Source organism: Thamnophis elegans, chromosome 3, assembly GCF_009769535.1.
Source record: "Thamnophis elegans isolate rThaEle1 chromosome 3, rThaEle1.pri, whole genome shotgun sequence".
Classification (NCBI taxonomy): Eukaryota; Metazoa; Chordata; class Lepidosauria; order Squamata; family Colubridae; genus Thamnophis; species Thamnophis elegans.
In genome coordinates, this window is record NC_045543.1 from 97,703,664 (window position 1) to 97,775,752 (window position 72,089).

General features: G+C 38.4%; 2 protein-coding genes across 4 annotated transcripts in view; one reads left to right on the forward strand and one right to left on the reverse strand.

The window, feature by feature from the left end:
• Positions 1-7,422: 7,422 nt before the first annotated feature.
• YTHDC2 (YTH domain containing 2) lies at positions 7,423-58,461 on the reverse strand. Of its 3 annotated transcripts, none has more exons than XM_032213428.1 (31): positions 58,120-58,461; positions 56,726-56,816; positions 55,418-55,614; positions 54,087-54,286; positions 53,755-53,921; positions 51,712-51,814; positions 50,014-50,170; positions 45,747-45,854; positions 45,434-45,579; positions 44,447-44,582; positions 43,499-43,625; positions 41,296-41,361; positions 39,973-40,151; positions 39,214-39,310; positions 39,033-39,120; positions 38,871-38,951; positions 38,516-38,598; positions 38,166-38,271; positions 36,540-36,659; positions 35,808-36,080; positions 34,546-34,672; positions 33,338-33,543; positions 31,649-31,844; positions 25,675-25,784; positions 24,405-24,697; positions 21,541-21,603; positions 20,881-21,058; positions 10,237-10,440; positions 8,760-8,942; positions 8,375-8,477; positions 7,423-7,963 (listed from the first exon to the last, which is right to left on the reverse strand). In XM_032213428.1, exons 1-30 carry the CDS (start codon positions 58,322-58,324, stop codon positions 8,397-8,399), a joined length of 4,371 nt encoding a protein of 1,456 aa, XP_032069319.1. In that variant the 5' UTR covers positions 58,325-58,461; the 3' UTR covers positions 7,423-7,963; positions 8,375-8,396. The 3 variants fall into 3 exon arrangements, with proteins under 3 accessions (XP_032069319.1, XP_032069320.1, XP_032069321.1); XM_032213429.1 differs by lacking the exon at positions 58,120-58,461 and adding an exon at positions 57,382-57,541; XM_032213430.1 differs by lacking the exon at positions 58,120-58,461 and adding an exon at positions 57,469-57,507.
• A 4,392-nt stretch (positions 58,462-62,853) lies between these two features.
• The window catches only part of LOC116505585 (putative calmodulin-like protein 6), a 15,617-nt gene continuing 6,381 nt past the window's right edge, over positions 62,854-72,089 (forward strand). Inside the window, exon 1 of the mRNA XM_032212898.1 lies at positions 62,854-63,044. Coding sequence (XP_032068789.1) covers positions 62,893-63,044 — 152 coding nt within the window. The 5' untranslated portion in view covers positions 62,854-62,892. The remainder of the gene's footprint in view (positions 63,045-72,089) is intronic.

Genomic DNA, 72,089 nt, shown 5'->3' on the forward strand with positions numbered 1-72,089 from the left:
TATATTGTTTTGATGCCTCGAATTTTTCCTTACCACAATGTTATAAGGTAGATTAGGCTGAGAGACTGTTACTGTCCCAAATGAAGTTAAAGGAAGAAATAAAAAAAAGATAATTGCTATGAAACATGGATGGTATCAAAGAAATTACAGGACTGCCTTTGGAAGAACTACAGGCTTGAGATCAAGATTATCATTTATCTATATAGAAATGGTATTACCTCAAGACTCGTGTTATCTGAGAGCCAGGAAACAAATTGTGTGTGTGTGTGTGTGTGTGTGTGAGTGTGTGTGTGTGTGTGTGTGTGTGTGTGTGTGTGAGAGAGAGAGAGAGAGAGAGAGATGGAAGAATGGATGGATGGATAAATAAAAGAATGGAGAAAGATATTTAGCTAGATAGATACCATAACAGTAGACAAATCTTTTAGTTATTAATATGTAATCCCAGAGAAACATGATTCTGCCTTTTCTTATGCTCCCCAAACTCAGCAGTTGAATCTGTGAATTGGCTTTAAAATTTCCCAGTGTGCTGGAACAATATATACCAAAGGCATAATGGGAAATCAAAATGGGGGCTACCACCTACCACTGTTTTTCAGAGACTATTGTTTTTCAGGTGAGTCACCAACTTACCTGAAAAAAAAGTCACCAACAAAGGATGACGTCAGTAGAAATATTTTGCTAAAAGTTTTCTCAACCTGAATGCAGCCTTGGCTGCTGGTCTGCGAACTCTGTAATTAAATTAAACACCAGGCTGAGGAAGATTACTATAGTGAGTTAACAGACCAGCAGTTAAGGCTGAATTTGATTTGATTTATTTGGGTAATTCTTTGTTGAATTTGTTACAGTTGCTGACTTCATTAGATTCTGGGTGATTTACAAAATCCAGAAATCAATTAAACACACATAAACAGGTAGCCTAGATTAAAACAAACAGAGCTATAAAACATATAAATATGACAGGGGACCCACAAAAATATCAATGAATACATTAACTGCAGCTTGTGAACAGAGCCAGGTCTTAAAGAAAGAACTGCAAACTCAGGATGACCCTAACATTACACCAGCCTTGCATTGGGAAGTACAAGCCCTTCTAAGATCAGCAATGAAAATATCAGTGACCTAAACTGTTTATAGCCAAACAGTGATACCGGTAGTTACTCAGTCTTATGAGAATGAAGCTGAAGTCTACTTCTCCCCATCCAGCCTGAACAGCCTCCAGGCATTGGTTCAGTACATCCATGTGTTGGTACAAAACTTTGAGAGTTCTAGGATTATATACTGCAGTACTGCTATACTGAAGTCTCCAAGCATACATGCAAGAAGCCCACAGTTGTTGAGAAAATATTTAGGTCCTTTTGATTATATTCATTCATTGGGGTCTTTAAACAGAATGTATAGTAAATAGACTAGAGAAACCTAGGTTCCCGAGATTGCTAAAATACAAGAAATCCTTAATTTCCTTTCTTTTATTATGGATACATTAAGGAAAGTTGCCATCTCTTCTTCTGCTCTTGCAATGGTAGAACAGAATAAGAAAAAGGGATCTATTCCTCTTACAGAAAGCAAACTGAAAGAGAGAGCACAAGAATATTAGTCTTCCATATGGGGAAAAGTACAGAAGGAATAAAGAAACATTTCTTGTTATTTCTACTCCTAACACCCAGAGCAGTAAACAGGATAATGTATGTTTGCAGAATAGGTATGCCCTTCTGTAGTACCAGTTATCTTTTTTAGTTTCTAACATTTCATGACATCACTGTTATTATTCTAGAAATGTACAAGAATCTTTACCAATCATTATTCATTTCAAGAAGTCAAGTTGCAAAACTTGATTGCATCTCTTCTCTGCAAAGGGAAGGTGATAGATGATGTCATTTGGAATCTTCATCACAAAATTTTAAAAAAATCAAATTCCTTCTCAGCCAAATTCTGAAGGGAGAAGAGTAAAATGTTGAAAATCAAAACTGCCAACTTTGTAAGATACAGCAGAATGAGGAAAATTGAAATCCTCAAAAGATGCTTGCTTGTTTTCTAGAATTCATTTTTCTTATAGTTTACAATAAAATGAAAAGATGGAAAATGCTTTTATTTTCCCCTCAGTGAAAACACATGAGACTAGCATTCCTTCTTTACAATACCTTTTTTTTCTCTGATTACACAAGTTTACAGAAACACATTGAAAAACCTCAGGTCAGAATTGTGACAGCCCTGAAAATATGCACTGACAGGAGAACCAAGAGAGAATTTTACTAAGAGCAAAGTCTTATGCATAACAAAGTGTTGTCGTGTAACTGAAAAGGATATCATATAGAACCAATCAAGAGGTTCATTTTTATGCAATTAATAACAGTAATGATAATATATTGTGCCTATTACGTGCACAGCTTTGCTAAGGGTAGAAGACAAAGAGAGTTATATAAATGAAAGCCTGAAGTATTTTTTAAAGCAGATAAGTTCCAGTAGATCAGATACCTGACAATGGTAGTTAATCTTTTTGATCGTGCGTATGCTGTGCATTTCTAAATAGAGCGTATTTTCATAGATCACATTTTAATCCTTGATATTGCTGACACTTCACTAACACTACTTTGCCTGATGCTTTATTTTGAATTGGTTGCCTCCCCTGCAGTTTCTGCTTTTGAATTCCAGACAAGCCCAGACGCAAAGCTTTTTGTCTCAATAATTGACAGAAGGTTGCCCCATTAAAATACTCAATTTTGGCATTGTAGTTTTTCAGACATAAATTCCACTGAGAAGCCAGGGGGGCTGCTTTTGATTTTCAAACTATCTGCTGCCTCAGCTCTGCTAAGACTGAACAGAATTTGTCAAGCTGAGCTGCTCTAGTGATAAGGACCTAGTTTTGTAAGAACCTAGCCTTAGCTAAAGTCTCTTTTGAATTGATTTTTGACTCCTCATAGTTTTTTAAAAATATCCATGTTGTCCCCTTAACATGAAGAAGGAAATAGTAGGCCCTTGCCTTCTTCTGGAATTTGTTGTTTAACTTCCAAATCTAGTTGATCAGGCTTCTATTCCTGGACAATTCCAATCCAAATATTAACACACACGACTTCCTTAGATATTGAACCAGACAAGGTCAGGTAGATGCTCAAGATAAGTGTCACCAAACTGCCCCCCAAATAATACAAAAGTTGTATGTTCATCTGCATTTAAATGGTTTCAATACCTAACAAAACCACCCATTTCCAACATTCTGCCCATTATGTCTTATTTTGGCAGAGTTTATTAATATTTGATTAATGCAACATCTATTGCTATATTTGTTTGCATCAACACTATTAATTACTTAGCCTGGCTAAATAATACCAAGAGCCATTTAACAAAGGAACAAGTATGGATGTGCATGTGCATTTTGTAATATGGGTATAAACAATGTTAGAGTTAAAAAATAAATAAAAGCATTTTAGCATTTTTACAGCAATTCATTGAGAAACGTTGTTGAGAATACTGTTTTCAAAGAAGTGTCAAGAGATATTAATGAATTGCTGTTCCTCAGTAGTAATGAGTTATAAATTTAGTATCTATCAAATTAACAGATAAGTTAGTGCTGAGAAAAGGAAACAGGTGGAGGATCAGTTTATAAGTTTAGTGATATTAAGTAGTCCGAGGTCAGCTTGAAGCAATTAAAAATGTTCATATTGCAGAACTGTTGCCAAACTAAGCTGCTTATGACCTTTCTATGGGGAGACAGGGCAACCCATATTTTGAGAAGTCCTGCTTAGTGACATTATACTAGGAAGCATATTATAATGAATAACCGTGAAGACATATTAAAGCATTTTAAAGCAAACATTTATACAAGAGCACCACCTAGCATAATGCTGGTGCTCTATTCTCGAGCAACCTGCTGCTTTTTATAAGATTCCAATTGTATTTTATTTATTTATGTCTTATAGGCTGCTCCAGTCTGCCAACTTTTAAATAGCATACACTTTTCAAATCCATAATTGGCATTAAGTTACCGTATATAGTCAATTCAAAAACTAGGAGTATTTCTATGGAATTGAAAGCCAAGAACAAAAATATTAACAATAACCTCACAACGGAGAGACAATTACAGTAGTCCTGTCTCCTTGACTTGGTGGAACAACCCAGTTTTCACTGACTTCTTAAAAACCAGAAGTGAAGGGGCTGATTATGGATCAGAAAGAGAGGGAGATGCTGTTCTAAAGGGGCTGGGATTGAAAAGGCACATGTAGTAAGCTCACCTATTGGAACATATCAGTCAGGAAGCTGTGATACAAGAGAGGGGAAATATCCAAACTCAAACAATGGTGAAAATGGCAGTCAACCTCTTGAATTACATCAGAAGCTATCTGACAGATCTCAAGAGGAAAGGTATTATGTATTATATCTTGAGGTACACCCCCCCCCCACCCCCTTGCTTGAGCTGCTGTCTTCTGAACCGGCTGCAGCTTCTGAATGCTCTTCCAAGGGCAAACCCATGTTCAACAGTCCAATCAAAACTGACTAAGAGAAGAGTGACCGTGAGTTTTGCTTGTTATTCCAGAAAGGTTGTAAATAGTGCATAGATGAAACTATGATTATTACTACATGTTCTTCAAACAGGAGCTGTGAATTTGAGAGGACATTTAAATTTTAAACCAGGTTCAAACTATGTCTTATCTGTGGTTTGTTACATCTGATCCTTGTTTTAACTAGTGGCACTCTACACATATCTTTGATTTGTTTCATTTCCAGAGTTTCTCAAAAAACCAAAAGGCTAGTCTGTCTCAGCAAGCTGGGAAGGGCCATTCAAGTGCAATTTTATCTAAGGTTAACTATTTATTCCAGTAAATAGTGAAAACCTACCATCAGCTTTGGAAATTCCCCAAACATTATCAGAAAACCTAACAGTCCCATTAGATGTCTGGTCCATCCTCTGGGAAGTGATGGCACTAGAGAACTTTATGCCAACTGGGGAATCATCAGGCAGATGTTAGTAACTCTGAATCTTAGATCATTTCACAACTGCAGAAGACAAAACTCAGATTTAGCACTGCAATTTAAACAAATGCCTTGACATTTGGTCTTACAAGTATATTTTCTGAGAAGCAAACCGATATGAAAACATTAGTTTTTGTAGAGAAATTGTTTCTAACCTGTCCACAGTAAGTATTTCTATATCAAAACTGGTGAGTTATCCTTTGATTTAACTGTTTCAATGTGACGTTTAGTGGCCAGGAGTACAAACTGCACTTGTCTTTTATACAACGTTTTTTCATCCCAGTGTTTCAGGACTGAATGAATCCAACAAGACAGTGTTTTCCTGTGAAGTTTCTAACAAACAGATGCAGTATGACTTTAGTTTATGGGAAGTAAACATGCTTGCTGAGGTCAATAGTCTCTCATTCCCATAATTTCTAACAGCTGGACCAATTTAAACAGCACTTTCTACACAAAGGAAGGAAATGGAAGACATTCCTAGCCAGGCCTAAATTGTAATCTTCAATTTAAAAATAATCTGGTTCCTGCTGTACAGAATAAAAAATGCTTATTATATCTAGGCCAAATAGACTAATCAATTCTCTGTGAGATCTTGCAGAGTGAATAGAAATGTAATTGGTCATTCTAATGAACTGATTTTAGTCCTTCATAGATATGAACCCTGTTCAGTCAATGCAGATGATAATCAGATTCAAATTCTGCATGTAATTTGTTTCCATTGCTGCCTTCATATTTCTTATTAATTGGAAATTTGATAAGCTTACTGAACTTTCTACTTTTCTCTACACAATAGATGATAGCAGTGGTGGGTTTCAGGCAGTACACCCTATTACGAATGTACCGGACCCTGCCTGGAGCACCGGATACTGTTCTAGTACGGTGTTCCGGAGAGCCTACCGGCACTCTTTACCTGTCTTTAAACTCTTCGGCATTTCCGTGTATGCGCACGGCGCATACAGCGCCTGTGCGACACTCTGCCAAGCAGCTGGAGCGTCGTGGAGGCGTCACTGGATGGTAAGATGCATGTGCGTGCTACACGCATTCATATGGAGGATGCCAGGCTCCGTTGCAACTGTACCAGTTGCAACGGGATCTGGAACCCATCAATGGAGGATTGGCATGAAACTATACTTAACAAAAGATAACTAAATATGGTTCAATGCTATTCCTGCATTTACTTTAAAATAGAACTATTTACCTCAATAAAATGGTGGGTCATCTTACATTTGTGAAAAATATGATGTTTCATTTAGATCACTTTTCTTTTGTCAATCAACAAAAGAGATATAGAACACATCAACACTACACAAAGCTGAGATGACCAGCTTATCTTTTGTGCATATATACTCCATCTTGCTGCCAACCTATTGGTAGGTAGTGAACCTGAACCAAAGCAATTTTGCAGAAAAATTGCATTTTCCAGGGGAAAATGTGATATAACCTATACAAATGTTACGATTCACCTGCAAGAGGAAGCTGAGGAAGGATAGAGACTTTAAAGAAATTTAGAGCTGATGTTGGGGAAGGTATGAGTGAACCAACAAACTTGGACAAGAGGTCATAGAGTTCAGAGGCTAAAGGAAGTGTGAGAAATAAATCACAAAATAACCCCACTTTGTTTTTGTCTTGCATAGGATGAGATAGAGACAAAATTATTGGCTTTCAGAATTCTGTTGTTGTACACAGATTTTGAATGTAGTTTAACAATCAACAAGTGAAGAGAGTTTTGTAGGTCAATACTCTTCAATATAACTTGATAACTTTTTGGCAATATTACAAATTACTCCAAACCACATGACTAAAACAAAACAATTTTATTCTAAAACATCTTATTTCAACTTAAAACTTCTTAAGATACTGATTCACAATTGATTTACAATTATTATAATGATTTATAATTCATTAACAAGAGAATACTAAATGAATGTGTAAAAATTACAAATAATCACACTATGGATAAATATATATATAAAAAGGAACATCTGAATGAAAAAGCAATGAATGCTGCAGATGAAGCCTTCCGTTATAATTTCTTCTTCCATGTAGTGGTTTTGGATAAGAAATGTCATTCCTTTTTCATTATTAGATTACACCATGACAAATAATTAAATGGCTCTTTAACTCTATTCAAACATAGCTTAGATGTACTCAGGTATCATTTCTTTAGCATGACATTTTTTCTTCTTGTTCAACTGACCCACCACTTCTCAAAACATTAGATAAAGAAACTACAGGTTGTAGTGGCCAATATCACTCTAAAAGTAAAATGCAGTAAATCAGATAAAGAATTAAGTAAGGAGTAAGGTATTTAATAAAATATAAAAACCACAGAAAGAAAAAGAAAAATTAGAAGTACACAAAAGAAAAATTTTAAAAGGAAGGAGAGGGGAAAAAAAGTACTTGAGGTTGTCACATGGTTAACACCACATGGTTTTTCAAGTGTCCTTTTCTTCGATACTGAAGAAATTATTTCTGGTACAACTGCTACAAGAATATACAAAAATATCCAACACTTTTTGTGAGCTCATATTATACAGAATGTAAACTAAACGTCCTGAAACCAACTTAAAGGACCCTTTAAGATACATATAGTTCTCAATAATTTGATTCAAGTTTAAATAGAGAAGAAGCTCTCATTTGTCTATTTACTACAATTATTTCGACCTTAAACTTTCCATGCTCCTTATTTTTGCCCTTGAGCATTTCTGAACAGGACCTTATTGAAAACTTATGCATTGTAGATATATCTATTTCTCCAAAGATATATTAAATATAATTACAACATTATTCACAGTTCACCAGGTTCTTATCTGATTTGATGTGCAAACAGTAGAACTTCCAAGGTGAAGAACAAATTTCTTAGTGGAAGTTAACAGGAGCCCCTTTAGTTCAGTCTGTGTTTGAAAAATGCCCCTGGTTTCCTTCAATCTTATTCATTATGGCACTTCTTTTCTGCATGAGCATTGATGATTTTAGCTGCCTTTCACATGAGATGCAACTATGGAGGAGAAGGATGAAATTAAAATTTATCTATTACTTTTGCAATAACCAAAACATCTGCCTTCTGGTAAATGATCCTGACATTTTCTCAGTTGGTTTCCAAAGATCTGCCGTACAAAATTGTTCTGGAAGAGTGTCTTGCAGTATAAGTAAGTGTGGCAATATGTCATAGATACATTCCCACATTAGTTCCCCCCCCCCCCTTCTGCTGTTATTACTGTGATACAGAGAGTATATGCTCCACTTCTCCCTCTTCTGGCTTCACGTATATAGGCCATCTAACATTACATTAACTATGTGTTGATGGCAGCTACTTTCTCCCAAATATCTAAATGCCTTGAGGTGAATCAGTAAAAGAAGAAAATCTCAACACTTTCATTTATAATATCAACCTGGGACTTGCACCTACCTCAAAATTTGCCCTTTTATTTTCAGTCTGCTGTGTTTCTCTCCCCTAGAGGAATACGGTCCCATAGTTGTAGTAACTGTTCACCAACCTGAGGTTCCAGTTCCTAAATGGAAGGAGAAAAAAAGGCTTTGAGATTGCTAAAAATTTAAATTATGGCTTATAAAAAAGCAAAGCACTTTATAAAGACAGACAGAATTGAAGCAATGAGATTCAGTATCATTTTAATAATAATGGGAAAAATTGTTTTTTTTTCCAGAAATATTTTCAGAACTGCAAAAGACTCCCATCTATTGCTTTTAAAAAAACTACCTGTATGAAAACATTGATGACAATAAAGACTAAAAGAAGCAAGAAATCATATTTTATAGTGTAAAAAGTAGCATACCTGGCCATCTCGGCTTATCTGTACTTTCTTATTGTCGTTCCAAGGATTAAGCAGATGATGAGCAAATTGAAAAGGAAGACTTTCCTTCCGGATCCATTCCACCTTGAACACTCCCCCTAAACCAGTAGAACCCCAGTCCTGACTTTTCTCACGGCCTATCTCAGAAGACATTCGAGCAAAACCCTGTGGAAATATTAGCAAGATTAAAAATCTAAGTAAAATTTAGATATTAATTTTCAGCTTTGTGTTAAAACAATATCTTCTATGTTGTAGGTAATCCTTGATTTATAATCACAATTAGAACTGGAACTTCTGTCACTAGGCAATGCGGCAAGAAAGTTGCCCATGATATTGCAACCTTTTTTTGCTATGGTCATTAAACAAATCACTGTATTCATTAAGCAAATCTGGCTTCCCTCATTTACTTTGCTTGTTGGAAGCCACTGCAGTGAAGGTTTAGCAGCATAATCCAGGCAATACTTTAGGATTGTTTTGTCTTGACATTATATACCATTTAACCAAATCATGTATTAGTTTTCAGCCTTCATCCTTATATGTGAGCATTTATTTAAAAAAGCAGCCTCCTCTCCCAAAAATAGGTTTATTCCTTTAAAATGAAGTTGTGATAAAATCACAACAGTCGTATTTACCACAATGCTATTACTAGTGATGAAAAATACTTCAATTCTATTAAGATTATTTAATTCAAACATTCGTAAAAATAAAATGAGAATGTTCACAAAAATGTGTTTCTGTGTGTGTATGTGTGTGAAGGGAAACCTTGTCTGAATCAGCTTTTATATGAAAATTTTACTGCACATGATATAAAATCTACAATGTTACTTTGCATCTGCAGGGAGCACAGGTGGTCCTTGTTTAACCATTTATTCAAGGACCATTCAAACTTAAGAATGCACTGAACAAATGGTAGTTGCAACCACTCTTTATTCATATGGTCATCACAGTATCCCATGGTCACACAATTGCTATCTGCAATTTTCTTTGCTGACTCCCTGCAAGCAAATTCAATGTGGAAGCCAGGAGAAGTTGGCAAACAGCAACTACATCAGTGGTGGGATTCAATTTTTTTTACTGCCGGTTCTATGGGCGTGGCTTTGTGGACGTGGCAGGAAGGATACTGCAAAATCCCCATTCCCTCCCCACTATCAAAATTTCCACTACCGGTTTTCCAGAACCTGTCTGAACTGGCTGAATATCACCTCTGAACTACATGACATCGTTGTTTTTACTGATCCATGGTGATTCCCTTAATGACAGCAACCTGGACTGCCAGAATGTCTGTTGCTAAATGGAATGACATTGCACTTTACTACTATGTTGCTTAGAGATGTAAATTCTTGTTCCAATTACTGCCTTTAAGTGAGAATTATCTGTATATCACAAAAGCACATTTTTTTCCTGAAATTATCAACATGTAAGTAATATGTAGTGAATCGTGAATTTGGAAAGTTCTTACCTGAAAATGTCCTGATCCCTGGACAGAAAATACCAAGTAAACAACACTACTTTCCCAAAAAGCACGATTCAGTTTCCTCTCATTACTTGGAGTTGTAGACCAAATCCCCTTCTGTTGTGAAATCTCAAGATTCCTTAAATTGCTGCTTTTCATAATAAAGTACCGAATTGGCATATTTGGCCGTGGAGACGGAGATTTGGAACCCTGCAAAAAAAGTTTTATTTTATAGTGCTTGGGATATATGATTACGGTTTGTAAAAACTTTAAGAACTCAGCAATTTTTGTACCATGTAATTTAAGAGCTGTCAACCAAAAGAATGAGAACCCTGTATGAATGCTGTATGCTCCAAATTAAGTACAAAATCAAATATAACAATCCCACTGACGTTTAACTGGTGACTTTGGAACTTCAGTATAATTGCAGTATAGAATCAATACACTTTGGTCCTTCTGCTATGGCTTGTCATTAAGCTTCCCAAAATAGTATGTAAATCTGGAAATAGATTTTATTTGATCTTATTTGTTTTAAACATTTTACAGTCAAACTATAGCCAAGGTTTCATAATTAAATGAGATGAAAAACTGTTCTTGATTCCCGAGCAAATTGGTATTTTGCCTCTTGGGAAAATGCAAAAATCACTATAGCTAGAAATGTGGAATGGATTATATAATTAAGTCACTATTCCACTTCACTAAGCATTTCATTTTAGCCTAATACTTGCTAACACATTGTTTTTTAAAAAATGTTTTATACCTATATTAAAGCTTTAGTAGGAGTGTGCAGTTTTACTTAATGGTGGTTAAAAAGGGGCTAGGTATTTTGCATAAAAGAATTTAAATTAATAATTTATTAATTTAAATAATATTATATCCAATAATATTAGTCATCAGAAAATATTGTCAGGACTCACATTGTTCATGCTTTATAACAAGATGTTCCTATTCCATCAGTGCAATGTGAAAGTGGTCTAAGTAGGATGCAAGGCAAATCCAGCGAATCCCTATTGAGTGAACTTCCCAAGCATACTGTAGCCTTTCTGTTTGCACTTCAATCCTCTTTTAAATCCTCTTTTTTTTAACTCCTCCAACCAATTTGCCTCCTTTATACACATTACTGTTCCTTCAGCCTAACACCATGTTTTTCAAACTTGTCAACTTTAAGATGTGTGGACTTCAAACCAACACCACCCCCAAATTCCACAACCAGCATGCTTAAAGTTGTCAAGTTTGAAAAACTCTTGAACTAATTTGTTGTTTTTCCAGCAACTGAAGATGTCACCCACTTTGGCAAACAAACTATTTTCTCCATGCTAGATCAACAAATGAAGTTGTAAGGTAGCACTTGAATAGACAGGGTGGAAAGCTGATAGTCATGCTTTGATGTGATCAGGACTATCTGTCTCCAAAGGTGGAATGAAAGCAACACTCCATCTCTTGATGCTGATGGAATAATTCCTCTTCACTCTCACTGCTTTCTTCCAGCATCATTCCTTTTTCTTTTTGTCACTCAAGCAAAAAAAGAATCAAGTTGTTTCTCTGGCAAAGTGGTACAGTGCAATTAGAGCCTTGGAGTACTTCAGACACAGACAAATTTCAGCTCAAACCTGCTCAGAAGTAGGCTAACAGAGTGACCTTCCTGTGAGTTTCCTATATATATATATATAAAACCAGTGTTGAAGCCTTTCTTCACTGCTACCTTGTCACCACTATTATTATAAAAAGATAATAGAATGCCTTTTAAACTTGTAAATGTTTTTAAGGGAAAATGTATATTTTTGAAGTTATGACTCAGGTTTCTTGATAAAGTACCTGCTGGAATGTTAACATAAAATATTGAAAACCACAGTCTATTCACAATAACATACAGTAGTGCTTAAAAGTTTGTGAATCATTTGGATTTTTAATATTTCTGCATAAAATCATCTAAAACTAGATAAAGAAAACCCAGTGAAACAAATGAATCAAAAACATCATACTTGTCCATCCATTCATTGTGAAAAACTACATCCTTGAGTTGAAACATTTCAAAAAAAATGGGCTAAAATTCCTTTGAGCTGATGTGCAGGATTGATCAATAGTTTAGAAAATATTTACCAGTGATTGCTTGCCCAAGGAGTATGCATTACTGAAAAAGGAAAGGTTCACATTTGCTACATAGAAATATGTAGGTTTAGATCATTTTTCCCAATAAATATATGAACATAATCTGTATGTCTTTTACTCATTTGTTACTGGGTTCTCTTTATACTATTTTAGGACTTGTATAGACATTAGAATAAGTATGTAATGTACTTATTACAATCAGTGGTGAAATTCAAACTTATTTACCGCTTCTGTGGGCGTGGCTTGGTGGGCGTGGCAGGGGAAGGATACTGCAAAATCCCCACTCTCCCCGCATTCCTGGGGAAAGGATATTACAAAATCTCCATTCTCACCCCACTCTGGGGCCAGCCAAAGGTGGTATTTTCTGATTCTCCGAACTACTCAAAATTTCCGCTACCAGTTCTCCAGAATCTGTCAGAACCTGCTGAATTTGACCCGATTACAATACGTATTAAGATATACTTATGCAGAAATATTGAAAACGACCTTTCACTTACCTGAATGGTCCTTCTATGTGCGCTGCGAGAATCCAAGCATGGATTAACTTTGTCCATTAGCCTAGAGACTGAGTTATGAAATTGTTGACCACACCTCCTCTGACTGGAAGGGTTCAGTTTTGTACAAAGGCTCAGCCAGACTAAGAGATATAGTTTTTAGTAGTTCAGATGTAAATGATAAAGTCCGACAAATTCAAGGCATGTGTCAATCCCAAATAATGCGGAACCGGAAATACAAGTTCCGAATTTCCCTGGACCAGCTGAAGCCAGGACGGGGTGGATTCTCCTCACAGTGCACATAGAAGGAACGTTCAGGTAATTCAACAGTCGTTCGCCTGTGCGCTGCTTGGAGAATCCAAGCACGGGACATGCCAAAGCAATGAATCTCAAGGGCAGGAGCTAAGCTGGTTGTGGGCCTGAGAAGCTGTTAGGACCGTCTGAAGGACTCATCGCCCAAATGAGGCCTCTGCCGAAGCAAACACTCCAATTTATAGTGTCTGATGAAGGGCAAAGTCAATAACCAGGTCGCCGCCCTGCAAATTTCCTCAACCGAGGCTTGAGTGGCCCAGGCTGCCGAAGTAGCCGCGCTCCTGGTGGAATGAGGAGTGATGCATCTGGGCACAGGCCTGGGTTGGCTCTCATACGCAAGGGCAATGCATGCTTTCAGCCAACGTCCAATGATTTTGGAGGACACTTTCTATCCCATGGTTGCTGGCTGAAAAGCAACGAATAAGGCTTCCGACCTTCTGAATGAAGCCGTGTGTTTCACATAACAATAGCAATAGCAATAGCAGTTAGACTTATATACCGCTTCATAGGGCTTTCAGCCCTCTCTAAGCGGTTTACAGAGTCAGCATATCGCCCGCAACAACAGTCTGGGTCCTCATTTCACCCACCTCGGAAGGATGGAAGGCTGAGTCAACCTTGAGCCGGTGAGATTTGAACCCCTGAAGTGCAGAACAGCAGTCAGCTGAAGTGGCCTGAAGTGCTGCATTTAACCACTGTGCCACCTCGGCACAGTGCCCTGCAAATGTCAAGACCGTGCCATTGCCTCTCCCTAGGGTGTGCAGGCTGTGGACAAAAGCCCGGGAGGATGATCTCCTGTGCCTGATGAAACCATGAATTGACCTTGGGGAGGAATGCCAGATCCAAGCGAAGGATCACCCTGTTCAGATGAAAGATACAGAGGTCCTCGCGGACAGACAGGGCTGCTAGTTCCGACACCCTCCGAGCTGATGTAATGGCTACAAGGAAAATGGTTTTAAGGGTCAACAAACTGAGACTAACTGAATGGAAGGTCTCGAATGGCTCCGCGGTGAGAGCCTGGAGTACTCTGTCAGATTCCACATGGGATAGTGATGGATTACGGGGGGCTTGAGATTTGAAGCCCCTTTGAGAAATGACTACCCATGGATGGTGAGATAGGGAACGACCGTGTCCGCCGCAAATGACCGTCGACAGTGCTGTAATCTGGCAGTGTAGAGTATTGGGAGTAAGTCCTTTGTCCGTACTCGTCTGTAAAAACTCGAGCACTTGTGGTACCGAGGCAGAGACGGGGTTAATGTTGGCTCTGTGGCTCTCCAGGTGGCTTCGTAAATGCGTGTTGTCGATGGACACCGAGCTGCCTGGACTGTTTTAATGACCTTGGTAGAAAACTTTTGCTTGATTAAGCTATCCCTCTCAAGTGCCACACGGCTAATTGTAAGTCTTGGGGGCTTGGATGAATTAGTGCCCCCTGGGAGAGGGATATCTGAGTGTCCGGAATTCTCCAAGGGTGGGAGATGGACAGATTCAGCAGGTCGGCATACCAGGGGCATCATGGCCACATTAGGGCGACCAGCAGGACCTCCGCTCTCTCCACCAATATTTTCCGAATGACTTGTGAAATTATTGGGAGAGGCGGAAATGCATAAAGCAGTCCTGGTGGCCAAGGACTGCTTAGTGCATCGATACCCTCCGCTCCTGGTACCTGGAACATGGCAAAGAACCGTGGGACGTGAGTGTTCTGAGGCTGTGCCAAGAGGTCTACTTCTGAGTGACCAAACCTGCGGGATAGTTCCTGAAACAGTGCCGGGGATAGATCCCACTCCATCTGATCCACCGTTGCTCTGCTCAGCCAATCCGCTTGTACATTCATGGTCCCCAATATGTGCTCTGCTCGGATTGATAAAAGATGTTTCTCCACCCAACAGTGGAATCATTCCGCCTCCAACATCAGTGACTTGGACCGCGTGCCTCCCAGGCGGTTGACATGAGCCTTGGAGGCTGATTGTCCTGACCAAGTCCTGAAATTCGTGAATTGCCAGCCGGATGGCACGCAGTTCCAGCCAATTGATGATGTTCCTGAGCTCTTGCGCGCTCCAGCACCTCTGGGCTACCTGATCGAGAGAATGTGCTCCCCACCCATATAGGCTCGTGTCTGTTGTTACTATAATGCGCTCCGGCTCCTTGAATAGAGACCCCCGGAGCAGGTTGGGAGTCTTCCACCAGTGGGGCGATGTGGACATGTTGGGTGGAATTTGCACCCTGGATTGAGAGTGGCTGGTGTGTGTCTTCTGAAACGGAAGAAGGAACCACTGGAGGGGACGAGCATGGAATTGTGCTCAGGGAACAATGTCTATACACGAAATCATTTTTCCCAGAAGTTGGGAAAGTACTGCCAGGACTCTGACCTTGAATGTGATTCACCAGCGACTAGATGCTGCTGCGTCGTTCCGGAAATAATGCCACCTCGCATGTGTCGGAGTTTATGAAAGTCCCGAGATGCAACAGTCTCATAGTCGGCTAAAGATGGCTTTTTGGGAAATTCAGTACAAAGCAGTGGCACTGCAAGGTGTTGATAGTCGTCTGAAGATATCAAACTGCCTGGGATCATGATGACAAGAGGATCAAGATGTCGTTGACATAGAGTCGGAGGCTGGATGCCGTGACGAGATGACGTGCGATCTCAAAGCTCTGAGATCGCACTCGATACTTTTATTGCTGGGGGGTTCTAACGGACCTAAATCATCCTGAAGAGATGGTGAACAGGAAGATTATATCTTGCTGATCTCGGGGATATCACAAAATCTCCGAGAAAAGCAGGTTTAAAGTCTTCGTCTGGCAGTAAAAATTCCAGTCTTTTAAGGCTGACAAAGTCAGGGCAATTTGAAGAAGAAGTTTTTTCAGTTGGTAAGAACCTTTTATTGTTTAAAGAAAAATGGACTGCCTAAAATTTTTTAAAACTAATTTAAATTAAAGAAGAACCTAGCGGCGATTTTGATCTTTTTAATGGTTTTGGACAGTGGTTATCTTACTCTTTAAATGTTATTCACATGGATTGATTCTAAGCAAACCTTTTCAAATGGATAGATTACTCCAACATTTCTTCTGATTCTCTGTAAGCTGGCTGTAAACTAATTGACTACAATTTGACTGTTTACATCTTGACACTTTTATTGCTTGGCTGTTCTGGCTTAAGATCTGATAAGATTGTACAGCTGTTCCCTTTGTAGTCTGCTTTCACTTGCGAATGCTTCAGAGCCTTTAAGAAAAAATACAACTGCGTATAAACATGGCGTCTCTCCAAGCGATACTTTCAGCTTTGAAGAGGGTGTTTGATACAGAGGACAGAATTCAGAAAAAATTGGATTATTTGGTGTTTTGGGCAACAAAATATGAGGAAAAAACTGAGGATGTTTACCAAATACAAAATAAGATGGAAAATGGAGATAAAGAATTTGAGCTTGTTGATATTCGTGACAATTGGTTTATTTCTGAGGGAGGAAAGAATGGAATATTTGAAGAGGAGTTAAATGGAGAGAAAATTTACTTCAAAGGACAGGGCATAGAAGGAGAACAAAATATCGAGGAATTTATGGACTATGAAATACTATTTGCAAAACATTTGATATCACTGCTGAGCATTAAAGACAAGCTGATAAAGGAAACAAAAAGAGGGCGTCAACATTATATGAGAGATACCACAAACAAGAAGGTGCAAAGATTTCTTCGTATGGATTCGTTCAAAAAGATGTTTGGAGAATTGGATCCACAAATGGCAGCAGATATAAGACTGTTCTGTTATTGGAGAGATACAGGTTGATAGATGGAAGAGCTAATTCAAAATTAGCTAAACTTAGTTATAGGTATAGTTAAATAAAAATTGATAATGATAGTAATGTATACAATGTTGAGTTGTATGATAAGCAATAATTGGATATGAGAAAGGAAGGTTAGAAATTTTTTGGATTATATATAAAGATTATTAATAACAATAATAATTATCATAAAAAAACAAAACTATATATAGTTAAATTTTAACTAATAGGGGGAAAATGCTATGATATAGGATATAGTTAAATAAGGAAAGGATAATGATAATAAATTATATACATGGAGGATGAGAAAACTTTGGTATTAAATATTATGGATCTTTAGCTAAAACAGGATATGAGGACTTAATGTTAATGGAGGATTTTATAAATAAGTAAATGAAATGCCAGCATGTGGTTATGGATTGAATCTTGGTATACTTAAGGATGAAGGATGTTTAAATAACTGTAGTCAAATAAAAGTGGAGGTATGATGATGTTAATATAGTAAATATTTGAGTTAAGATATTTGAATTAATATGAATTATATTTGATGACGGTGGAAGAGATGCACAAAAGCTTTTTGTAACCAGCTGATATACTTTTTACAATATATGTTTGTTTTGAAAATAAATAAATAAATAAATAAATAATTTATTTTAAAAAAAAAGATGTCATTGAGATAGCAATATATTCTGACCGCTAGAGAGCGAAGATATGCGGCTATTGCTGCCAGGAGCTTGGTAAAGGTTCGTGGGGCTGACGAAAGGCCGAATGGTAGGGCCTTGTATTGAAAGTGGCGGCCTGCAAACTGGAACTACAGGAATTTTCTCTGTGCTGTATACATTGGCACATGCAGGTAGGCCTCTTTTATGTTGACTGATGTCATCAGGTCACCTTGTCTGATGCAGATCAATATGCTCTTGAGAGACTGCATCTTGAATCTTTAGTATTTGATATAAAGGTTGAGTTGCTTTAAATCTAGGATGGCCCTCCATCCTCCTGAGGACTTGGGGACTAGGAACAAGATCGAATAAAACCGTAGCCTTTCCTGTCCCTTGGTAACTGGTTCTATGGTGTCGATGGATAACAGGTGTTGGATCTCTTGGTTCATGAGCCCCTATTTTACCTGACACCTGGGCACGGGGCACTTGATGAAACTTCTCGGGGAGATGGAGAGTGAGGCCTAGCTTCACTGTTTGAACGACCCAAGCGTCCGAGGTCGTTTCTGCCCATTGGCTTGCGAAGACTGACAATCGTCCGCCAATAGGCCCATCTCTTTGGGAATCACCTATACCAGTGAAAGGACTGGTTGTTGGCGCCACGAAGTGGCTGCCGAGCCTGCAACTGTTGCTGATTCTGTTGTCTATTTCTATCCCGGGCCCCTGACCGGTCCTGTCCCTGTGTCTATGGCTGGTTGTACTGGGGAACATAAGGTGCCGCTGTGAACCCAGAATCTGTGGCCCGAAATGGTTGCCTCTTGAAATAAGGCTGGTGCCTCCTATCAGAACGCCTGTTGGTGGATTGAAGCACCTTGCACTTGTTCCTTGTCTCTATTAAAATGGGATCCAAGGCAGTACCAAACAGGGGCCCACCCTTGAATGGAGTTGAAGCTAAGCGCCATTTAGATTTTATATCCGCCTGCCAATGGCGGAGCCATAGGAGGAGGCGGGATGTGACATTGGACGCTATAACTTGAGATGCAAATTTAGTTGCGTTAAGAGTAGCGTCAGAGGAATATTCCAGTGCTGTGACCAATTTGTTGATATCCTGGTGCAGCCGCATATCCTCTGGGGCAACTCTGGCCTAGAGTTGTTTAAGCCACACCAGGGATGTCCGGTTCAAAAATGAGGTTGCAGCTGCTGATCGTAACACCCAGGCGGCCGCCTGGTGCGTCTTGCGTATCATCAATTCGGCTTTGCGATCCTCCCATTTGAGGCCTTCCGTCAGTTTGGATGGCACCAGGGCTGGGGAGGCCAAAGCGGCAATTGGGGGGTCTACAGTAGGGAACTGAAGAATCCCATCTACCTCCAGGGTTGAGCTATATAGCTTTCGGTCGCCATTGCTGGGAGGTGGGATCGCAGCAGGCTGCGTCCACTGTTTCTGCACTTTCCTAAAATAGTTTAGGAAAGGGAATAACATCCTACTCCTGAACCTGTTCAGCAAAGAACCGGTCCATGGAATCCAATCCCACCGCCACCCATGTTGGTGGTGGCCTTGGCCTTGTATAACAATGATTTAAACAATGGGGGCCAAAATAAATCAGAAATTTCCTGCTCAACCAGGTGACCCAGGATAGAACCCTCACTGTGAATTGAAGAGAGCAGGGAGGGAGGATCCTCCTGGTAAGCAAATGGATCCCTGGATAAAGCCACCTGTCTGGGCCGTTGTCCCCTTTGCTGGAGTTCAGCATCTACTTCCTGCGTTATGGCACTGGGGAGAGCATATATCTGAGTTCCAAAGGAATATTGAGGGAAGAAGTTTCCTTGGGCCTCAATCCTGCCGCGGTGAGAGTAAAGGTGGATGACGGTTCTGTGCACCTAGGCGCAAGCGCCTGACCCTCCAACATGACTGAGAAATCAGATAAGGATTGGGTCCCCAATCCCACTTCTCCTACAAAGAAGTCTTATGTCATAGGAATATCAGGGGACCAACTTTGGACCCCTGCCAGACTGGGTGGGGAAGCAGATGGAAATCCCTGCACTGTAAGAGCTGGTGGAGACCTGCTGGAAGTGAAGGTGGCCTGACGCCTAGCTGCTTTCTTATTTTTCTCCTTGTGCCCCGAGACCCTATCTGCAGCCACAGATGACGTGCCTGCCCTGGTTCTGCAGGAGGCCCTGGTGACAGTCCTCCCAACCCTATCACTGGCCCTGTACTGATTGGATGGCAATGAGGGGGAGGTTTCTGCCCCAGAGTTGTTCCCAGGGCCAAGTGATCTGCCATTATTGCTGTTAGAAAGCTCACTCAGATAAACTAGCCAAATTGAGAAGCGAAGATTCATTCTAACTATTGGGCTTTCGCAATAGGCTGCACTGTGTGAGGAGAGCATGAGCCGTTGAACTGCACCGGACAAATCCTTGTGTGCAATGGCGGCTGGCAATAAGAGGCAGTTAATTCCACCTTTGGGTGATCTTGCATAACGCTACTTGGCGGGAAGAATCTGGCAGCTGTTTCTCTTGGCTCTGAATGGCGCAAAATTCAAACGCTACCAAAATGGCCACCATTTCAAACACCGTCGGGGGCAATAGCAGCTGCAACGCCACTTTCCCTCGTGGCGACAACAGTTGCGGCGGTAGCGGTAGCACTGGCAGCAGAACGCCGAATGCGCCCTTTAAGCGGATCACGCGTAAACTGGCAAGCCGATCACGTTTGAGCAGGCAAGCCCAGCAGCAAACTATTTCAGCGAAGAGGGAACTGATCGCACTTAATAAGCGGATTGCGCCCACGGTAGCTGACACAAGTGGTGCCCCAGCTTTCAGCTGTGGCGATCAGTAGGCAAGAGCAGTCAATCATCACCAGTCCCAGCCGATTTAGGCATAAGAGGCACCAATATTGCGCTGATAAACGGCCAGGCTAGGCAGTCCGTCGGAACGGAACAGCCTGCCCTTTACAATCTGCAGTCATCTAGAGGAAAAAAGGAGCATGCTACAAGAAAAAAAATACTTACCGTTAATAAGAGTTAATTTGTCTATTATCCTAGAGAAAATTATACGTCTCTTCAGGTTTGACTGAGTTAAAAAAAACTGAATCCTTCCAGTCAGAGGAGGCATGGTCAACAATTTCATAACTCAGTCTCTATGCTAATAGACAGTTAATCCATGCTTTGATTCTCCAAGCAGCGCACAGGAGAATTTAAAAGGGTTCACAAACTTTTAACCATCGCTGTAGGCTTATTTTAGTTTGGTGTTTGATTTTAGCCAATGTTCTTCAGTTTGCATTATTTTTTACTAGGATTTCAAAGTATTATATACCTTCCCAGATGATGGAGGAGAAGGACTGGCACAGGGACTGGGGTAACTGATGCTATCTGTAGATTTCACAGATGTTTGGTCTGCCCTGTCATCTGTGCTTCGTTTGGAATGCACAACACCCCTTTCTTTATATTTCAGAGGTTGGTGAAATGCTGGAGATGTAGATTTCATTAAGACTCTGTAAATGAAAAGCAGAATGCAGTGTTTAATAAAAATAAGCTGTGGTTCTAACCAGAGATACTGCAGCTTTAACGTTGTTTCAAAAAGATTCCTGCAGGATTCCTCTTATTTTCAGGTCTATCAGACTAAGCACATTTTATATGCACTTATATAAGACAATCTCATCATTGTAGTAAAGCAAAAATTAAGTGGCGTAACCATACCTGGTATTAAGTAAATAGCTCAGAAGCATAGAAATACTTAACTGTTTCCAAGGTCTTTCTGAGATCTGTCATTATGAAGCTAGGTTTAGGATTTGGGAATGGGAAGAAATGAATGTAATACTTACGGTTACCTAATATCATCAGAGCCCATAGTCTGAGATATCCTAAAGGTATCCTTGAGCTTCCTGCAAAGTTACCTTAATTTCCTGGAAAAATAACAATATTAATGCTACTGTAAATGTAAAATTTAAAAGAAGTGTTATAAGAGAAACATTACCTTAATATTGTATTATTTTGCTCTTTGTTTATATCATAGCTTAAAGTTGCTTTGGGAGTATTTCTGAAAGAGAAAAAGAAAAACTAAGTACATTTGAGGTATTATCATGATTGTCATCATTATGACTGGCTGCTCCAAAAAAGATTTTGGGCAGCTTACACTATCCAAATACACAATTGAAGATTAAAAGCATGAAACAATACATGAAGCAGGAACTAAACACAACAGTAACAACAAAAACATGGCAGGGGCTCTCCAAATATGCTACTCCCAGGCCATGTAACAGAGCTCTTAAGGGTCTTCTAGAATCCCAGGACAATAGGCAAAGACGTATCCTTGGGGGGTGCCATTTGGGGAAATGACAGAGAAGGCACATTTTCATCACAATACCACAATACTTGAGAGGCCCTGAAGCTCAATCACTGTCAAATGTACCGTAGTATTTTTAGCAGAAACAACTAGAGAATTATTTTTAGAGATGTTGTAACCACGTTCAAATTATACTCACATCTTTCCTAAAACATTCCTTTATTTCCTATGTATTTGATTTTGAAGTTAAAGAGTTTGTTTAATATATGGCTTTTGTTAAAGCTTATGTTATTTTGTCCGCGTGTGTATTATACACACACACACACATGTATATGTGTGTGTATGTGTGTATGTGTATACACACACACACACACACACACACACACACAGAGTACTCTGCAAAAGTTTTAGGCAGGTGTGAAAAAATGCTGTAAACAAAGAATGCTTTCAGAATTATAATGATTGTTTATTTTTGTCAATTTTCAAAATGCAAAGTGAGCGAACAAAAGAAACATCTAAATCAAATCAATATGTGGTGTTACTACCTTTTGCCTTCAAACCAACATCCATTTTCATAGGTACACTTGCACAAAGCCAGGGATTTTGTAGGATTATAGTCAGGTGTATGATCAACCAATTATACCAAAAAGGTGCTAATGATCATCAATGTCACACATAGGTTGAAACCCAGTCATGAACTGACATAGAAACAGCTGTGTAGGAGGCGTAAAACTGGGTGAGGAACAGCCAAACTCTGATACCAAGGTGAGGTTGTGAAAGACAGTTTCATGTTATGGCAAGATTGAGCAAGGTAGTTATACTGCAGCAACAAGGTATCTCCCAGACAAAGATTTCAAAGCAGACTGGAGTTTCAAGATGTGCTTTCAAGCTCTTTTGAAAAAGCACAAAGAAACGGGCAACGTTGAGGATCGTAGACACAGTGGTCGGCCAAGGAAACTTAGTGCAGTAGATGAAAGACGCATCAAGCTTATAACCCTTCGAAATTGGAAGATGTCCAGCAGTGCCATCAACTCAGAACTGGCAGAAACCAATGGGACCCAGGTATACCCATCTGTACCTGTCTGGAGAAGTCTGGCCAGAAGTGGTCTTCATGTAAGAGTTGCAGCCAAAAAGCCATACCTCCGATGTGGGAACAAGGCCAAGCAACTAAAGTATGCACGAAAACATAGGAACTGGGGTGCAGAAAAATGGCAGCAGATGCTCTGGACTGATGAGTCAAAATTTGAAATATTTGGCTGTAGCAGAAGGCAGTGTGTTTGTCAAAGGGCTGGAGAGCAGTACAATAATGAGTGTCTGCAGGCAACAATGAAGCATGGTGCAAGTTCCTTGAATGTTTGGGGCTGCGTTTTTGCAAATTGGAGTTGGAGATTTGGTCAGGATTAATGGTGGTCTCAATGCTGAGAAATACAGGCAGAGACTTATCCATCATGCAATAACATCAGGGAGGCGTATGATTGGCCCCAAATTTATTCTGCAGCAGGACAAGGACCCCAAACATACAGCCAAAGTCATTAAGAGCTACCTTCAGCGTAAAGAACAAGAAGTACTGAAAGTGATGGCATGGCCCCCACAGAACCCTGATCTCAACATCATCGAGTATGTCTAGGATTACATGAAGAGACAGAAGGATGTGAGAAAGCCTACATCCACAGAAGATCTGTGGTTAGTTCTCCAAGATGTTTAGAACAACCTACCAGCCGAGTTCCTTCAAAAACTATGTGCAAGTGTACCTAGAAGAATTGCTGCTGCTTTGAAGGCAAAGGGTGGCCACACCAAATATTGATTTGATTTAGATTTCTCTTTTGTTCATTCACTGCATTTTGTTCATTTATGAGCATAAATGTTTAACACTTCCATTTTTGAAAGCATTAACATGTTTTAAATTCTAAATTGAATATGATGTTTCAATGATATCAAACTACCTTAATATTTATGTTGGGAAGATGCCTGTTTTAATACATATGACACATTCGGCTTTTAGCAGGATTCACAGGAAAATATATATAATGAGAGATTTTTATATATATACGTATGCAAACATATCTATTTATATACTGACCTTCCATAAACAGAGAACTAGCAGAATATTTCCATATAATATAGCTTGTTTTTAAACTGTTAGGATAATAATTATTTTATATGGTCCTAAGAAAACTATGCACTTTACCAGATTGTCCATATTTTAATTAATGAAACCAAATCAATAAACTTTAGGTAGTAGTTAAATGTCTGTCTGTCCGTCCGTCCATCCATCCATCTCATTGTACAGCAAGAGTATGCATTTTTTCGCAAGAGTAAGAATCAACCAGATTCCTTAATTCATCTTTTACAAATGACATAAGTTATGTAGCACCAAGAAACATCTTCTTGAAAGAAGGCAAACATATAGTATGAGGTGACCCACCTAGCTGAACAGCAATTTTTTTGGGTGACCCTGTCACTTCTAAAAGAAAAAAAACTAAAAACTGTTTTCCCATTTGTTACTGAGCTTCTAAAAAATGGGTTTCCTGCTGTGTAAAATTTGAGATATTAACCTTTCTGCATTAAAAGCATCATCTGCAAACTCTGATTCTCCTGAGCTTTTTCGACTGGTGTTTGATCTCCAAGAAGATGCTAAGGGAAGTTCTTCAGAAGACATAGGTCTTGGTCTTTGCCCAATTCCTGAAGGTTGCTGCAGACCTGCAGATTGTTCTTCGGTGCTCAAAACTGCAATGATTGCTCGTATTGTTGCTTCATCAACTTGAGACCATGGCTTTGAAGGAGCTCTCATACGTCGCAGAAATAAACTATGCCATTTTTGTCTTAACTGCAAAAGGAGGGTAGCGGCCTGTTTAAAAAAAACAAGTTTTATTTTAGCACACATACCTTTGAGGCTTTTTTGAAACTGACAATTCAGATACAAATAACTGTATAAACTGAACTTTCTACATCTCAAATATTATTAACTGAACTGAATGACAAATACAAGATCTATGATATGAGTCATAAACATACTATATTTTTGCATTCCATACTTATCCCATGAAATAGATATTTTGCTGATTTCTTTTTTACATGTGAACATGAACATTTGCAAATCTACAGCCAATCATTTACATATTCAAATATAGGAACAAAACAAACTGGACTTTCATTACCTTGAACGGCTAGCTAGAAGTGGTCTGAATTTTAATTTTTGTGTAGAAACAAAACACAAGAGAAAGAAAAGAAACCTCATATTAACACCATCAACATTGAACTTTTATTGTCTAATATGAATTGGTACTCAGCATCATACTGATCAAGGGCAGAAATTCCACTTAGAAGTCAGAATGAGCAGCTCTTCATTGACAATCACTTTGAAAATTTAATCTACTCTCTTTTAAAGCTTTGTATGCCAATGGCCATTGCCACATGGTGTAGCAATAAAATGTCATGTTCATTAAGGATTATTTGAAATTACTGATAACCAATTTTATGGAGTTCATACTTTGTGCTGGAAAAATATACTTATATCTATGTTCTCTATATTGTCTTTTTTAAAAAAAATAAATCCTCAAACCTTTCAGATCTTCTCCAATCTTTCAACTCTTTATTTCCAAAATTACCCTGCTTCCTTTTTTTTAGCAACTAAATTCCACATAGAGTAACACAGATAAATGCAAGATGTTATAAAAGTTCCATAAATTTACTGAAATATAGTAGTACAGAATTTTTTCTTTCTTTCACGGATCTACATTTGGAGTCCTCAGGTTAGAAGCCTTTAAGCAAACATTTCTCGAGGGGGGGGGGGACGGACGGGACTGAATAAAGTGTTTTTTTTACCTCTGGATCTAATTTGAAATTGAGCCACTCATCTAATTTTAAAGCAGCCAAGTTCGCAGTTGTTCGATCCTCCATTTCACTATCACTGCTATCGTTAGGGACACCATCAACTATATTAGAAAACAAAGATCCTATGTATTAGTCATTTTAAAATGATATTTAAATTAATAATTTGAGATTTTGTTTAATCTGTACTAAATACTCCCAAAAGTAAACATTCAATTTCCCTAAAATACAAAGTTATGGAATCATTGTTTTTCCAGGAAAGAGGAAACACGTCTAGAATCTGTATACTATGCAACATGTATATACAATCATATTCATTTGTTTAGCAAATTAGTTTACTTAACTAGAACAATTATGATATATTGTATATGGAGACTTATATAACTTTTTAAAGAATATACTGTTAGAAAGTACCAGAAATTTAGAGCTGTATAATTATTATGAAAGATAAGTTGGTTCAATATTATAGAAATATTATACTTGCAATCATATTTAATATTTATAATTAGAAATGAAATCAGGACTGTACATGTATAGATTTGCAGACAAATAAATAAATATAAAATTATGATTGTTCATATTGTGATCATCAATGGAGACCAAATTTTAGGATCACAATAAACTCAACTTGCCATGAATTAGACTAATATGTGAAAAACTATTCAATATGTCTAATAATCATATATCTTGATTTTATTCTGGAATTATTTCCTAATCAATAATAATACAATGTAGCTCTCCCTACAGTAGCCCTCGATTTATGTCCAGGCGCTTAGCAATAATTTGAAATTATGACACCTCTCCCCCTCCAAGCTACTTACAACCTAGTTTCTAAGTTACAGCTGCTGCAGTGCCCCCACCACCACACACACACCCCGGTCACATTCACAAAATTCAGGCTGATTCGCCCCTATGACTAGCTGTAGGGATGCTGTAGCAACTTCCAGCTTATTCCCCCGGCTCCCATCTTGCTCAAACTGGTCCTCACAGGGCTTGGGTCCGTTTTCTACTCCACCGACTGCTGCACCTTCTTTCCCACCCATACCCATCATCAATTGAATTTGATTTGATTTGATTTGTTTATTTATAGGCCGCCCTTTTCCCTGAGGGGACTCAGGGCGGCTTACAATCAAAAAAGGGAAGGGGAGTGTAGGACAATACCAAAAAGAGATGTGCACAAAGTAAATTAGACAGTAAAACTCAACATTCACTCAGCATTCGGGAGGGGCGAAAATAAGATTATCCCCAGGCCTGACGGGCTAGCCAGTTCTTGAGGGCTGTGCGGAAGGCCTGGACGGTGGTGAGGGTACGAATCTCCACGGGGAGATTGTTCCATAGTGTCGGAGCCGCAACAGAGAAGGCTCTCCTCCGAGTAGTCGCCAGTCGGCACTGACTGGCGGATGGGATACGGAGGAGGCCAACTCTATGCGATCTGATGGGACGCAGGGAGGTAATTGGCAGAAGGCGGTCTCTCAAATAGCCAGATCCACTACCATGGAGCGCTTTATAGGTGGTGAGTAAGACCTTGAAGTGCACCCGGAGACCAACAGGTAGCCAGTGCAGCTCACGGAGGATCGGTGTTATGTGGGCGAACCGTGGTGCGCCCACGATCACTCGCGCGGCCGCATTCTGGACTAGCTGAAGTCTTCGGATGCTCTTCAAGGGCAGCCCCATGTAGAGCACATTACAGTATTCCAGCCTAGAGATCACAAGGGCTCGAGTGACTGTTGTGAAGGCCTCCCGATTCAGGTAGGGCCGCAACTGGCGCACCAGGCGAACCTGGGCAAATGCCCCCCTGGTCACAGCTGAGAGATGGTGGTCAAAAGTTAGCTGTGAATCCAGGAGGACTCCCAAGTTGCGGGCCCTTTCTGAGGGGTATAAATTTTGCCCCCCCAGCCTGAGTGATGGTATGTTGGTCAAATTTTTGGGAGGGAAACACAACAGCCACTCGGTCTTGTCTGGGTTGAGTATCAGCTTGTTTGCTCTCATCCAGTCTTTAACGGCTTCCAGTCCCCGGTTCATCACGTCCACCGCTTCATTGAGTTGGCACGGGGCGGACAGATACAACTGTGTATCGTCCGCATATTGGTGGTATTTTATCCCGTGCCTTCGGATGATCTCGCCCAGCGGTTTCATGTAAATGTTAAATAGTAGGGGGGATAGGACCGACCCCTGCGGCACCCCATAGGTTAGGGGCCTCAGGGACGATCTCTGCCCCCCCACTAACACCGACTGCGACCTGTCCGAGAGATAGGAGGAGAACCACTGCAAGACAGTGCCGCCCACCCCTATCTCCCGCAGTCGTCGCAGAAGGATACCATGGTCGATGGTATCGAAAGCCGCTGAGAGGTCCAGGAGAACTAGGATGGAAGCATGGCCTCCATCCCTAGCTCTCCAGAGATCATCAGTCAATGCGACCAAAGCGGTTTCTGTGCTGTAACCGGGTCTGAAGCCAGACTGGAAGGGGTCAAGATAGTTAGCTTCCTCCAAGGTACGCTGAAGCTGGAGAGCCACCACCTTCTCAACAACCTTCCCTACAAAGGGGAGGTTGGAGACTGGACGATAGTTATTAAGAACAGCTGGATCCAGAGACGGCTTCTTCAGGAGGGGTCTTACCACCGCTGTCTTGAGCGCGGTGGGAAAGTACCCCTCCCGAAGAGAAGCGGTAACAACCGCCTGGATCCAGCCTCGTGTCACCTCACTGCTGTTGGCAACCAGCCAGGAGGGACACGGGTCCAGTATGCAGGTGGAGGCACTCACAGCTCGCATAGCCTTGTCCACATCCCCAGAGGCAACTTCCTGAAACTCAACCCAGAGATGGTTTGCCAAGTTTTCTCCTTGTGTCTCGGCTGGATCTACTGGGGTGGAGTCCAGGTCCGCTCGAAACCGGGCAACTTTGTCCGCCAAGAACTGGACATACTCCTCAGCCTTACCCTGTAAGGAGTCCCCCGTCTCCCTCCTATTTAGGAGGGAGCGGGTTATCCTAAACAGGGCGGCTGGGCGGGACTCGGCGGACGCTACCAAGGAGGCAATGTATGTTCTTTTTGTTGTTCTTAAAGTCCGAATATACTCCTTGGTGCATGCTGTTAAAAGTGCCCGTTTCGACTCGGACCTATCGGACCTCCACGAGTGCTCTAGGCGTCTCCTCCGGCGCTTTACCTCCCGGAGTTCCTCAGTGAACCAAGGAGGCCTCCGGGGGCCGCTGACCCGGAGGGGCCGTAGCGGCGCAATCCGGTCTAGAGACTCCGAAGCTGCCGAGTGCCAGGCAGCGACGAGGGTCTCCGCCGAACTGTGGGCGAGGGTATCAGGAATAACCCCAAGCTCCGTCTGGAACCTAACAGGATCCATCAGTCGCTTGGGGCGGAACCAGCTGGTCGGTTCCTCCTCCCTACGGTGGGGGTTTGGCCTCCGGAAGTCTAGCCTCAGTAGGTAGTGGTCTGACCACGACAGGGGTATGATCTCATTACCCCTCAGACCAAGATCGTAACTCCACTGCTCCGAGAGGAATACGAGGTCAAGCGTGTGACCCGCTGAGTGAGTTGGGCCTCGAATTACTTGAGTCAAGCCCATGGCTGTCATGGAAGCCATGAACTCCTGCGCTCCATCAGAGTGTTCACCGAGCGAAGGCAAGTTAAAGTCCCCCAGGACTATAAGTCTAGGGAACTCAACCGCTAGCTCGGCTACTGACTCGAGGAGCGAGGGGAGGGCTGCTGCAACGTAGTTGGGAGGCAGGTACGTAAGCAGCAAACCCACTTGACCCTTGAGGTCCAGCTTCACTAGCAGGGACTCACACCCGACAAGCTCCGGAGCAGGGATCCTACGAGGTACTAAAGACTCCCGGACTACAATAGCCACACCGCCACCCCTTCCCTGGGCTCTCGGCTGGTGTAGCACCTGAAATCCGGCTGGGCACATCTCAACGAGGGGGACTCCTCCCTCAGGGCCCAGCCATGTCTCAGTAATACATGCCAGGTCTGCGCCCTCATCTGTTATCAAGTCCCGGATGAGGGGGGCCTTATGAACAACAGACCTGGCATTTAGCGACAGCAGCCTGAGACCAGGGTCCTGAACACCCGCGCCATCTGACCTTGGAGTGGGACTCCCAGGGCCGGAAGGAGGGATCTCTATAACACAGCGAGCCCTCCTTCCCCGATGATGGCCTGCCCTAAAGTCCCCGCCATATCTGCCTCTCCCTGTTATGACCGCAATGCTCCGACCCTCTCCCGTGGATATAGCCCCCCCAACCACCCCGATGGCCCCCACATACCCCGCCAGGTCCTCCGAATCAGTCATACCCAAACTCTCACACAGACAGTCCTCACTAAAAAAGTTAAAAACACAAATACAACTATATAATAATAAAAAGTGAGATCATTCATATCATCTCAAACAATCCCATGCACTCAACATACCGATTAAAAGAAATATAGGAAAAAGTTGCGCAGTTCGTAATAGTCCAAAGGTGCCTTCCACCTCTCCTGAGGAGGATAGCACCTTAATGGGAGCACCGCTAAGGAGACCAATATCGTCCAAGGGAGGGGAGGATGGGGGACAAGGTGGATCTGTGCAGCAGCTGTAACAGGGGGAGTCAAGGGGCTAACCATAGTGGAGAAAGTCTGATGGTTAAGTTCAATTCCAGCCATCCCCTTGATGTTATTTCCAGGTTAAGTCCTAGGGTGGGGAAAGAGTATCTGTCTCTGATGGAAAAAGACAGGGGGAAGATGTTGTAATCACCAATCACACTCTCCTTCAATTCCGTCCCCTCGAGCAGTTTCCTCCCTCACCAGTTCTCTTCTTTTGGTTACAGCGTGGAGGCAGAGTAGATCTAAATATCAGCAGCAGCAGCGAGAGCCGGAAGGCCAATCATGATGGTCAAAGGCCCAATATACAGAAGTCAGTTCACAACAAGAGTCGTACCAATCGTACCAGCCCACTTAGTAGTCTAAGCCCAAGATTGAAAAAAAAAGCTTCGTCCAAGGTGGAAGGAGGGGGGGGTGCCCCATTCAGCAGCTGGCCCCCGGCATTCTCAAAGGGGCCTCAGCAAACCAGAGAGTTATCAGGCCAACAACGACATAATGATGGTTATGGTAGTCGGGGCGGTAATCGTAGTTAAGTCAGGCTCCCCCCAAAAGCAGCTGGGCCGTACGGTCTTCCAAGCCGCTAAGCCGCGGCGATCTCACAGCCAGCGGGCCAGCGAGCCAACAGACAACAGTGGTCGCGGCAGCCAGCAATAATCGGGGGAGGATCAGAACTCCCCTAGCAGCTCGGCCGCAGAGTCTTGTAACAGCTGAGCCGCGGCGTTCTCAAGCGGCAGCCAGCAATATCGGGGGAAGATCAGGACTCCCCTAGCAGCTCGGCCACGGAGTCTTATAACAGCTGAGCCGCGGCGTGCTCAAGCCGCGGCGTTCTCGAGCCGGCATCGGCAAGCCAGCGGCACAGCGTCAATTGCGGCCGCGGCGGTCAGGCAGCAGACACGGGGGGGGGTCGGGTTTCTCAAGCCAGCTGGGCCGCGGCGCTGAGCGGCGTCAGCGGCGTCAGCGTCTTTCAGAAGCGGCAGCCTTGGGGAGTAAAAACTCGCCAGTCCACTGCCAGCTCCAGGACCGCTAAAGTTCACTCTACCTTAGCCTCTCTCGGCTCAGTTCCAGAGCTCGGTTTCTCCTCTCTACTGGTTGTTTCTCCTGTACGGAGCCGGAGCGGTGAGCTCGGCAGACATGTCCCTCACACACTTATTACTTGATGAATGACTTAAAGTGGGGAAGAGACCGGTTGCTCCTTCCTCCTCCTCCTCTTTTGCTGACCATCCATTTTTCTTTCATCCAACCCATTAAAAATCATGTTTAGATTTATATTGAATAATACATACAACAAAAAGAACTTGTTATCTATGTTTACATTTTGATCCAGTAGTTTAAACATTAATTTTCAAGGATTTCTTAAAATATAAATTAAAGGAATATAAATACCCTACCTCGGAAGGAAGAAGGCTCCTGTAAAGCATTACTTGGCAATCTAGCTGATCCACAAAAGAGGGCCACTGTGACTGGAGTCACAACTGAGCAGCACCTGATATTAGCTATTCGGTGGGCTCTTGTCATTTCATCATATATAAGCCAGTCAGTGGGAAGTGCCTGAATAGCTGCTACTTGGCCATTTGCAGGAGGAATCTGTTAGCAATTCAACAAAGTGGTTTGTTTCAGCATAATAAAAGAGGCAATTCAAAAACATTCACTTTAAACGATGTTGCACAAATTAACAAGAAAAGAATTGGGATCACTTAATGTTCTCAAATTACTAATCTAAGCAGCTGTAGAGTTTTGTTAAAAAATTTAAGCAGGATATTTCCTGTAAGTCATTTTAGTTTGCTGAAAGTCAATCTATTCCTATTCTAGAACCGAATACCTTACAACAAAAAATGCTGTTAAATATCAAATGTAACAAATCTATGGTTCAAAAAAATGTTAAATATATATCTGTGTATATGCATGTGTGTAAAGAAACACAACACCATGTCACATATATTCACTATGTATAAAAGATTATATACACAAAATGTATTCATGTAATTCATAACCTGATATATGTCTTTATTTAATCTTCCATTGACTAAGCAGATTCAGACGTGCTTAATTCTTGGGTGGGAGACTTTCCAAGAAAAACAAAAGCTCTAGACAGGATGGAAAGATGAAAAAACGGCCCAGAAGAAAATAGTGGTAAACAATTTATGTACTGCTGCTAAGAAAATTCATGAATGTGTCTCTAAAATCACCAAAAGTCACACTCAATTTAAAAAAGACTTTACCTTTTCACTTGTCCTCTAAACAGAAATTAATCAATAGTTGAACTCTTTAATCTCCCTCCAAGCTGTTCAATCAGCAAACTAGTTTTTCTTGGACTCCCCCCCCCTCCCCAAAATCTGAATAGCAAGGTATGCAAAACACTTGAAAAAGATGCATCACAAAGTGTACTAGAATGAGCCAAGTGTTAAACTAAGGACACACTTAGTTTGGGCCTCAGTAACTGCTTTGAAGGCTATTTCCAATACTTTCTTCCCATGGGCCAGGATTGCAACCTGTGGGAAGTTATTATCCAGCCCTCTCCCAGAAAAATGAAATATCCTAGGAAATATTGAAAAGGCAGAATATTTCTCTGGATGTGAAAAGAAACATGTTTTAAAAGACAATAGTTGCCTATAGCTTTCTGCCCATCCCCAGCTAATGGGCCATTAAGATGGCCAGGCCAGCCCACTTTACATAATAAAGACTTCTCCTCACTGCAGCTGTAGGGGGAAGGGATATTACTCAACTGACCACAAGACAACTGAGAACTCATCACAGCCTAGAGAGTAGCCCCCTGCATGGCACCATGGGAGTCTGACAACCAGTCAGAATACATTTCTTACACAGGAACAGGAAACAGAGAGGTGGGAGTGAACAGGGTATAAAAGCCTAGCAAGCCCCTTCCTCAGCCCTTCTCTCTTCTTCTCCATCAACATTGAAACATGTGATCACCTTTTCTGTACAGGGCTCAAGCCATGTGGCCCTGTCCAACAATAAACCATCTTTCCAAGCAGCCTCCATGCCTCCAGTGTCTTCTTCCCCACTTGGAGCTGAACCCAGAAGGACATTTCTTTCAACAAACCCTAATAATTTTATCTTACCTTTTTATATTGGGGCTGGCTAAGAACAGATGTAGGATGAAAACGGACTTTTTTTTCCTTTGGTCCAGTCAAAACTACATTCTCTCTGTCAACATGAACGATATTTGGATACATTCCAGCTACTAAGGCTCCTTTAACTACAGCCCAATTTTCTGAGTTTGTGTTCACATCCCTTATATCACCACCACCTCTGGCTCTAACAAAACCTGAAAAAGAAACAAATAACTAGTTAATTATTTTTTTAAAAAAACAACTTCATTTCTTGTTCTTATCTATCAGACTAGTTTCTTAACTCTCACCTTTTGAGATATATTAATTGTACATTTAGCACAGATGAATTCTACTGAAAAACAGATTTTAGGAGATTTACTCTCCACTTTATTTGGCCGGTTTTATTGGTCTTTTTGTATCTTAACATCATATAGTTTGTTGAGGTTAGGCAGATATGTAAACTTATGTAATTCTGAACCTTCCATAAGACATCTTTTCACCATTAGCAGTTATACAATGGCATTTCTAATCCAATTAGAGATGCTTATGAATTAACTATATATTCAGAAACTGCAGTCTGGAAATACTGTTCCTTAAAACAGTGAACAAAAAGCAACATCTAAAAGTTTTTCTAACAGATGTTCAGAAAAATTACACAAAAATGGAATTCATTCCAACCCTCATTTCCCCTATTTTAATATTTAAAATAACATAAAAATAAGAACTTTTAACTTGAATAGAAGAAACTAGTTTTGAATATGGAAATGAATAATATTATTGTGGAATATTCTAAGCCACTAGGTAGGCAACACCTCCCACCCACCCCCAAAAAAACCTAACTGAAATTAGGAAGAGAATGAATCATAAGCAAAAAACAATTTATACTATTTTAGATACAATAATGGTTTGACTTTATTGTATAAATTGCCTTAAATTCTGACATATAGATTTTTTTAAAGAATTATATTTTTATTATTTTCCATGTACTATTAAATTACTTATAACAACTGATGTCCCTTTATTTTTGTATTAGTAAACTAGAGTAATATGTGTTATTTACTATGTGTCTCAATACCGAAAACCGCAATGTGGCTTGAATAAATTACAGCAGCTTATTCTTTCAAATGTACCAGTAAGGAAAGTTGTGGCTTTCTATATATGGAACCAAGAGATGGTTTTTTATTATTTATGATTATTATGAATATACATATTTGTACCTGATGCTCTCAGTTGCCCAAGCAACTGTGTTCTCATTCCTATGATAATTTCCATGGTTGCCTGAGAAAGGAAATTCTTCTCACAAAAAGCTCTTTCCCAGCCATCACTTCGTGCTTTCTGCCATGCCTGCCAAATATGTTGGTTTAAAATGCTTAGAACAACAGAATAGATAGATGGATGGATGGATGGATGGATGGATGGATGGATGGACGGACGGACAGACGGACAAGACAAGACAAGACAAGACAGACTACATCTTCAGTGGCCTTTCCAAACCTAATCCCTTTCCAGATTACCAAAAAATGATGTATTCCCATCGCTCAAACTTACAATCATAGACAACCAATATCTATACTGCCTCTGCAGGCTCTTTAGGCAGAAGATCAAATTAATAAATCCACAATTCAAAAGGCAAAAACCATTATACTATCTCTGAGGCAACTTATTAGGAGTTGCAGAATTCTTTGAATTGTGTTCCCTTGAGGGCAGAAAAATCATAATAGCTGAGAGGGAGAGTTCACCAAAAGTCTCTATAGTGTTCCTAGAACCATTGAGTATATTTGGAAAATCAAACCAACAGAAGCAATTTCCAACACAGCAATGAAGAGAACACTTCACTCTTCGTTGCTCTTGAACACTTTTCAAATCAAACAATCTTCAGTCCTCCATTAACCTTTTATTACATGCAGCAAATAAACCAAAGCCTAGCTCTATAGCAATGCTTTTTTATACACGATATCCTTTTCCCACAGCATAATCTTTACAATTGTTTTTCTATTATTATTTCAACTATTAGGGAATTTTAAAAATATGAAAGTAAGATGCTTACTTTTATCAAGTTTTAAGGAAAATGTAAAAGTTTCAGCAATTGATTTAACCATATTACAGCATTACAGGAACCAGAACTGCAAGCTGCAGAGGTTCCCACTTTTAACACAGGTTAAAGATGAAAGTCTTGAAAGCGATGAAGAAAAAGCAGAGAATACACATAGAACCAATATAACACTATTGTCATTTGCCAGCTGGCAACAATGAAAAAAGAGAAACAAATAGCAGATGGCAATCAGAGGCTAGCTGGCAGCAGCGAAAAGGAGACAGGAACTAACAACAACATAGATTAGATTTTCAAGAGCACTGCTCCAATTATATTATTCCTAAGGTAACTTTTCAAAACAATTTGATCTAGCTAAAATAGCTCATCTGTTTCATATAATCAAACATGAATGGTTAAATGTCCTTTTAGTAAATAAACGTACATTACCTGGAAAGCCCGAAGAAGGGCCATATGGTCACTAAATGTTCCTGCAGTAAATCGTTTTCTACACAGCATGGCTGCACGTTTTTGAGAAGCCTGTGTGGGTAGCACAAAGGGATCCCGATATGCAAGTGTGCAAGCAATTGTCAGAATAGGATCCAGGCACTTCAGAACCACAGCGCACAGCACCATTTTCCCAAGATGGGGTTCTACAGGTAAGTCAGCCAGATGATAGCCAAGTTCTGTTAAATCTTCCCAGGTGTCCATAGCATCTATGGTCTATTGAAACAAATTATAAGCAATGTTGTAGACAGACATGCATGGCGACTACGCGGAGGAGAGCCTTCTCAGTTGCAGCTCCGACGCTATGGAACAACCTCCCCGTGGAGATCCGTACCCTCACCACAGTCCAGGCCTTCCGCACAGCCCTCAAGATCTGGCTATCCCGTCAGGCCTGGGGATAGGATTTATTCTCACCCCGCCCGAATGTTGAGTGAATGTTGTGTTTTTATGGTTAATTTTTTTATTCACATTTTTTTTCTTTTAAGTCTTGTCTTGCACTCCCTTCCCCCCATTGTTGTAAGCCGCCCTGAGTCCCCTCAGGGAAAAGGGCGGCATATAAATGCTCATTAAAATCTAAATCTAAATCTAATAATCTTAAATATTTTCTGGGCCAAAATTAACGTTCAAATTCAAATTAGTTAAAAATTCAGTTTTTTTTTCATTCTATTTACTCACCTTAAGTATCTGCACAGCATTTCTCACAATTAAAGCAGGAGGTGGCTCTGGAGCTTTCATTAAGAAGTCAGCAATTGGACAATTGATGGGAGCTAGCAATTTTGTATGTAAACAAAGCTCCTATAATGTAAAGATATCTTTTTCAGATCATGACTTCATTTATAGTATAATTTTACATATGTCCACTTAGATGTCAGTGATGGAATAGTGTTTTTTTTTCAATTTATTTTACCCATTGTAGCAACTTCAGCTCTTCTCTGAAGGAGATGAGAGGTTCAGAAATATGAATTATACATAAATAAATAAAGTGCTAAGAAAACTAGTCTAGTTGAAAAAAATCTTCCAAAACATTAGATTACAATCTTGCAGTTTCACTTCAATATTTATATTTTATTTACCATACACACACATACACACACACACATACACACAATTTCTTTGCTGCTCATCTCACAGGTGACACTAAGCCATTACACAAGTCACAATTGTCTTCTGACATTAAGTATAATTAAATAATATAAATTCTAATGTTAATTTTTGGGAACTGTTATTGACTACAGACTTTACACAATGCAATATCACCAAAATGCCTAGCAAACTCAATTGGTTTAACAAATAACTATGCCTAGGATTATAATTCAACTGTATATACTTAAGATATAATATAAAAAGGGAGAGAGTTATATTAGCTTTTTTGACATGGTGAAGCAGATACTAGCAATGTAGCTGCCTGTAGCACCTTAAATTTTTGATACTTTTTGAAATGCTGAAATCATATAAGGTCAGATATTGTCAGGCAAAATTTCAAGCATTTCATTGCTTGATGAATCTGTGAGGTTTCAGTGATTTAAAAATAATTTTCCAGTTGATAAAATATTTTCCAGTGCAAAAAAAAGTGTTACTTGAATCTTTAGGAATATTCCAAGCAGTGTTATATATGCAGGCATGAAAAGAAAACCTACAACAGTGACTATCATCAGATTCAACATTGCATATTAATTAACTCTTGTTCAAGAGACAGTGAGGCTGAAATGCAGGATATCTCATAAAAATCTACTATCCCATTAAGCATTTAGTACAATTTAATATTTAGCACAATTGAAAAATACTGTTATTTTTAATATTCAAAAGATTTCAAGGTTTTATGCCATGCCTGCAAAACAGCTTTTAATATAGTTGCATATTTGTTGTGCATAGAGGTCAACCAGAATTTGTTTAAAGTTTTTTGGGCAAGACACACTTACTCTTGTAAACATATAGATACATAGATACATAGATACATACATACTTTGATAGGCTATCTGAACCTAGAAACCATCATTTCATATTTTATTGCCTCCATAGGCTATTCTTTGAATATGGAAACAAATTACTGAACTTAACTGATGAAAATATCAGAAAGTAAAAGAAATTAACATTTCTTTACTCCCCATTTCTACATTAAGATTAATAAAAAGTGAATCAGATATTAGTTGAATTTCACATCTTGTGCCAAGCCTCTCTAGTTGATAGGCTAATTTGAGCCAAATCCTCACAGGTGATTCAACAAATAATAGTTAAAATAAACAACAATTTAACTCAAGCATAGTATAACCAGGGCTTAACAACAGAATAAAAATTACTCACTTGTAGAGGCATTCTTAGAAGTTCAGGTGTCTGAAATTCCAACATATTTTGAAATCTTAACCTACTGAAGAGTCTAAAACAAATTCCAGGTCGACAACGTCCTGCCCTTATAAGTAAAACATTATTTAAGTTATATTAAAAAATTACAAAAAATATGAATAAATTATCAAAGCAGATTAAAATTTCATTCATTAAAATTTCTTTCCTAAGTTAACATTTTCTTTCCACTTTTAATTTTATATATCTGTGAGGGTTTCTTGCTAGGTCCGGAAAATGGATTTTTTAAATGATGTATCTTAAAAAAATATCTCTAATGTAGCCAAAAAAATATTTTTTTTTAGTTTTATTACCTGCCCTTCCTCTGAACAGCACTTGCTTTAGAAATCCACACCATCTTAAGCATAGTTACACAATTCAGTGCATCAAAGGACTTCTAGAAAGTTAAGAAAAATCTACATTATAAAACATCTATGTTTATTTATTTATTAATTACATTTATATGCCTCTAACTCTTAGCAATTAACATGATATAAATATGAACATCAAATTAGCAATTAAGATATGTGTATGTGTGTAATATAATAATTATTTTTTATTTTACTAAAGCAATGCCATCATGATTTCAATTACAATTTTCTGCAAAGTACTTTTCAATTAATATATACATTATATTATAAAATATCCATGACATTAAGGAGAGCATACCTCTTTCATTTTTCCTGAGTCAATCACAAAAACAACATCATTTACTGTGATACTGGTTTCTGCAATATTTGTAGAAAGTATCTGCAGAAATGAAAACAATAACCTTATAATGATGTAAAAATGGGAACAATCATTAAAGAACTAAAGTTATTTGATACTTACTATTTTGCGGATGCCTAGAGGAGAAGTCTTAAGAACCTTTTTCTGGTCAGATGTCTGCATATTTGAGTGGAGCATAAACACCTGGAATCTGATAGCAAAAAATCAGAATGGAATATCAAAAATATTTCAATTTTGAAAGTAAATAAAAAGCCCTTCAAAATAAAAATGTATAAACTTTTACCTGTGAGCATTATCCGCAAATCTTTTGTCATCAAAGAGTATGCGATCTCTCAATCCAACTATCTCATCATATCCAGGAAGAAAAATTAAAACTGCACCTGTGTAACAAAATTCAAAAGCTAAAGAAAAATGAACCTAAGCAATTCTAATTATTATTGCATTCAAGTTTCTCACAATTGATAAAAGTAGCTTTGGAATTTTGAGGAATTATATATGTTGTATTTAGCTTGAGAATTCAAACACTTTCTAAAGTATTTTTCTATCATCAGCTAGTTCTGATTGTTCCTGAATGTGAATGTGCTACAAGAGAAATAAAAATAAGCCAAGCTTTCTTGTCTATGTAACTGATGGTAACAAATCTCCTCAATTTCATTTATATGCATTTAACCTTGCTCATAAGTGCAAGAAACACTATCCAAGAGAATATCTAATTAGAGAATATCTAATCACTTGCTGCTGAAAAAAATACAAAAAAACCCTCAGGTGTACACACACACAAACACACACACAGCCTTGGGGTACATGCCGGAATGTAATGCAAATAATCCATCCTTCAGTCACTGATCTTTAGCATAGTTTATCTCAGGTCTTTCAAAGTTTTTAAATTATTTTATTATTTTAATTTCTAGTAATCCTGTGGGACTAGGATTGAGCAAAAAACCCTTTAATTAATAAACAAATAAACAAATAAATAAATGAATTAAGCAAACCTTGATATGAAATAATGTATTAATACTGGGCATAGCTAAATGGACATTACCTGCATCACAGCTATGGCAGATGTTGTACAGGAGGTGCATTATCAGGTCAAGATCTACCTTTTCATCATCAAAACTGTAGTGATAAGCTTTCAGGAGCTCTCGATCTTCTATATTCAGTTCACCAGCATTAGCATGGACCAAGGAACTTTCATCTAAATTACCAGATTCTAATGAGGCACTGAAATATATAGCAGAGATAAATAAGGTGTTAAATCTAAAAAACAAAAATAAGAAATCCCAAAATGATTTTTTCTCATTTTACAAATATTTGGAAACTACAAAGAAATATTTCTAGGAATTCAACAGCAGTGATTCAACAAAAACTTTCTTAATCCGAAATTATTTTGTCTATTTTCCCTTTCATTCTCAAAATCCTAAAGAGGCAATAGTAATTCTATCTTGGTTAATAATCTACTGAATTTGTCTGAACAGACACACTACAATTAATCCATAATTTTATTAATCCATAATCCATAATTTTACTCACTTTATTTGTTCAATTCACTCAATGAAAACATTGAAAAACTAATCTCCATAGAAAGCAACACAGTTAACACTTTTAGTATGAACTATCAATCTATTTACCCTAGTGGCAAGAAGATGAAAGGGAGTTAAGCTTTTATTTATTATACTGCCCATCTTGCCTCTTCCCAGTTCCTAATGGTTTCTCTAGCTCAAAGATGAGAATACAAAATGAAATAACTAATTCAGAATGTTGTGATAGAAAAACTCATATAGTGCTGTTATGCACTTGAAATAAATATGGCTTCCACTCAACAGTAAAAAATATGTTTTACATTACATTTTTTAAAAATCTCTTCCCATACTGTGTTACAACTGCTGTTCAATAATGTTCCAGTTCATCCTATTTGGTATCTTTCAAATACAGGCTACATTACAGAAACAAATCATTTGCTAATTTTGCCAGGACCATTAATGCCTTGTTTTAGAGGTAGCTTTACTTTGAACATATACAACAAGAAGAAAATAAACTGCAAAATGCAATGTATGCAATAAAAACACCTTGGAGATGAACCTAAAATACTTTTACTAAATATTAAGAGTCTTTCAGAGAATCATTAAGTAACTCTTTTCCTATTTCAATTTTATCATGATTTCTTTGTATTTTAAGACTCCGTTTCAAGAAATACAGATAGTCCTAGTAACTGTTTGAAGTTACAACAGTACTGGAAAAAGTGACTTATGACCAGTTTTCACACTTATGTCCATTGCAGGTTGCCTACGTTTCCTTTTTGGCACTCGGTGCCGAAAAGGTTCGCCATCACTGCTATAGTACATTTCAGTAACAGAAATTACTTTACCAATAGGATTCCAGCAGGTCAATTACTTCTGTCTGCCCAAAGTGTTTAGCCCAATCCAAAGCTGTCCTGTAAAAGTATTTAATAAAAGGTCTGGTTTATGCACAACGGAACATTCTCAATAGTCTTTAGTTACATTCATCAAGTATGGGATTTGCAATAGGTTTATGAAGATCTTTTCAAATAAATGCTTCACAATGACATGTAAACCATGCAGACACCAGCAAACAGTTTAGAAAACAGCTACATAAGCCTAGAAAAACACATGACTCCTTTAATAGTTACAAGAAATGTACTTTCTACATACTCCTTTACACTTACTTTGAAGAATTTGATCAACTCGGATCTTTAAAAATGTTTTATTATCCTGATATTGTTTAATGAGTCTCTTAATGATAGGAGAAAAAAGAAAATAATATTTGGACCTCTAAGGTTGCACCTTTAACTACTGCTACTATACTAAGTAATCTATAGTATATGAAAAAAATCATTTCTTTTCTCAGGTGTCATATATTTAATGTAATTATTTGCAGAACCCCTAGCTACAGCTATTTCTACCAGTCTCACAAGTTTGTACTGCATGGAGTGTTCCAGATCCCCTCACTGAAGTTTTGCTGTTTGATGGGATATGGATGACGCAGGTTCTCTATCATTGTGCCTACCTTCCCTCACAACCTTCCCCACAAGGATTCTATCAACTTTTCATAGAACCAAGAAGACCGGGCTTTTCTCCTATGTATTGGGTATCACTTGTGGTTGGTAAAGAAAATAAGCAGTTAAGAAATACGCAACAGAGTAGCATTGGTAGGGCAGCTATGACAATTTTGGAAAACATATTTGTATGCAGTGATGTGATTATATCCTCAAGATAAGAATAGTGCAAGTAGTGGTATTTCCTGCAGCACTCTATAAAGGTGGAGTCTGAAGAAGCAGGCTATCTTGCTTTGCATATAATGAGTCTATCTCATATATTAGTTTCAGTTTTTAGGTTGCATTACTGAAATAAATGAACTTTTGCACGATAGTCTAATTTTTCGAGTTTCACCTGTATACTGATACTTTTGAGCTGTGGTATTGAAGAAAACTCCTCAGAATACTATGGATAGCCAAGAAAACAAACTAGTATGTCACTGAACACATCTACACAACTGTCATTCAAGAAACAAATGACCAGGCTGAAATTGTCCTCCTTCAGACACATTACTCAAAGATCTAGCTCTAATGCTGAACAAGGTGGAAGGAAAGAGAAAAAAAGGATGACCAGGAGAAAGTGGGTAGTTTTAGTTACAATGGCAATGGTTTTACCATTTGAAGACCAAGTTGAGTACAAATTATCATGGCGAATACATATATACCCACATGCATTCATATATACATATATATGGAGAGAGAGAATAAATACTGACTTGATAATATATAAACAAATATATAAATTTATATATTTATAATTTACAAAAATATATAAACAAATAATAAACACTGACTGTTGAAGTGAAGGTGAGGACATATAAGACAATCAATTGCTTAAAGGTTAAATTATATTATATCTTTCAATGTTAGAACTAGTATTATCCTTTTTTCCTTGCTGTGTTCCAATGCACTCAGGCTTTCAACTTCAAAATAACTGATATACTGTATGCATTTTAAATTCAATCAGAGTATCAGAATTATAGTATCAAAATATGAGAAAAATATCCTTCCTTGATGCAATACATAAAGTGTATTTTATTAAATATTTTAAAAATATAAAGAAAAAACAAAGAGAAAAAATTACAACCATCACAGAATTAGGTACATAATTTTCAATATTCAATATCCAGTTTTAAATAATAAAGTATATAAACTGTTTTATTAAAATCCAAACAATATATAAAAAATCAACAGAAGTAATTAGCAAATCAATCTACTGAAGATTTATTCTGGTTTAACAGATCTTTTTCAACTGTAGTATTTATAATGAACAGAAAACTCAAATTTCAAATCCGTATAAAGAATTATAATCCAGGAATGGTTTCCAAGATGAGCTGAATTCTGTGGCAAGTTTACTTTTAAGTTATTTTTTTCATTGTTGGATACTACACACTAAAGCATGATCAGAAACTGAAATATTCATTAAAAACTAGAATTAAGCTCTTTCCTGCCCCCTTCCAGTCTTATATCTACATACATTCCCTAGATAAAAACAATGAAAAAACTGTATTTTTACCAGCCATTGGATGATTTTATATGGACATTTGCTCCCATACCAATCAGCTGTTCTACTTGATTCAAGAAACCTCTTCCAGAAGCTACCATTAGTGTTGTTGCACTTGTTTCATTATGCCTGTAATCAACTGGAGAGGGAGGGAGAAAAGATGGGAAATATATTTTAGAAATATTATTTATGAACTGCTCAAACTTTTAACTATTCTTCCAAGATTGTCAAAATATTCTGCTATTGTTACAAAGCATTAAAAATTGAATTGCCCAAATATTAATTACTATTTTTCAGAGCATACCTTTTCCCCCCTTAAAAGTGGGTGGAAATGTAGGTGTTTCTTACAGGTGTTTTAAGCCTCCCGAACTCTCTGTGCATTGCATTTTTGTCCTCCCCAGCCCTTAGAAGCACTCCCGTTTACACAAAAAACAGGCCTGATTTGGGACTCCAAAGCCCTCACGTTTTCACCCTCCCAGGTCCCCAGAAGCACTCTGCAGTGATCCGCACTGCCCGTTTTCACCTAAAATGGGCCAATTTTTACCAAAAACATGCCTGTTTTTGTCCTGCAGAGTGTTTCTGGAGACCAGGGAGGGTGAAAATGTGATGCACAGAGGACATAAACTATTTTTTCTTGTTTTCCTCCTGTAAATTTAGGTGCGTCTTATAGTCCGAAAAATACGGTATTATGACTGTTAAGTACAAATGTTATGTATATTTACTAGACAGCTTGTTAAAGATCAAGCTTCATTATTTGAGAAAATTCAGACACTGGAAAAAATGGTGATGATTCATCAGTCAGATAGCTGACTTATTCAGAAACTATCAACCATTTCAAAATTATTATTCAGACTTCTAAGAAACCAGAGCTGGGTTATTATTCTGTCAGATGCCATCGTCATTCTATACCGTATCTCAGCATATAATTCAGTAAAAAAATGTTAATTATTGTGAACTTACCACTGACATTTTCAGTTAAAATAAGATGGAACACTTGTGCAAAAGCATCAATGTCCTTATGTAGCCAAATATCAGAAAGACAAGCATCCATTTCTTTAATTAACCAAGGTTCAAGACAATTAACATCTTTTTCAGCCTGCAAATGAAAACTCACTTTGTTACTTGAAAAATTATTTTTAAAAATTATTTCATCATTTGTCCTAAAACTGGCAAAAGAGTACATTATTAAATCTATATGCTGCACATCTCTCCAGAGGCATCTCAAGGCGGTTTACAACCATTCAATTAAAATGCAATATAAAACATTAAAACCATAAATAGGGGTCTTACATTAACATCTAAATTTCAGTTAAAATAAAATTGACCAGTAGAGAGCGAAGGAACAAAATGTGTACAGGGAAAAGGTGCAATGTTATCTAATTGATTAGCCACCTCCAAAATGCCACATGCGCAGTGGGGCCCAGGCCACTTTTGGAAAGCCAAAAGTTGACTGTAGATCTCATCTGGGAGAACACAATGCTCCAGAGGATAGAAGCCATAGCTGAAAAGGCTCTTCTTCTGGACCTCATCAGCCAAAATTACTGTACTGTTGTTACTACTGTAAAATTCGGAGAAAGTCATGCATATTTCTGACACAGCCAATTCAAGCTGCTTCCTCATTTATATATAGATCAAATTCAATTGTACATAATACAAAGTTAATAAAGCATGAACTCAATTAAGAGACAGAATGATAAAAGCATGAAAAGTTATTCAAAAACTGAAAAGCACAAAAGAATACAATGTGGAAGTTGTAGCAGTTTGGACTTTCACTGTCTTCTAATTTTTTTGTTGGAAACATAAACATGCATATGAAGATATCTGTGAAAAAGATATATCAACCAGGACTTGATGTTCACTGGCACAGCCTGAGCTTACAACCATAACTATTCCTATCCAATATAAAATCTAACATAAAATATCGAAGATCTTAAGAGTTGTGCATACCAATTGACTGAAGACAGTGTCACCCCCATCATCCAGCAGTTCATATTCTTCAGCTACATTTGGAACTGCCCTCTGTCGTTGCAATTCAGGTTTGCTATTATCTTGCGCAGAATACCATTCAGTCAACGTTGTCTGCTGTTTTTCTTCTACATATCATATATATGTTTTAAATAAAGAAAAAAGTCAAGATTAGATGCATAGCTTTTGCTATGTTAGGGTTTTTCTAGTATTTTATAGCATCTTCCGTTTCCATTTTGCAATTTTTATATTAATCAAGATTAAATTTCCAACAACTGCAAAACTAGATATCCACCTCGCTGTTGTTCTTTTTTGTATTTGATCATCTCTTTATTTGTATAGCCTGTACTTCTTAATATGTCTTCTAAAAACATTTCCTTTACTTCAAAGGGTCTTCCTGGAACTGGAAACACAAACATTATTATAAATCCCCAGAGTTCATTCAGTTCATTCAGCTCATTCAATTAGGAATTGTAATAAACACATGTGTTTTTAGGCAACACCTAAATATAGTTTAATTGAAAGTTTTAAAAACAAGAGTAAAAATTAACATAAAAGAAAAAGGAAAAAAGAAAAAGGAAGAAATAAAAGGCAAAGTCAAATCTGTCCATCTTTATACATACGATAATCTTGCTGCAGTTATCATATGCGGGTAGTCCTCGACTTACAACAGTTCATTTAGTGACCTTTAAAAGTTTAACAGCATTGAAATATAGTGACTTCCAACCATTTTTCATACAACGTTGCAGCACCCCCATAGTCACGTAATTAAAAATCAGACCCTTGGCAACTGACTGATATTTATAATGGTTGCAGTGTCCTGGGGACAAGTGATCACCTTTTGACACATTTGAAGAAGAATCTAGGAGGCCAGATTCACTTAACAAACGTATTACTAATTTAACAACTGCAGTGATTCACTTAACTGTATCAAGAAAGTTTGTAAAAGGGAGCAAAAAAGTCACTTAACAAATTTCTCAGATACCAACATAAACTTTGGGCTCATTGTGATTATAAGTCCACAATTAGCTGTATAAAAACAAAGTTCCATTAGTTTTTTCCAACTGTTAGTCCAACAGTATCAAAAGAAAAAACCCTGGTTTTAATTTGTATATTAATCTTTAAAATCTTCTAATTGGTGTATGATTTAAGCCCAAAATCTTCTAGCTTTTTTGCATGTCCACGAAGCACAATAAAATGATCAAATGAAGCAGATTTAAATGAAAATATTAATATCTGATTTATGTCAAAGGATATATTATGTTTATTATACTGATTTGATTAGTTAGCTATTAGTCCACAGAGATGAACTTTGAAGAGCCGAGGTGGCGCAGTGGTTAGGGTGCAGTACTGCAGGCCACTTCAGCTGACTGTTATCTGCAGTTCAGCGGTTCTAATCTCACCGGCTCAAGGTTGACTCAGCCTTCCATCCTTCCGAGGTGGGTGAAATGAGGACCCAGACTGTGGGGGCGATATTCTGACTCTGTAAACTGCTTAGAGCAGTGTTTTTCAACCTTTTTTGTGCAAAGGCACACTTTTTTCATGAAAAAAATCACAAGGCACACCACCATTAGAAAATGTTTAAAAAAATTAACTCTGTGCCTATATTGACTATATATAAAGTAATTTTCCCACGGCACACCTTACACTATGTCACGGCACACTAGTGTGCCGCGGCACAGTGGTTGAAAAACACTGGCTTAGAGAGGGCTGAAAGCCCTATGAAGCGGTATATAAGTCTAACTGCTATTGCTATTGCTAATTTTAGCACACTTGTTAATATGCTTTTCTGTACTGTTTGCTTTGCTCATTCTTAATGAGTTAAGCATTAATATATAGGTAATGGTAACATGTTTATTTAAGTATCCTTCTATTGATTATTATTTTTTATTTATTATTTAATTAATTTGTATGCCGCCCACTCTCAAAGAGACTCAGGGCGGCTTACAAGTAAAAAAGGGGAAGAAGGGAAGGACCATCACTTAATTTTAATAGGCTCCAGTTTAATTACATAAATCTGATTATCTGCAGTTTAGTTTAATTGCATAAATCTGGATCTGATTTTTGGGACTCTGGGTCCAGTCCCCACAAAATCGTTTAATGTATTCTTCCTGCCTTTGTGAAGTACAACTCTCTATGCCAGCAAACAAATAATGCAAATCATAGTACAATCAATCAATCAATCAATCATAAATCTTCTGCTGGCACATTTTCCATAGCCAGTGACTTAACTTGCAATATTTTTCCCTACCCAATCTTCTTTCACAGACTGGAATGATATCAGCTACAGAACTACAAACTCTTCATATTTTTCCTTCCAAAAATTTAAAATTATGAGGTGAGGTCATTACTATTCTAGGTAATAACATTTGTCACATACAAGAAATTAGTAGGCTTGAGCTTGACATCACTTGGGTCATGGGTACCTGTGGTGGCCTGAATGTTCTGTCAGCAAAAACAGGCTCCTAAACTCTGCTTTCAGCTGGGACTGCCTCCTACAACCTTCTGCTAGCAAATTGGAACTCGGGAGGGTCTCATGCCAAAAAGAGAGATTGGGACCCCGTTTTCACTGACAGAGGCGCCAGAGGCTGGTCCTTTGCAGTTTCCAGGGTGGCCCTGTGGCCAGATCTAAGCACCCCGCGAGCCGGCCATATCTGGTTCACGGGTCTTGTGTTTTACACTCTGCCCTAGCATATATTCTTGGAAAATGAAAACTAATTCTTAATAAGCCAGTAAGTCAGGCCAGCAGACAATAGCAGATATCAGTCTCCTGCTATTCAAGACAACATTTTCTATCCTGTTAAGTGGTGTTATTCTCCTGTTTCACTATACATATTGATGACCTGAAAGGTGTTGATAAATTCCAGCACTGCAGAATGTGTAGTTTCTTGTTTCTCTGTGTTAGTCTTGTTCACTGGAATTTGGCTTTTTTTTTTTTTCAGTAAGGCAAATTGCTTCCTCCAACAATTCTGCTGTAATTCTGCCTTCTTTCTTTGATTGGTAATTCTTCATCCAAGTTCTTTCTCAAGAACTGAAGTATGGCCAATATTTGAGCAAACATTGTCCACACTTCAGTTCTTGAGAAAAAACTTAGATGAAAACTTAACTAACAAAGGGAGAATTACAGTAGAATTGATGGAGGAAGCAAGATCCAGCAAGCAGTGCTGGAATTATACCCCAAGTGTGCACGTTATAAATATATGCCATGTTTTAAGGCACAAAATCAATGCCACAAACACTGCTGGTTATGATGGCAGAACTATGCTTATTTTATTTCTTAAGGCATCACAAATGTGTGTGTGTACGTGCACGTGCATGTGTATCTGTGTTCTCTTTTCAAAATCCTAGTATTTTCTCTTGTGGAACTCAAATGCCAAAGCTGTTTCATTGCCTCAATGCTCTTTTTAGACTGCTACTGTAACCACTGGAAAAAAATGTTAGGATAATTGTTTGCCCAATTAAATCAAGCTCCATCTAATACATACTGTATATACTCAAGTATAAGCCTAGTTTTTCAGCCCACTTTTTGGGCTGAAAAAAGCCGCCTCGGCTTATACTCGAGTCAGTGAAAAATTTGCCCGAAATGGAGGAGAAAAAGGGGCGGGGCCATGCCGCTGGGTGACACTCGTGAATGGCCCAGTGTCCCTGTGAGTTTCCCCTCCCTCTGTGTCAGTTTGCCGCGCAGCGCGCACCACACCATCCCCCCTACTCACGTTCTAATGTAATGCAGGGCTGTCTTACGATTCCCCTTCCTCCCCCTCCTGCCGCTCTGCAACGATGTCCCACCTCCTCCTTGTTATGGCAAGCAGCCACATAGCGATGTCCCACCTCCTCTGGTACAGTGATCCAATGATAGGAATCACTGTGCCGTGTGTCATAGGAGGCGGGACATCGCTCCCGTGGCTGCACGGGACATCATCATCACAGCGGGACATCAGCATCATGAGGTGAGTGAAGTATTTCATTGAATACACCGCTAGTTTACTGTTTTTCTTTGAAATAAATATTCAAAAACATTATTGGTATCTATTTTTATTTTTGAAATTTATCGGTAGCTGCTGCATTTCCCACCCTAGGCTTATACTCGAGTCAATAACTTTTCCAGTTTTTTGTGGTAAAATTAGGTGCCTCGGCTTATATTCGGGTCGGCCTATACTCGAGTATATACGGTAATAGGAGTAATATTTTTTAAGTTTATATCCAAATCGTTTAGATCCAAATTTACTTCTGCATAGGTAACGATTACATACTCAGAATTGAACAAAAATATTATATCACAGGTGAGAGATTCTGATTTTTTTCAAAAACATATTATGTCAAATAATCTAAGTACTACTAAATTTTTCATTGAGGGTAAACTTTGACTTGACAAAATGGTGCATAATAGGGCAATAATTTTGAACCAAGATATTTCAAATTGGCTAACTTACAGCATGTGTCCAAAATATGAGATCCTCCCTCATTCCCTCTCCCCACTACCCCTCTCTCTGTCCCACAGAGTAATACATATCTTCCTGAACTGTATTTAATACTGGGATTTTAAAAAAAATATTTGAGCTTACTATATATCACTGGACAGCCTCCAAAATATCTGAGAAAGAGATTCACATCAAGAGCAGCACTAGAAAGTATGAGTTTCAATGACAAATGTTTTTGTAGCATATCTCTTAATTTTGTTAACAAAAAATCACTGAATCGATCTCTCTCATGGACTTCATCCTGCAATATAAACAAACCATGGTTTTTATAATAAAACCTGAGCATTTTGTTACATCACATTATAATTTGTTTCTTGTTGTCATGTCAACTGAAGTTGTTCATCTCTTGCAAACATCTCAATTATACATATCTCATCATTTATATATAAATTTAATAAGGCTTCTTGGACAGAAAATGTGACAACAAGCATGTAGTCAGTAATATAAAAGTTTACCACATGGCTGAAAGACAAAACCACAAAATTCCACCTTACCTATTTCAGCCGTATCACATGATGAAACTCACTGGAAAAAACAACTATGCTAGGATGATCATCAGTAAAAGGAAAAAGGCTGTTAAACACAATGGCTAGACACTATAAAAGCCAACATCACCCAAAGAAAAAAATAACTAAATTAAACTGTACAGGATAAAAAAATATGAAGAGTGCTGGTCCATAGAATCATTGAGAATCAAATATGATTGAACAGATAGTATAATCACTATGATTATCATCCATATTTGCCCTATGGTAGCCATAGTTCTTAAAATTCCAATGAAACCATTGGCCATGAGATTTTGAAACCCCTAACATGGAAAATGATAATAGAAATGATGGTCATGTTTGTTTTTGTCTTTATTAGCATACATCATAATGACCAAGGTTACTATACTGAAGCTATGCTTTGCTATGTTTTTACTGCATGGTCTACAAATACTGATTTTCATTTCTACTGGTCGACATATTTTCTCTACCTTGTGCACACTCTTAATGTATGGGCTCAAACTCTCAGAATTACCTAGCAATTGTCCCATCTAATATTAACAGTCCCAAAAATCAACATATAATTCATCCTGCTTCCCCCTACTGGAATTTTATGTAGTATTTTGCTTCAGAATATTCAAGCTGTCAAATGAAATCCCAAATTCTACATGGTTCATTTGAAAACTGCTCCTTAAATTTCACATTCTGATTATATATAGAAATTGCTGAAGACAGAAAACGATATGCTTTCATAATTCGGTACCCATAGGTATCAAGTATGTTCATATTGGAAGTTAAATGTTTTTATCAAACCTCTTTAAGTCAAAATGATCAGAATTTCAAAATAATTTTAATTAAATTGTAAATTTATCAATACATTATTACACGATTCAAGCTTACAAACACTGGTAAAAATATCTAGTATGTAGGTTTAGTTGTTCAAGCTTTAGAACCTACTAGTTATAGAAAGTATAATAATCAAATTCTATTCAACGCATCTATAGAAGTTTAAAAAATGAATCAAAACCTACTCCTCTATTGGAGTCCAGGAGCAAGTGCCTCAAAGTAATATATGATCAATAAAGCAATACAAGAGTTAAAGGAGAAAAGGCATTCTTAGAAATTGATTAAATAAATAATACCACTAACATGCTAATAAGTTTTTTTTAATCTGTTAACATTTTTACTTTAAAACATTATTTAAAAATATTTTTATTTTAAAATAAATAAAATTTTGTATTAAAAAGTTTGCACATTAATAAGGATACCATTTCGGAAAAACATTGGCCAGACTTACCACAATAACATGAGTTACAGTAGACAATGCACTATCCCCCGCCATTAGTGTACGAAGTAATACACCATTCGTGCAAAATGTTAAGAGCGTTTTTGGAGAAACCCTGTTAATATAAAGTTATTTGTTAGATTTTGTAAGTCTCTCCAAATTATCAATGTGTGAGTTGGGTAGCTATAAAAATGTTTAATGAATAAATAAAAACATTTAAGCACAATTACATAGACAAGAAGTTTCTAGAAATAAAGGCTTCTAATTACAATGTTATCACTTCAACACTGTAAATTTTGAACAAGCTGTACTACACAGTTGTACTGCAATGGAGCAATATTATTCTGAAAGACCAAATGACTAGTTTTAAATTGTAGATTCAACACAAAGAAAAGAGTAGAGTATAGAAAACCCTGTCTAAGCAAAAACAATAGAGAAAGACTATGTTACATGCAGTTCCTCTATCAAAATTTATCTGTAACATAGGCACATAGTAGCAGGTGGAAGTGCTTTTTTTCTAAACTTACCTGCACAAAATCTAAGGCTAGAAGGTGGTGCTTAAAATATGAAACAGTTCATGTTCATTCAATGAGAAACACCGATTGATTCCTCAACAAATCAATGTCAGCATTACACACAGAAGCAACTTGCAAGAAATATTTTTTAAATACCTTAACTACACTTAGTTTCACAATTTCCAAGCTTGATTAACATAATCAAGAATAATGTGAGGAATCACAAAAAAGAGTAGAGCACTTGACAGTTAGAAGGAAAACGGAAATCACTACCAGTATTAAAACAAATTTTGGACTATATTTTTAAAACCTTGGAAATGTAAACCAATAAATCACTGGGAAAGGGTTTTTTTTAAAAAAAAAATCTAAATCTATGAGACAAAGCTTCTGTGAAAAGCATCATATAAATACTATATCACTTCATTATGTATTGTGGACTAATTCTGGAAGGAAGAATTATTAAAAAAATAGACTTGGGAGATGATGATATAGATTACATTTGGAAACAGTATATGCTATTAGTATTTATCATTATAATGCAACACAGCATTAATAGTCAAACAAGCCTATTACAGGTACTCCTTGACTTATAACTGGTCATTTAGTTGCAGGATCCAATCTGGGTCGGTCACCAGTACTAGAGATTTTGTCTTGAGCTTTCAGACTCATGTTGGATCCCACCTTCAGTAGAAATATGGGCTCCAGTACAAGTCTAAAAGCTCGGAAGACAAAACCTCTGGTCCCAGTGACCGACCCAGATTGGATCCTGCAACATTATCCTGGGACACATATATTTGCCTTTATTCGTGGTCATTTAGTGACTGTTCAAAGTTACAACAGGCCACCTCAAGAATGTTGTACACGTGTACAAGTGACAGAACCTTGGGACATAGTCAAAAAAGGAATTGGCCTACATTGCTACAAATGGACTAAGTTCAAACTCTCTGGAATTTTGTTGATACTTATCTAACACCAAGATAGTGCTAACCATTAATTTAGTAGATTCCTATACATAGGCATGACTAGTAATAAAATAAATTTAATTGGAATGTCATACTATCCTGATATTTCCCACCTGACAATAATTCAGATTCAAAGTTCTGACAGTCGCCTCCCCACCATGGTCATGTCATTGCATTTTGGGAGCTTGGCAACCAGACCATTTATGATCATTTGCAGTTTCCCGTGCCATTTACTTCTGGTTTCCAGCAAAAAACACCTGTTTTGGACAATGGTTTCATTTACTGACTGTCACAAAAAAGGTCATAAAATTTGTAACACAGATGCCTTGACTTATGACTGTCATGATATATGACAGAAATTCTGGATTCATTTATGGTCGTAAGTCAAGGACTACCTGCATACTAGTCTTCCTATACCAAACGAAGAGGAATATAGAGGTATAGGATCAAAAAGAAAAAATATAATATGCCAAGCAAGGGGTGAGATTATCTCTTAAACCTTGTTATTTGCACAATCTGTAATCTGCAAGTCTTCTAAAATACTGAAATCTAAGAATACAAAAAACATTTGGTGAGACCTGCTTTCTAATCGAATCTGATAACCAATAGTCTGACCAATCTTCTCTCTTCTTTCAGCAGCAACTCTTTCAGCCACAGCAATTGCCGCTAACCGTCTTGGTTGAGTGCAAAATATGCGACACGGTATGCCATTTTTGTAACAGTCGTCAAGTAGAAATTGTGGTATCTGAACATAAAGATAGGTGTTATTATTAGAAAAAAAATCAGTTAACTATACATACAAATCCCACATCACATATTACCATGAAACTAGATGATTTTAAAATATTAAAACTATTTACTAATTAGGACAGCTGTTCCATATTTTTTATTTTTCTTATATATAGCATACCTGAGTAGTTTTTCCAGATCCAGTTTCCCCTACAATCAAAATTACTTTATTTTCTTTAATAATTCTAACGATTTCATCTTGCTTTTCATAAACTGGTAGAGACTGCCGAAATGAATCAAATTCAGATTCTCCTCGTTTCACTGGGATCTGAGGGATGCCACTGTTAAGACGCCCGCTTGTTTTGCTCATTTCTCTATTCTCTAGGGGGGGAAATAAGGATTATGATAAGATGAAAATTTATCTATTCTAACATGTAATAAATAAACAATTTTGTTTTAGAAATAGAATATCACACAGCAAGACAGTACCAAACTATTACTTAGTTTGTACTGTAATAGTAACTCTTTGATAAATAAAATTCCGGTTGAACATAATTGTGAATAAACAGGAATTGCTCAGCCTGACAACAGACACACATTCCATTGTTCACAATGGATACAGAACAGCTATTCTTTATTTACATTTTCATTCTGAAAACCAGGAAAATCAAAGATGAAAGTAGTAAATAGCTTAGTGATTGCACAATAAAATCCAGAACTAATACAATCTGTTTTACAGCTCCCAGGTGAAAGCTTTAGGATTACTCTCATCATTTCTGTGTGGTTACCAAACTACCTGGTCTGCTAAACGTTTGCCTATTTAAGACTTAATAGAACAGAAGGAAAATTTTAACCTTTTAAAAAATATTATATAGCTTATGAGATTAAAACAGCTAAACTCAGCCTTACCATATGGCGGAAGTAGAACGTAAGGGTTTTTTTGGTACAAAAATAGTTTAAAATGGTCTTTGAGCTACAATAGTAGGAAAAATCAAAATGTTTCTGGGGAATCAAAGAGCAGGCCGGTCCACTGTGTATCTCCTCAGATTTCTTCAGAATCTCATCTGATATGGCCCAAGCTCCTCAAAGTATAATTTAAGAAATGTGGAATTTGTACTGAAATCCCACTTGAACAATGTCAAATTCTACCTACTGTTCATTCTTAATGAAGTTATTCCTGTGACTCTTATTGTTACTTGAAAATGTAGATAAGGGTATGAATGCTGAGTTCTGCTTGGAACTCATTAAAGGGAATGGGAAGCATTCCACCAAACTTCTCCTTTCTTCTTTAGGGAAGAATTAGAAAAGTTTTCAAAAAAACAATAAAACACTATTGGGGAAATGGTGAATCAGCACCATCGACACAGGATTGAACTCTCACTCATTAGGATAGCAATCATCACATTTATAAAAATCTCAGACTGTAATGGTAACATTTTTTTAAGCATGACTTTCAGCAACGTATTTTCCTCCCATAATTTTCTGTAGTTTTTCACAGGATATTCAACCTACCAGCTTCAACAGCAAATACATTTCCCCTCTCTGTCTTTGGTTGAAGTTCTGTGCGTTCTTTATTGGTAACAGGAAATCTCTGAACTAAACTTCTAATAGCATGCTTTGTGTTTGGAATCAAATTACAAGTCATCACTGTATGTGCCAATTCGGATCCATCTTTTTTCTTCACAGTTAGGTATCTGTTCGCTCCTTTTCTGTAATATGGATACATTGTTGTATTTATTGCCAGAATGAGCCTTAACATTCACATTAATCAGAACATCTGGACATTAAATAATTATCTCAAAGAATATTAAAATATGCTAGGTTTCTGTTTAATTTGTTGTCTGTAACAGTTATTTCTGAATTATCAATGCATAGATCAGCTACTCTGAAATGTAATCAAACACACAGCTGAGTATCTTTACTGTATTTTAAATGCTCAGTATACATTTCAATGAATAGGATTTAAAACATGTAGAAGTGAGTTTGTTTCTAGGATAAGGCTTTTTATACTATAAGCTGAAATGGCTATATAAACACATACTTTTTAAAGCATTAATAACTTTTTAGGAACATCTAGAATTTTACTAATGACAATAATATAAGAGTAAAAGTAAAGTATCTTTTAAATGAAGTTGGTGATTGATTGATTGAGTGATTGATTGATTGATACATCCATGCAGTCTTCTTGATATAAGGTTTTCCACTGCTGACTTCTGGGATGTTTTTAACTTCCCAGTTAGTCTACAGTACTTACATCTTCCATTTCAACACTAACCAGGGAGAGTCTAGTTACCTTTCAAACTCAGTCAGATGCTGCCACCTACTGAGATCACAAATACGTATCACAATTATTTCCAACTAAAGAAATTTCATTGTGATTATTTAAATTATCATATATAGTTTTAGTATCTGATAAAAATTCGCAGAATAAAATACATTAAGAATTTTTACATAGGCAATGATCAGAAAACCTAGTTAATTCTTTAAAATATTTATTTAGAAAAAAGTACATTTCATTTCAATGCATTTTATTTCTAAAATCTACAAAATTTATGTACCCTTCCAAACCTAAGAATAGTCAGTGTTATCTGGCTATCAATTCTATCTGAACATGGAATTATGAACAAGCACTTGACAGCAATACAGTAACTATATGTAGCACTATTTAAAACAGAAGCACACAAAACTCATGAAGAACTCAACATCATTAAAATACTTCAGAAGCTTAAAACTAGAGTTGCATCAGAAACATTAATTCTGAACAACCCATGTTGACTCACAACATATGGAAGCTGCTTATTTTATAAGATACCATCTTACCCTTTGCTTTTAGAAATCAAACCAAGAGATTGACTTAATCGATGAATAAAAGCTCTCTCAGTGCTCGTCAATGATGAAGGAAAATCCATTTCTGCAGGAGAAAATTACAACAGGAATATTCAGTCTTTGGATTATTTTCATCCATAAACAGGAAAAAATATTTCTCAAAGATGAGAAAGGAGTCTCATCTGGGAAGATTCCATTAAATTCTATGGATCTTATTTCAGAACAGAACACACAGAGTTATATCATCTATCAATTAACAAATTTGATTGGTAATACACTGGGGAGAAAATAAAAATATTGACTGCTAAATGTACATTCTTATTTTACATAGCATTTAAATAAATAGACAAATGAATATATGATAAATATTATACCAAAGTACATAAATTCTTTAATTTGACTAATTTCTTCAACCAAAAAATGATTGGTGCCCAGGGCCTGATAAACTTCCTGGATTCATTATGACCACCATGCTTGCTTGTTACCTTTTCAAGGTATTTGGGAAAGCACAATTGGAAACATGCCTTATCTGCCGCTTGGGCTGGCTGGCTGGCTGGCTGGCTGGCTACACACACACACACACACACACACACACACACACACACACGAGCCAAATAATCTAACTCATATTTAATCTTCCCTTAGTATACCTGATATAAAACTGTAGAAAAACCTTTTATTTCTGAATGCCTGAAAATATTATCAGTATGGGCAACTCCACATTAAATCATTTGTACCGAAGCAGTAGGCGTGAGCTTAAATGGATTCCAGAGGATGGTAGAGGACAGGAAGGTCTGGAGAAACGTTGTCCATGGGGTGGCGATGGGTCGGACTCGACTTCGCAACTAACAACAACAACAAAAAATTTAATAGGGGGAAACTGCCTTGTGAGTTGCAAGAGAATGAAAGATCCTAGGTATCTAATAGATTTTAAAAGATTGAATATCGTCCTTAATAAATGCTGTATTGATGCTGTTTATTGATGCTGCTACATTATTTCTGCAGCAGCAACTACAATCAGCAACCAAGACAGTCCTACTTTCCTAGCCAGAGTGATGCAAGAGGAGGAAAGGTTGGCCTCCTTTAGATAACAGACATCTATCACTTTTGACCCCAAGGCTAAGGAAAATAGTACAGACAGTTGTTCACCAGCAATTGTTTACTCCATAAGGGATATCCTCCAGTTGTGTTGAACCACAACCCCCACTGTGTTTGTCGGATACACTGAGAGAGCGGTTGCAGGTCAATCCAGAGGAAGAACCAACAAGCAGGATCACTTAATTTGCAAACCTTTAACAGTGGATTAGCTTGGGGGAGGGGGCTGCCCTGGTTCAAGGCAGGGACGACCCCATCAACTGTGCGTCGCCTCGGGGGTAGGAAGCCATTACCTCGTTGATCCCCATACCGAAACCGCTCCAGAGAGATATTCACAGCGATTTTCACTTCTTCGTCAATACGAATGTCCTTCAGTCCCTTAGCTCGACCACCGCCGGAGCAGGACGACGACGAGGAGGCGGCGGAGGCGGTAGAGGGGCCTCCGCCTGTGGACCCGCTCCCCGAGGGACGAGGCGAGACGCTATTCGGCCGGGACATCTCCTACAGCAGTCCTGGACCTCACGTTCAGCCCGGGACACTCAGCGCCGCCAGAGGGAGCCGGGTTGGGCCGCGACAGGCCCGAAACAGCCCAAAACTCCGTCGGGAAACCGAAAGGAGCAGCGCAAGGGGCGGAGTCTTCGGCTGCGCGGGGTGACGTCACAGCCTCTCAGGCGGGAAAGAAAAGGTAGAAAGAGAAGAAGCTGCCGCTGATGATGGGGGGAGGGGGGTCGTTTTCCTCCCTCTCAAAATTAGGTGCGATGATATTACGAGTCAAGCCCGATTCGACTTACTGTTTTATGGGTCGGTGCCACATTTTGGCCTAGTGAACAGACAATGATTCTGCGAGCGTAAGCGCACCAGTGTGCCTAACCTCCCTGTCCTACTGTCTCCATTTATTTGTACCCATTTTCTGTGTTCTGATTCATGTTTATTCTTATTCCTGTGACGAGTGACTAGATATATAAATAAATAAATTACGATTCTAGGGTGATTTTTAAAAATATGGTTAGCGTGTTATGCGAACCCATAAGTCTTTTGAAAGAGATCGCCTTCTAAGTATATTAACAGAACAACAACGCATCCTTTTCCAGCATCCTGGAGATGGATAAATTTATTTTCATATAAGTTTTTATGGATCAGATGATGATGACCACCATATTTCAAGTATTGTCCTAATAAGTTGTTTAGTAATAAAACTTCTGCTAAATAAAAAAAAAATCAGTGACTGCCTTCACAAATCAAACCAAATCAAAATTTGGCATCTTGACACCCTAGTTTTCTGTCATTCTGAGGGAAAAGCCCTTGATTTAACTTTAGGGTAAAATCCTATTTGAGCTCAGCCTCTTATATTTTAGTATACGGTATATTTAATGGTTTCTACAGGCAAATTTTGAATTTCATCACGGGATATCTGGGCTTCAGTAAAAAAAAGAGAGAGCCAGTTTGCAATAATGCTCTTCTAATTAAATGTTTTTGAAAGTATTTGTGAATTTTATTTTTATCATCCCATAGGAATGTATGTCAACCTGCTTGCAAATCATGGCTTTCTAAGGTCAAAATTCTTTTATTCTTTAGCTCTATCCAATCTTTCACCCACGTTATAGTTATTGCTAATGTGTATAATTCCCAATTTGGTAATGCTAAATCTCCTTTCTCCTTGCTATCTTGCATTCAATTTAGTTTAATCCTCGCTTTTCGTCCTTGCCAAATGAATCTAGCAGTTATCTTGTTTAATTCTTGAAAGAAAGTTTTACCCGAGTTTTACCTGTTCCTTATCCTTTAAAATCAAGTAAGAAAATGTAGTCAAAATAATATAGTTGATGAATGGGCAAAAGAATTCTCCATGAGAGGTGTGTGTGTGTGTGTGTGTGAGAGAGAGAGAGAGAGGGAGGGAGAAAGAGAGAGAAATGAATCTGGTGAAAAGAGTGTGATTGTGGCAAAAAGTGGATTTATTTGGAAAAATCCAGATATATGATAATCTTGCTAAATCATACATATTTCCAAATTCCAGTAATGGGAGCACAACTATAAGGACATGCTGTTAAAATTGGGGTTGCTCCTTCTTGATTTGTATATTACTTGGTTAGCTATTGTGAAAACATGTTACATCAAATCGGTACTTAAAGGCAAAAGTAAAGGTTACCCTGCACCTGAGTGCTAGTCATTTCTGGCTTTAGGGGCGGTGTTCATCTCCATTTCTAAGCTGAAGAGCCAGCACTGTCGGAAGATGTCTCCATGGTCATGTGGCCAGCATCACTCAACGAAGGTGCACAGAACAATGTTACTTCCCCACCAAAGTGGTCCCTATTTTTCTACTTGCATTTTTATATGCTTTTGAACTGCTAGGTTGGCAGAAGCTGGGACAAGTAGCAAGAGCTCACCCCGTTACATGGTGCTAGGGATTTGAACCTCTGAACTGCCGACCTTCTGATCGACAAGCTCAGTCTCTTAGCCACTGAGCCACCGTGTCTCTGAAATGGGTACTTACTCTGGCCTAATTTGTTTCTGGTTATGTATTTCATAAGTTACGGCCACTTTCTAACAATAGAAATAAAGAAGGCTCAAGATAAGATTTATAATTAACATGCTTTGAAGGGATATTATTGTAAAGAAATTTCATGGAAGGCATTTTTGAGTTTAATTACAGTGCTGAAGAAATCCAATTGTAAGCATACAATAGTACACATTCCAAGAATTAAAACCTGATAAGAATGCAGTAACCTGTTTGTAACCTGAAGTAACTTGTTTGCTGGAAAACATCTAATTAGTTCCACAGATGTATTTAACCCTTTTTAGAAATAGCCAGTAGCTAGATGAAGGCATATGAAATAGAAGCATTATGTAATTAAAATTAGCAAGGAAAAATATATTGAGAAATGTATGAAAAGAAAAAATGTAGAATGGGAAAAGCAAATATTCTAAAGAAAGAAAAGATAGAGTTAAGATACATAATTATGATTGGTAAAAATCATAAGTGATTCCTTACAAGGCCACAGGTTGGAGACTTTTTTGGTTAGAATAGATTTAGAAGTTTTGTACACACTTTCACAAAATTCTGGCCATATGAGAGCTGTAATCAGTTATAAAGAACAATGTCTCAAAATTCTACATCTATCATATTCCCATGGAATACTTTCTGTACTACTTGTTTCCTTTTATTCTTTTTTGAAGCAACTAGGTGCATCTTCAAAATACTCTGGCTTTTTTTTCTGCTAAGGAAATTTACAGGTCAAATAATGGCTGGGGTGTGACAATAGAAGAGGGGTATTATTAAGATAGAGAGTTAGTGTAAGGGAATTTTCAGATTAGTGAAAGCAATTAGTTGGGTTAAGCAATGAAATGTCAAGTCTTTGATTCATTGCTGAAGCCAAGTGGTTATTTAAAAAAATGGGGCAAATATTAGTGATATAACATTTGTATGCAACTTGAAATCTGATCATTTGACAGAGCTTATTTGAATGACAGGCACCTACTTTCATATTCCAAGTTAATATTCTCCAATTTCACTCTAGATAAGTTATTATTAGATACCAGAATGTAGATGATTTGCAGTTGGGATGAGATGTGGAATGGCCATGTATATTAATATAAAATTATTTAGGACAATAAAATAAAAACAACTATCAACAAGATCTAAAATAGCATCTCCAAACTGAGGAAAAATAGTTCCATAACAATGAACTGGGCATTACATCATATGCCACTTGAGTACCATAAGCCAGACAGATAGTGCTGTATCAAAAAAACCTCAAAAACATGTCCATAAACCATTTCGTAGTACTTCAACTCTCAGGTATTCACAAACTAAAGTATAATAAAAGGAGATGGTAAAGGTTTCCCTTGCACACATGTGCTAATCGTTCCCGACTCTAGGGGTCGGGGCGCATCTCAATTTCAAAGCCGAAGAGCCAGTGCTGTCCTAAGACATCTCCGTGGTCATGTGTTTGGCATAACTAAATGCCAAAGGTGCACGGAACACTGTTTCGTATACAACGTACAATAAAATTCATTGTAAATAAAATTGTAATAAAATGCATTGTACAAGTACAATGCAGCTTCTGAAAAGTAGAAAATAAAGCTACTAAAAACAAATGAAAAGCTGTCACATTGGCTAAAATTATTTAAAATTAAATTGAATCAACCTACATATCAAGTTGAAGATTTGAACTCATGTTCATGAAGCATGCATTTGCAGCATTCATATTTTGCTAATCAATAACATTGACCACTTCAAGAGAAATCAGAGACATAGTTATAAAGTTTTATTTAAGGAACTGCAAATTTATGATTACAGTAGAGCTAATGTGTAACGTAATATAAAGACGTACGTTTTGAGAAGATGCAACATTTTCTTCTACTTTTACCAATAATACTTTTACATCTCTTACATGACATACATAATGATTGTTTGGCACGAAACGCAGAGAGAAACATTTTTTGCTCAAGGCTAAACGTCAGCAAGCCCAAACATAACTTTTGCGAGCATAGTTCACATGCAGTGCAGTTTTACGGTGGTCTATGGATATGCACTCTGCAGACGTTAACAAATCTTCTTTCCATTTGCTCCAGAAAGATACTCCTCCGTTCGTTCGCCTACATCTCAGGGAAATAAGCCGAAACCACAACTAAGCACGCAAACTTCCACCTCTGCGTCCGCCACACCTTCCTTCTAACTCTCCCCTGCTCTTACGTTGTAACCCGACGGACCCCCACCCCCAGCTTTTGGTTCCAAAGAAGAAAAGGGCCAGAGAGCGGGTCTCGCGCGCCAGCCAGCGTGCGCGCCGTCCCTGGGATGTGCCTCATTGGCGCCCAAGGCGGCGCGCGCTGAATTCGTGCGCGAGAAGGGGCGGCGGAGCGTCTGGGTTTCCCCACCCTCCTTGTTTTCATTGTGCCGCCTTCTCGTGCTTTGTACGCGCGACAGCTGAGCTGGGAAAGGGGAGCGCGCGCGGGGGGGGGGGCGGGTTCCCTGGCGGGCTGGAGGTTCCGGGAACCTTGCTTGGACGCCTTGAACGGGCTTGAGTCGCCGTCGCCTCCTCCTCCTCCTCCTCTTGGGAAGAGAGGGTACGATGGCGACGGCGGCTAGCCCGGCAGTGGTGGTAGAGGTGAGCGTGAGCAGCACCGGGAGCAGCAGCAGCGACACTTCCAGCACGGGCGAAGAGGAGAGGATGCGGCGCCTCTTCCAGACGTGCGATGGGGACGGCGACGGTTTTATCAGCAGGTGAGGGAAGACCTGGAGGGCAGAGGCAACATTGGGGCAGATGCAATGTTTCGTTTCGTAGCGAACAGTCGTTAAAGCAGGTCTTATAAGAGATGTGAAGTGCTCCGTGAAGCTCCGTAAAGTGCGGGTCAACTTCCTCGCAAGTTTTCTGAGTTGAATTTCTGAGTCGGGTATTTGCCCCGAGCTGAATGGTGGCCTAGGGGAGGTGCCGTCAGTTCTGCCAAGAATGCCGCCGAATGGGCCCAGAGCACCTTCTGACTACTTAAGGGACTGGCACGCTGGCATTTTCCAGCGAGTAGAAATGATTCTAAAGACAAGCCCTTCTCCTTCGAGCCATTTTGCCTCTCCCAGTTTCTTGCCCGCGTTTCTTAAAAAAGTTGCGCATAAGATTTGCATTCCGACTGCGGAAACGCATTTTTTTGCCCCTTTTTTTAGTCTAAAAGAGTATAAACTGTGATTGGAAGTATTTGGGATGGTAAAAATGCCGCACTGGTTACTTTAAAGTATCTCCTCTCGTTGTTACTCCTGTTGAGCTACTTCAGATTAAGCTGAGCTGTTTTTTTATTTGTTCAGAAATTGAAGGAGGAGATGAAAAGGAAACAGGTTTCCACTATCACCGTTTTTCCCATTAGATATCCTTATCTTAGTTTTGTACAAAGTAATGCAATCTATTTTTTTAATTTATTACATTTTTATGCCACTCACCTCCCCTATAAGGCGACTGTGGGTATTGTAGCTTACAAGTTATAAAACAAGTAGAAAAATAATATATTAAAAGATTGAAACTACACAGATTAAGATTTTAAAACTAATTAAAGTAGATTTTGGGGAAGGTATTCTCACAAGCCCCCAACATATCTTGATGGATTTAATACAGTATTAATTAAATGAAGCAATACATTACATGGCATCCTTCAATGATTAAATTTAGAATCTAAAATTAATTGACTATTCTTTATAATGAGGTGAAATAAAAGCTCCTTTAAGCACAACAAAAATAATGTGAAAAGTTCAGAAATGTTCATGTTCCATACTGTCCTACAATAATTAAAGAACTGAAAAGTATAAATAAAAACACAAGGAAGCACAAAATCTAGAACATCTTGTAAGACAGGGGAAGATTTAAAGGAGCATTGTAAACTTAGCATAAGAATCTAACCTCATCATGTTTCATATTTCTCCAATATATCTTTCTGATTTGAATTCTATTCATACTATGAATTTTTAAAAAGTTTTGAAATTGTTAATTGGTTTTGAAAACCATATGACTGAAGAAATAAAAAGGCACAAGAGTGTTCAGGCAAGACAGGAGATTGTTATTGGTGGTAAATTTTTAAGTACAGTAGTAAATTACTTTGGCAATTCTATCAGTATGTAGAGGGATATATACTCTTAATTATAAATTGTTAAAATCAGTCCCTGTGGAAAGCAATTTGAACGTACTGGATTGTTAGTCAGCAGAAGTGCATAGTAAATACCTACAATGGAATCCTTTGGTGTTTGCTTTTTGGTAGTTCTTGCAGAATACTTATGCACAGGATGAAACTATCCTCCAAATTGATGAAATATTGAAAGTCTTGATGCTTTGATTTGTTATTCTCATTTGTTGTAAATAACTGGTGTATACAGTGTTTTAAAAATAAAGTAGTTGCATATATTTTAGGAATTTTTACTTTATTTTATATTTTACTTTAAGTGAAGGTGTAAGATCATTTAAATTTTTTTAGTGTATTCAATATATAATCTGAAAATATATTTTTGAAAATATGCACAGATTTATTTAGAGAAGGTTGTTTTGATTTCTAGGAAGCTTCAGCTGATGTTACATATTAAAATTACATTATAAGGCATGTTTTTCCCTCCTTGGGCTGATGAATAAATAGCATGTTTTACTTTTTAAACATTTTGCCCTTACAGACCAAATTGAAATATTTGACACTACTTAAAATAGGGGAAATGTTACAATCCAACTACCTTGACAAGTATCAGCACTTTGAGATCATTATCTCAAATCACTTTGTCTAAAATTGCAATTCAATAAAGTATTGTTTTATGTGTATTACATATGCATGATTCATTTTATAAAGGAATAGAGATTGATAGCTACAGTTATGGTATTCTGCAAGAACTACCAAAGAGATGTGGAATGTCTTTCGGTCATGTGACAGTCAATTGCAGATAATGGGCTTTCTTAATTCTGGGCATGTTTGTTTCATGAGTACTATAATTCATTTAATGACCATTGCCAAGGTCATAAAATCAGATATAGTTGCACGATGACCTGCATAATGATTGGCCCAACTTAGAACCATATTTCTGGGTTGAATTATAGTTGTAAGTTGAGAACTACCATACTGTATTGTAGTAGGAAGAAACAAAAAAGAAAAAGGCTGAACGTCTAGTACATTATGAACTAATGAACTAATCCCAGTTTTGGTAGAGTACATAACAGAAAAACCAGAATTTTTCATTCCAAACCAAGTGAAACTCATAATTCTTTTCCCAGTGAATTACGTGGCTTTGATTCATTCACATTGCTTTGATTTCTAGCCTGATTTTGTTTTTTTAAATGTTTGGAAAGTGCTTCTATGTGGGGGTGTTCTATTCCATTAAAGTACTTTCATGACATTTATTTGGTGTGATAGTCGAATTTCTGTTATTGAAAAGTAAGAGAGCACTGGATTGATTTGGGTTGTTGCTGCTGCTAGTTAGTTTTATAAATACACTAACTAGGTTAGTTTTATAAATACACTTTACCATTAAATTGCTTGAGCAATTGCTTATAAGAGTTGTAAGTTCTGTTACAATATCTAATTATCCATCTAAAAATACTAATATTGTCTTGTAAATACTTTGTAAGCAGAATAGAATGTATAGCTTGGCATGGATTCATGGAGACATCCCCCTAACACACACACACACACCCAACGTTGAGTGCAATCTTCAGAGTTCTTTCACAAATTGCAATGAAATTGGAATTTTGACTATAACAATTAATGTTTGGAAGAAACAAATATATGTTATTTTGATTACCCACTTTAGTATAATTTAAAATGAATCCATTGTTGTTTTAATCCTAGCTGCACTCACTGTGAAATGTATCCTGCCCTCCAGCACTCTAAAAAGTTATTTATCACTTCATGGCAGCTCACCAGCCCAGTCTTAAAATATCTTAGAAAACTCCTAAATAAAGATTATCCCTAGACTTAGTCTACCTAACTGATATATTTGGGGCTGATACATCCAGGATAGATTTCTAAGAAAACAGAAGGAGGCACATCAATCTGCCATTTTCCACCCATTCAGAAGCCGCACCCACGTGCGCACGTGTGTGTGTGTGCGCGCGCGCACACACGCACGCACACCTTTCAGTCAATCTTGATATCTGTCAACTGCCTTGACTAGCCCTGTAGTTTTCTTGGCAAGGGTTTTGAAGAGGTTTGCCACTGCCTGCTTCTTAGGGCTAAGAGAGTATGACTAACCAAGATCAGGACCACGATCATGTCTAAAACAGAACTAAATTCACAGTCTCCCGGTTTCAAAACTGATGCCTTAGCCACTACATCAATCTGTTTAGGATTGGGTTATTAGGCTGAACATCTTGCGACTGATTCTGACAATGTATCTGTTCACTTAGAGATTTGCCTGAAGATATACAGCAAGAATTCTTAAATATTCTCAAGCTAAATACGTAACAGTAATGATCTTTAATGGGAAGAGTAACATAAGATGTTACTTATTGTATCAATTTCATGCATCGTTTGATTAATGATTGTCTTAAGCTAGGATATTCTTTTATTATAAGCTTTGTTTAGTGATTGAGATTTCTAAAATTCTGGGTCAAAAAATCTAAACATAAAGCTCTTTGTCTACTTGCCTCCGTAAACACTTTGTTCAGAAATGATAATTTCTTCTCATACCTCTAGGTAGAAGCCCCTTGTGCTTGCTTCTATCAATATGATTGCCATTTCTTTTTTACCTGGTCATGAAACAGTTTTAAGCTCAGTAAATCTTCTTCCTGAGCAATAACTTACAAATGAAGCACAACTCAGATACTAACTACTTACTTGTATATGAAGCCTCTTATATGGTTCTGCAACAACACAAGATCGAATATCTTGGAAGGTACCATAAATACATATACTCTTGTCATTTCTGAACTCTCCAGCTTGTTTTGACTACCTTGTTTTCAAAGACAAGTATTGAGATATGGCTTTCTCTGCTTTATAAAGAAAGCAAATATAAATTCAAATTAGTGAGGAATATATTTTATTATACATGTGAAATTTAGCCTTTATATTCTGGATATTAAAACTTAAAAATATTTTCTTGTTTGCATGTATTTTGTACGCTTGTTTCCCCGTGTGCATTATTGAATGAAGTTGTTTCTTGTCTTAAAAGCCCTCATAAACATGAGTTTTATAGAGAACTGATGTTTATTCTTTTTCTAAAGCAAGTGCTTTCCTATTGTATGCAACTTAATTTGGTGTATGGAGACAAGCTATTTGCATGTTTAATGAAGTTATATGGTGTCTCAGCTGTGAAAAGGTTTTGTGGTACATTAAATTGAAAACTGTTTGAATACTAGCTGGGTAATAAAAGCTGCATATGGAGAGAAAAGGCACCTCCAGAGAGAATAGTTAATTGTCATACTATGAATAGTTAGGGTGACATTTTAAAATGTGAATTAAAAAAATGCTGATTGATACTAAAAAGGAATTGCATTTGGCAGTACAGGGTGTCATTTAAAATTCAGCTAATGAACTAATGGTTTAAAATATTTCCTTATAATACAATGAACATTTTAATAACTGTTGTCAAAATAAAGAACATAAAATAACAAAAATTAGGCATAATGAAAACTCTAAATATTTCAATATATTTCTATACCAATGTCTACTTAAACTGGCATTGGAAGTTAGAGTTAATATTTGTAATAATTTCAGAACAAGGGAATTTGGATTGTATATGACAGTTTCAAAGATGCTGATTGTTTCTGGCAAAAATATACAAAGGTAAAATCATCCCAAATCTTGAATGATTAGCTAAACCCTAGGAACGCAATCCATGGACTCCATATGCATGCTTCCTAACCTCTCCACTCCCGTCAGGTTCTGCTGATTTTTAGAGGCATGTATATGCCACCATGAAATTTGAGCAATAGGTAGAATCAAGCTGCTAGGAGAATGAGGAAGATGGTGATCATGTTAATACCTTAAACTCTTTTCCTTGTCCTCAGGTGAATGCCCTGGTGGCCATCAATATGCCAACTTGGATGTAGAGCATTTTAGAATTGGTCAGTCTTCAGTGACAAACTTTGATTTCAGAGAACGTAGCAGCTGATAAACTAGATATTTTTTTAAAAAGTATGATTTTATTTATTATAATGAATAAGAATTTATTATATTCATAATTTTATTATAACTAAGCATAGTATAGATACTATACAGAACAATAATTGGAACACTCATTTATTATAATTATTCTGACTAATATAAAATGACCTGATAAACCATGACATATAATAATATCCCTTATGTCAGAAGTCCTCAATGCTTTTGTCACCAATTTCCTGTAAGACGATTTTTCCACAGACGTGGAACTCCTATCCGTCACCCTCCTATGAGAATATAATGCCTGATGATCTGAGGTGAACTAAAGTAGTTCCACCTGGAGAGCGGCTGCAAATACAAATGGAGCTTCATTCACTTGCCTCCAGCTGTGCAGTCTGGTTCCTCACTGTGCCCAGGGGTTGGAGACCCATGCCTTATATAATCAAAGTTCAGGCAATAATTTATTATAAAGAAATTTCAGAGGAACCTATAAAAAGAATACTTTAGTGCTTTTTTAAACTTTAAATAATGTGATTCCAAGTGTAATCTTGGTGGTAATCTATTAAAAGAAACAGAAGTTGGTAAGTAACATTGTGACATTAGTGACAATAAAATTAGAAATACTGGGATAAGGTTGGAAGGAAAGCAAAATTTACACTTTATCTGACTTGTTTTATGTTAATGAATAAAATAAAAATATCAAATACAGTGTTAAATGGATTAGAAAAAATCTGCAAAAAAATCTGCAGGATATAACTGTATTCCTGCTGTACCAGTAATGCATGTTAATTTCCTATAATGCTAATATGAGTGGCCTTGTGTACAGAATATGAAGTTTTTAACTTTTTATAAAAGAGTTTTATATTTTAAGGCATGATTATCATATCAGCATTGCTGTGTTAATGTTTTCCACCTTTTTCTTCATAATTGCTTTCAAAGATTACTAAAATTGTTTTCTCAGATTTTTATGTAGAGCTTTATATATAATTATGTATGTGCATACTAGATAACTCCTTTTTTAAAAAAACGCTACAGGTTGTTAATGACATTGATAAGAACTAGAATGTCAATAATTCAAAATTGTGTGTTATACTTCTTTCCTGTGTTCTTTTAGATACACAACAATGTTTTATTTTGACATTTCTGTGTATACAGTGGATTCTTGCTGTTTACATCAATAGGGCATTACGCATCACTTCATATACAAAATGTATATTTGCCACATACATGGCAGCATCATGTTGGAACATGGAACAATAATATTTTTTCAAACTTATTTCTGAGTATCTTTCTCATTTTAGTAAAAAGTAGCTAATAAAATAAGTTAGTTGTGACGATAGGGTATTCACGTTAATAAAATAGGTATGTAAATAAACATATACGGGTTATTACCAGTTGCTGAAATTCTTGTGACAATAAATCTGGTTAAAAAAGGTTCTGTGAGAATCTTTCATTCAGGTTGAGGCAATTGTCAGAAGCTTGACAATAATTGTAGCAAATATTTTACACTTTTGAAAAAGAGGTAATCTTCCTTCAATTTCATAAGCTTTGACTAGCTTTTCAAGATCACTTATTCAGTTGCTGCATTTTGACTGCACAAATAGAAATTACCACTTAATGGCAAGAAAGGGATAGAAAAAGAACTCTTTGTAAGGAATAAAAAAAAGAACCTGAGCATTGTGTATGCAAGTTGGAAAACGTTTTTCATGCCATGGATAACAGGTGAGACTAGAATTTTCCGGAGGAGGGGGAGGGAATGGTCACGTGTGGGTTTTATCTTAGCCTGATTGGTCCAAAGACTGAGAGCAAAGCTTTAAATACTGGTGCCTTCCAATCCTGGCCCAGATTCTCTCAGTCTTTGGTCCAAGCACTGTTAGAGCAATTCTTAGGTAGGATTTCTTGTTGCTTCAAATTTGATTCTATTTGGTTTGATTGGGCACTTTAAAACTTTTACCAAAAATTCTAAATTGTGTTGCTGTGGCCCCAAGGGACAGATCTCTGCCTCGAGCGGTTGGGGGAGGGCCCTGTGGAGTGTTTGGTCTCCCTCCCGCGGGCCAGGAGCCTCAGCCCTATCCCCGGGAGTGCGGGGGTGCCAGCTTCAGTTTCTTGCTGCTTGCAAAGCAGCCCTTGTTGCAGCGGTGGCGGCAGCAGTGGCTTCAGCGCCTCGTGGAGCGCGCAAGCCGCCAGCTGAACAGCTGATAGCGCGGCTCCTGGAAGCCAGGCTCAGCCGCTGGAGTTGTTTGCCGGCCTTTTCGCCCGCGCATGGAGTTCTGGAGACCATTTTGGAGGTCGCCACGTGCGCGGGGCCTTGCTTTGGCCTACCTTGTGGGTGAGGTCTAGCATGAGGCTTGGGCCTAGCCTTCCCCACAGACCTTCAGGCCTTGGTTTTGGTGGGACTTTCAGAGGCCTGTGATCCTGCTCCCTTCGTCAGACACGTGAGTTGGGTATGGACGAGGGAGCGGAGATTCCCCATGGCCAGGTGGCAGGCCCAGCTGGGGGTGAGGAGGCCCTGGATCAGGAGGTTGGGCGGGGAGCTCCTCCCCAGGGATCCTTGGTCACTAGGCGCCCTTCTAGGTCCTCCACTAGGGAGGAAGCCAGGCGGCATAGGGCGCTGGAGAAGACTTTTGCGAGGGCGGAGAGGCAGGCCCAGGCGGCCAGGCCTTCATCCCGGGACAGGTCCAGGTCTCCCCTTGGGCCTATGTCCAGCAGATCTTCCCCTAGGGGATTTAGCCCCGCATCTTCCTCAAGCTCCCCTGGCAGGTCTCGGCCCTACTCCAGGAGGAGGGATTCTCCATCCCCTGCAGGTGATCCTCTGGAGGGTACGTCCAGGGGCCCCTGCTCCTCTCACAGGTTGGCACCCCAGGGGCCTGGTTCTGTTTATGGGGATGTGGAGGATCTGGATAATCTTCCTGAAGGAATTAAAAGACTTATTTCTGCAGCCATTTCACGGGGCATTGCCCAACGGGACAAGGGCTCCCTTTCTTCTAGGCATGGGGGGCTAGGCAGGGCTCAGTATCGAGCTTCCTCTCCTTCCATGGTGAGTGAGGCTTCTTTCTTGGGGGGGGGGGAGAACCCCCAGGAAATGGGCTTCTCGGATGATGAGAATACAGCCCTTTCTGATGAGCCTTCTTCTAAGGGCCTCTTTGTTCCGGCCATGTTTAAAATTCTCTTGGACAAGGCACGGCAGACCACTAAGGTTGGGACGGGGGATCCTTCAGTGCACACCCCCCCCCATGGATCCTGACATGGCCATGTTTTCTGCTACAGCCACCAACAAGGAGGAGATTCCCGCTCCTCCTCTGCTTTTGGAGGTCTTGACCAATCAGTGGGCTCGCCCCTCCACTTTCTCAGCCCCTGGCAGTAATGACCGCCAGCACTATAATGTGGAACAGACCTTTGCTCAAGCCATTGACAACCCGGTGGCCGCCCTTGTTTCCTCCTCCCCGGTGGTATCGGGCGACGCGGCGGATAAGATGAAGCCGGAGGATAAGCACGCAGAGCTTAACTTGCGGAAGAATTTTAACGCTACGGCGTGGGCTATTAAGTCCGCGGCCTCGGCTTCCTACTTTAACCGCGCCACGGTCATGTGGCTTAAGAAGCTGCAGGAGCGTATCCCCATCCAGGACGAGCGGCTCCACCAGGATCTGTTTAAGATCTTGGCAGCCTGCCAGTTCTCCGCTGATGCGACCCTGGACACGGTCAAGTTTGCCTC

Excerpts from the sequence above, each read along its gene's own strand:
- YTHDC2 (XM_032213428.1), bottom strand. The coding sequence starts at position 58,324 with ATGTCCCGGCCGAATAGCGTCTCGCCTCGTCCCTCGGGGAGCGGGTCC. Across the intron at positions 31,845-33,337 it reads GCCAGCCCCAATATAAAAAG|ATTCCTCCTGCAAATGGCCA; the intron begins GTAAGATAAAAT and ends AATTGCTAACAG. Across the intron at positions 8,943-10,236 it reads AGGGATCAGGACATTTTCAG|GGTTTTGCTCGAATGTCTTC; the intron begins GTAAGAACTTTC and ends ATATTTCCACAG.